The sequence below is a fragment of the Lissotriton helveticus genome, chromosome 2_2 (assembly GCF_964261635.1).
Source record: "Lissotriton helveticus chromosome 2_2, aLisHel1.1, whole genome shotgun sequence".
Lineage (NCBI taxonomy): Eukaryota > Metazoa > Chordata > Amphibia > Caudata > Salamandridae > Lissotriton > Lissotriton helveticus.
This window is the reverse complement of record NC_136060.1, coordinates 310,093,687-310,165,775: the sequence shown is the minus strand read 5'-3', so window position 1 is coordinate 310,165,775 and position 72,089 is coordinate 310,093,687.

The window sequence follows — 72,089 nt, the reverse complement described above, 5'->3', positions numbered from 1 at the left end:
AAGACTTCTGGAGAATCGAACACAGGAGTACACACACTAGGAACACACTAATGTGAAATAGAAGTACCATGGCGATGCCACAGAAGAAGAGTTGTGTTAAGATAGAGGCCTCTTTGGAAACACTGGACAGGAAAACAGGACCTGTAGGAGTTAACCAAACAGCAAAGCTTCCTACAGCAAAACATAAAAAAGGTACAAGGATGCAAATAGGTGCAACCTGGGCCTAGCAAGAGTAAACTACCAATTGCATTTTCTAGCCAACTATATTCTGAAAGCATAGTTTCGTATCTTGCCTTATTTCCTCCCACATCGGAAGCCTTCCTATGCATGAAATGTCTCACTAAGCTGACCCGAAAGTTCCTCAGTCTGTGTCCTTGCAGCCCTATGTAACATTGTTAAATGGTGTGCAAACCTCCATTCAGCCACAGCCTCCATTGCTCTCTTCTGATTGGCCCATCCTATTTGTATTCTGTATGGGTCATTGGCCTAGTTTTAATGATTACTTCTGATACATGCAGCACTGGATATTGTTATGAATCCTGACATTGTCAAGAAGCGATATCAATCAGTAATAAGCAGGGTTCGTGTCCAAGTTCTTGAAAATTGGATTAATGATAACACCTAGCTATGAATTAGGGATCACACCATTTATTACTATCAAGAAACAAAAACGGTATAATTGGGCAGCCCACATATCTAGATTGCATATGCATGTTGGAAGATTATCTGGGTGAGCAGCTCTTTTCAGATTCAAAGCCAAAATTATATTTTTGCTCTCCTGCAGGTGATAGAGTCTAGAATGTCCTCATCACACACGTTTTATACGTCCATCGTCACTTAAACATTTCTACAATTTTGGGATAAAACGACTCCAGTTAACATTAGGAATAATCCACCCAATTTTGCTGGACCCAGAACTGACTAATCTCCATAATATACGGGAGTCATGTGACCCTACATGCATCTCAGGGGAATTGATTAAAGAATATTAATATTTCTTTTCTGCCACCAACATTTTGTAAATGTTCTTCATCATCTCATGACCAGCTAGTGACAACCCGTCTTTATAAATCCTATTGTATAGTACTATGTCTGAGTGTCTTCATCGAACCAGTTCATTATGGGCCAGATGTATCAAGCCTTTTTCCTGTTCGCAAACGGGACGATTCTCAGAATCAGCCTGTTTGCGAACTGGAAAAAGTCTTTTGGGATGTATGATCCCAAAAGGCCCTCGTAAAAGAAGGAATGGTAAAATGTGCAGTTCCCTATTTTGCGGAGCATTTAAGGAATCGCAAATTGCGATTCCTTAAATGCAATTCTAGAAGCACCAGCAATTTGCGATTTGGCCTTAGGGAATCGCAAATTACCACCAACTTCAAGTTGGTGGTAATTTGTGAGTTCCTAGAAAAATGCACTATTTTGCATTTGTCAAAGTGCCATGTGGCACACATACATGCCCTTAGGGGCACACATGCATATTTCAGTGGTGCAACAGGGTGTCCTTTTAGCACCCTTGCACCCTTGTATTTACTTTCGCAATTTGCGTGTACCTATTGGGTATTCCTTAACCCCTTCCATGCTCATGACGAGCTCAGCTCGTCATGCAGTACACTGCTCCTGTGCTGATGACGAGCTGACCTTGAAAAGATTATGGCATATGCCGACGACACCCAACTTCTCTTCACCTGGAATAAGGAGAACATGTGTACTTCAGGTGTCCGCCAATGCCTATCCTCTGTATTTGCTTGGCTAGCTAGAGCATGCCTCAAATGCAACGAGGACAAATCAGAAATCCTGCTCTACGGCCAATTTCCCACTGACTTTAAGGAGTCTATTTGGCCCAGCGAATCAACATGCCCCACGGGAGAGAGTGGGATTGCCAAGAATCTGGGTATCTGGTTTGGAGCCGACTTGTGTTTTCGTGACCAGATCTCGAGACTGGCGGGGACTTGCTTTGGAACCCTGACCACTCTTCGCAGATTCTTTCCCCTTCTCCCCCAAACGGCCAAAGAAATGGTAGGCAGAGCACTGGTGCTCTCCCGTCTGGACTACTCGAACGCCCTTTACATCGGGGCACCTGACTTCCTGATTAGAAAACTACAGGTAGTCCAGAATGCAACGGTGAGACTCATCTATAACATCCCGAGGAGACTCAGCGTTCGCAAACAACTGAAGGAGCTTCACTGGTGTCCAGTGGCCCAAAGAGTGCGCTTTAAAACTCTGGTCCTCGTCTATAAAGCCCTGCATGGACCATGCCCTCCCTATCTTGCCAAAAGATTTACCTTCTACCTTCCGACCCGACAGCTGCGATCTACCTCTAGAAAGCAGGTGGTCGTCCCCAGATTCAAAAGAGTTCGCCTGGGGGGACAATCTCTGACGGTAAAGGGAGCTCAGATGTGGAACGCCCTGCCTGATGCTCTTAGACATGCTCCCAACCTGATCAATTTTAAAAAAACTGCTAAAAACTCACCTTTTTATAGATCATGAATAGCTGATTCCCTAATTATTCTGATTCAGTTTCATCCCCGCGCCAGGACAGTCTTGACTAACGGAGCGCGTTATAAATCTATATATAACATAACATAACCTTGTCATGAACAATGGGATCATGTAAATTTCAGCACAGGGGGGGAATTGCCTTAGCAGTGAAGGTGTTAACCCCTTGATGACGAGCTCAGCTCGTCATGAGCCACGGTGCTCGTATGCTCATGATGAGCTGAGCTCGTCATGACCGTTAGAACGCTCGCACGCTGGGGAAATTCCCCTGCTGTGCGAACGTTCTACACAAACGGGTGTAGTCATGACAAGCTCAGCTCGTCATGAGCACACAAGCACCAGGGCGCTGTGCACACCCCCTCCCCCCCAGCCAGCACAGTGGGGGAATCCGCCCCGCATACAAGGGGTTAATTACGAATCGCAACTTGGAATATGTAGGAATCGCAATTATTATTGCAAAACCTACATACATTGAATTTTGCAATTCTGTAATAGCGAATCAGTAAATTTCGCTATTATAGAATCGCAAAAGCAATTCTTGATACATCTAGCCCTTGGAGAACAGACCCTTGTTTGAACTGATACATGGCAAGACAACAGTCACTAGATCCTCCTTCATTACAAGAAAAAACTGTATATGTGGATATGTGTGGACTGTTGCTCATTCACAACTAAGAGTACCTCCAGTATGTATGTATGTATGTATATATGCATGTGCGAACATCTGTATATGGCATTTTTATAGGGGGAACCAATGCAAAATGCAGCAGATCACTGTACACATGGTCAAAGACAAGCATACAATCAACAAATTAGAGCAAAGGAAGCTTGGTTGTGGATGGTTAATGCATTGGTATGTAGTGTTCTTCAAAAAGGGGAGTCTTTGACTCTTTTCAGAATAGAAGCAGTGTTGGGGCAGTCCTGATGTGTACCGGGGTGTTGTTCCAGATCCTGGGTCCAAACATGGAAAAGGTCTTCCGTCTTGTTTTTTTATTATTTGCATTTCTTAGTCTGTTGTCTGATTGTGTCCTGGCTGCGGGAGTACTAAAGATGGTGAGTCAATGGAGTTCCATCAGGATGGGGGAGAATGATCATATTTCTTCAGGTCCTGGAAGACATATGCTGCAATACTTAGGATGCCCTTAAGGGGAACCAGTGTTGACTGACAGGCGGTCTTTATGGGTTTTTTTGGCACTGTGTTCCTTGAGGGTGAAATTGGTGTCCAGGGTGAATACAGGTGACTTAACATTTGGTGAAAGTTGGAGTTCGAGGCAGTCAAGGTTCATTTCATTGAGCCAGGTTTATACTGTATTTTTTATTGTTCTTATCAAATAACCAGAATCCTGTTTTGGATAAGGTTGAGCACCAGGTAGGCACTGGACATGTATGGATGATGTGCAAGCACTGTTTGAGGAACTGGATGATTGAAGTAGAAGAAACTTTCAAGTGGAGTTGTGTAACATCAGCATATTGGTGCATCTTGATGTTATTATCGAATAGTAAAGAGCCAAGTAGCTACATATATAGACTAAAGATGACATGAGACAGTGTGGAGCCCTCGAGCACTCCACAGCTGATAAAGGACATTGCCAGTGAATTCCATTTGAGACTGCAAGGTATGAGGGTAGATTGGTCAACTGTATCAGAGGCAGATGAGAGGTCCAGGTAAATCAGAAGGTACAGTTCAAGATTGTCTATGTTGTGTACGATAGAAGTTTTCTGTAGAGCAACTTGATCTGAAGTCAGACTGCTAGTCGTACACGAGATGGTTAACACTGATGCAGTCTTGGAGATGAACATAGACTGCTTTTTGTATGGTCTTGCCGATGAATGGAAGTTGGGTAGTGGGCCAGTAGGTGGCGAGGTTATATGGGGCTAGTGTAGGTTTCTTTAGGAGTGGGAGGATCTGGCATCTCTTGAGAGCTTCTGAGAAGATGCCTTAAGTGTGGGACACATTGATAATGGTAAGTAGGGCTTAGAGTGAATCTCCAGAGAGAGCATTAATGAAGGACGATAGTAAGATATCATCCAAGAAGTACTATGCCATCTTCAATGAATTTCAACTTCATCTAATTGAGTGCAGAACTCCCCTATATACTATCTGTGAGACCTGCTTAAAAGAAGTAACTAAAACACTACTAAATACCCAGTAGTTCCGAGAACTACAACCTCACTACAATTATAATTGTTTCAAGTATTTGTCATGACCTTTATGAATGCTAATGATTAATAAGTATGTCACACATGTCCTGCAGCTTTATTAAAAAAGCTAGTTTAAATTGTTAAATGTACTAATTCTTAACGTCTACCAACTGTTACTGATATATGTAAAATTATGCACTCTCCACAAAACCATTGGATATAATTTGATTTTCCTGCAATATTTTTGGAGAATCTCCGAAAATAGAATCCTCAGTTGGGTACATGCCCCTATGTATATTATTCCAGTTTAGATTAATGGCGAGGGTAGAAGAAAGAGTAGTAGCAAGCGGCAGTAAAGGCAGTAAGCTAAGAGGCGGCAGCCCAAGTGGGCCTTCTAGACTAGTAGCACGTTGGCTGCAACTGGGCAGACTTGATCATGCAATAACATGGCTTCAAAAGGAGAAACCAAACCATGGACACATTTAGGGAAATAGCACCTACAATGCATACTGTGAACTACCAGAAGGCATTAGTTGCATATGTACTTTGCACATGCATATCATTAGCCAATGGTTGACTCAGCTCTGTGCCATGGCATATTTGGGGCTCTAGTGCATGAATTAAGTAGCATTTACTCTACTATAAATACTATCAATGCCTTACCAAGTCTGCTCAAATGAGATAACCAAGCCCTACTCCACAAATACCTATTCTCAGCAGACGTATATCATATAGAGTCATGTTGTTATTGGGATTTTGGGCTGCATTCTGGCATATTTTGTATCTGTTGCACTTTGGATTTCTTCTATTTGTGTGGTATTTTTTTCAGACGTTTAGCATACATACATTTTACTTGGGATTCTAGACAGAGATCAGCAATTTAATTTGGTGATTTTCACTTAGTAGAAAAAAAAGATCCTATTTTTAGTCAGGTATGAACAGGCAAGCCAGTGCTAAAGCTGTTCCAGTGCTTGTTTGCATTTCAAACTTTGGGGCAGATCTACAAGGACTGCCGCATCTCTGAAAATCAGCAGGGATGCTCCAGTAAACTTGCAACATGTAAAACCACCCTTGCTCCACCAGGGATGCGCCGCATTGCCGTGGCGCAAGGATAGGCAGATGCGTGTCGTATCTGCTGGCATAAGGTAGGTGCAGTGCTGGAGTCGTGTCACGGACGCGACGCAACTCCAGCACTGTTTCAAACGGGCCTATCTTTAACATTGTGCGTCACGCCTTATGCCTGCTTAGAGCAGGCGCAAGGTTTTGATGCAGCGGCGTCAGAAAAGTGACTGAGTGAAATCTTGTAGATTTCACCCAGGCACTTTTCCAAGGCTTTCCTGTGACGTAACGCCCACACTGCGACGGTACGCCCAAATGATACCTGATGCAGGTATGATGTGGCGTAGGGTTTACGGCGTGACGCATTTCCCTAGATGCGTCGCGTAAATCCGTCGCAGCATGGCGCTTGCTTTACGTCACCGTTGTGTTACATAAGTGACTCAGCGGCGGCGCAAATGTGTTGCAGGGGGGCTCATAAATCTGCCCCCTAGTTTGCACATTTGTAGTCGTCATCTGCAAACTGGCAAACTCTTGGCACCTCTAGCCCTGCAGGAGCTTCAAGAAACCCGTTTGCTTCGTCAATTCGGCATTCTGTCACTAAAATAAAATATACTTTCAATAAATCTACTTATGTTCGAAACACTGTCCTGTACACTCCGTCCAAACAATACCCTGCTATCTTCAGTTAAATCCAAAAACATCGAATTGGCTTTAGTCTAAATTAACTCACGAGTATTTTATCAATTTCGAAACTACTTGCAAGAACTGAGACATGCATAAAAGAAATAACTAAAACACAAACCTTGCATAAAATGGCATTGTATACCAATACAAAATGTGCTATAAAACGCGACTCAATACCTAGTGGTTCTGTGAACCGCTACGTTAGATCAATTGTTAATATTTTAAAATATTTGTCATGGCCTTTATTCATCTTATCGTTAAATTAGAACATCGCACACACGTCTTGCAATTTTATTAAAAGAACAAGTTTGAATTGCTAATATTTATTAATTGTTAACTTCTACTAATTGTTAATGCAGTAAACCAGTACAGAGTCTAATTAAGAAATCTGTCAGATTCGTCGCGCGCTTCCGAACTCCCTCCTCTTCCAAGTAACAGCTCTGCACAATGCAGATGACAGGAATATGATGTCATTGGGGAAACATATGTTTATTTTTTAAGATTCAGCAGGGACCCGAGCATGTGTAGAACAGCTCTCTTGGAAACTCGTGTTTCGTTCATTTGACTTCTGCTGAACCGCAAAACAGGTTTCACTTGTCTCAAGTGTTATTTGTAGAAATATGTATCAGTGAGATCAGAAAACCATTATGCAGTCTCGCTTCAAACAGGCCCCAATAAGCAGTCTGTTATATTTCTGTTAGTACAGCGGATTGAATTACCTTTTAAGATCCAGGCGCTTGGGAGCGCCTCCCTCCGAGTGAAGCCGGGCTTTCACTCCAGGCTAACAGCGAGCAATGCTGCTGTTGTCTTAGGAATCTCATTTAGCCTTTCTGTAAATTAAAAGTGTTGAGTTGGTCACATTCTGTTTATTTGTGGAATATTTTCTGACACCTTGTTACACAATTAAACTATAACCTTAATTCTGACCTTAGTCTCACGGTTTGACATACATAGTCCATGCCACCTGCAGCATAATATGGACATTCTTTACGTTCACTTAGCATATTAGTTTGACAAGGGTTACAGTTATTGAAACAAAAATATTGTTCTTCGCTGTAGCCTGACCTACAGCTTTGGTGGGGGGCTCTGGTTGGGGAGGAGGGCTTTCTTGTACCCCTGTCACTCAGGTAGCTTAGAGTTAGAGGGACTGAGAAAGCAGAACTTCAAGCTCTAAAGAACAGGAGACCGTACATGTGTCATAAATGTGCTCTCGGTGGCAATGGATGCAAAACGTAATGCACCCCTTAATGTTCCAGCAAATTAATTTATAGGAGAATATAAATCACATGCTCCAGATATAGAAATATTTCACAGTCACAGGGTTGAAATATTTCAACCCTGTGACTGTTCTGCGTAGGAGCTTTATTTCAAAAGCCTTGGTTGTGGGTGTGAAACTGCATGATAAAAACATTTATGTGGACTGGTATTCAATATCTGGAGATAGAATGTCATAATATTTTGAATGCTGAAGCCAATGTCCAATGCATTGAGATTTTTATATATATTATCACTCTTAACTTTAAAGTTGCTAGATTTAAACACAGTTACATGCATGTTTATTTATTTATTTGAGTTTTATATAGCGCTGGCTAGACCCGGAGGTATCCGAGTGCTTTACATGAGGATCAGAGTTACAGGCAAACATGTTATGTTATGCTATAAACTGTTTTATAACGCGCTCAATTACTTGCGAGTATCCTGGCGCGGTAAAGGGAAGCAGATCACAACAGGAAACCAACTTATGCCATGAGATTGAACAGATGTGTCTTTAGACTCTTCTTAAACTGGCCAATGCACTGGGTTGCGCAGAGATGGAGGGGAAGAGTGTTCCAGGCTCTGGCCGCCACAACAGATATAGATAGGCCCCCTAATGTCGCCAGCCTGAACCGAGGAAGGGTCATCCTATACAGGGAAGTCGATCTGAGGCATCGGTTAGGTACATAAAAAGAGAACTGTTTTTTCAGATAAAGCGGCCCTTGCTCATGAATGGCTCTAAAAGAGAGCACCAGAGACTTGAATAAAATTCGCTGCGCCACAGGGAGCCAATGGAGGCTGCGCAAGTGGGAGCGGACACCAGACCGTCTAGGAATATTAAAAAGAAGGTGAACGGCCGCGTTCTGAACGACCTGAAGTCGTTTGACCAAGTATGCAGGGATACCGCTGAACAGGGCGTTAGCATAGTCCAGTCTGGATAAAATAAGGGCACGAGCTACTGACTCCTTGGCTTCCCTGGGGAGCAGTGGGAAAAATCTACGTAACGCTTTCAAAATGGCGAAGTAGGTGCCAGACAGTTTTTTGATGTGGTCTTCGAATTTCAAATTCTCCCCAAACCAAACACCCAGGTTTTTGGCAGGGCCACCCATCAGCTTAGGACTCGCAGTGTCTGTAGGCCATAACGTGTTCCTGAAGTTAATGGGGAACGTGCCATAGAAGAGGACTTCTGACTTATCCTCGTTACATTTTAGCTGGGCTAAGGCCAGCCAACGAAAAACCGAGGACAGACATAGCTGGACTGCCGCCGTATCTAAGTTATCGCCAGGCCAGGTAAACAAGAGCTGTGTATCATCGGCGTAGGCAATTATCTTAGCCCCCAAATGCTCAGCCAGATAAATCAGGGGGGTTATATACACATTGAACAATAAGGGACTAAGGGCCCGATGTAGGTCGCCAAATACCGGTCGGTACGTTACCGACCGGTATTTGGGATTGGACATGTAGGTGGCCTGAATTGTACCGATTCGGTAAATTTACCGATTCGGTAAAATACCGAATCGGTAAAGTTACTGAATCGGTAAATCAAGATGTAGGTGGCACTTTAAACAGTGCCACAGGCCATTACCGATTCATAATTTACCACCAAATAATATTTGGTGGTAAATCATGAATTTCTGTGTACATGCACATCTGTGCATGTACACCAGTGCCATGTGGCACACATACATGCCCTAAGGGCATGTATGTGTGTCACATTGCACACAAGCCAGGATCTGGGGTGCAACAGGGTGTCAAAGTGACACCCTGTTCCCCTTGTAAATTCGAAAATTTTACCGAATCGGTATACCGATTTTTACTGATTCGGTAATTGAATCGGTAAAAATACCTAAATCCCAATTGCCAGTTCTTAAATACCGAATCGGTATGATTCGGTATTTAAGAATCGGTAATCTGGGATTACCTACATCGGGCCCTAAGTGTAGATCCCTGAGGGACCCCTGTGGCGAGTGGCTTAGGCTCCGATGCATAGGGTGGCATCCACACCTGCTGTGTCCTGTTAAACAAAAACGACGCCAGCCAAGCCAGTGCCAGCCCCCCAATGCCTATAGCAGACAGCCTGGCGAGAAGGAGCTCATGGGGGACCGTGTTGGACGCGGCAGAGAGGTCCAACAAAATCAGGACCGCTCTGCCGCCTCCGTCCAAACACTCTCGAATCGCCTCCGTCATCTCGACCAAGGCTGTTTCAGTGCTGTACGCAACCCGAAACCCAGATTGGGCCGGGTGCAAGGCATTGGAGGACTCTACGAAGCTCTCTAACTGACGGAATGCCATTTTTTCACAGATTTTAGCCAATGCCGGCAGCAGGTATATAGGACGGTAGTTACCTGGTAAGTCAGCATCCAGACCCGTTTTTTTAAAAAGCGGCAATAACTTGCCTGCTTCCAACATGAAGGGACAATCGCTGAGGAAAGGGAGAGGTTAACAATCTGAGTGACCTCCCCACAAACTATCTCGGCCACTCCTCCCAATACTCGAGCCGGGCACGGGTCCGCGGGGGAACCTGATTTTAAGGTTCTCAGGACAGCCAGAATATCAGATTCAGTGGCCGCGACAAAACCCGCAAACTGCTGGACATCATGTTGGGGCACCAAAAGAAAAGGCCCCATAGGCGGGTTTAGATCGAGGGGAGTCGAGAGCAGGTCCTCCTGAATCTTCGCTATTTTGTCAATAAAAAAGGAGGACAGCTCCTCGCACCATTTAATAGAGGAAGGCAGCAGAGGCTGAGCTGCGCAGGGGGATACAAAACTCTTAACAATAGAGAAGATTTCTTTACTGTTATTATTGGCCCTGGCTATTCTGCCTGCATAAACATGTTACATTTCTTCAAGCGAAATCAAAACATAGGAGACAAGTAAAAAGCAGAGTTACAGAAATTCGATGAGGGAGGATGGGCGAGACAAGGAGACGGGGAGAAACTGTGCCCAAAGACCGGCTGTGTAGGTGACGGTCAAGGGGATGAACCAAAGCCGATCTCCTCAATAGCCGAACAGAGCAGCTCCACCGGGCGTCGGACATAATGCACTCACTCCTCTGTCAGGATAGTGATCAGGTGTACTCAGAGAGCCTCAGATTAGCGCGGGGGGGGGGTAAGAAGCCATGGTCCGAATGAAATCCAGACACCATCTTGAGGTCAGGCACAGTCCTGGTAGGGTTATGTAAGGAAACGTTCAGCTCAGGGAAAAAAGTCACCACTGGCGGCCATGTAAGGGTCAGGGACCCATCAGCCTCAGCTTCGAGTAAATAGTGGCCCCAGGGACCCCTCTCCACACCATACATTTGCCAGGTACTACAGTACTTTACATGGAAAGATGGGCCAGTCTCCCTTTGCTCTTAAAAGGTCTCAATATCTCCCAGGCATCCACAGGCGATCGGGAGAAGCGCAGGACCTATAAGCCAACTTGGACACATCTCCCCTCATGGCAGGCCAGCGCGGTAGGAGCCGCCATTTTGCCTCGCGCTGGGCGGGGGGTTTACTCACCTCTGCCTTCGGCAACAAGTGCCTCTGGGTTCCTGAAAAACTTGTCCGGCATGTCCGCTGCGGCCGCAGTTGCATTCCACATGCTGAGGTCAGGCCACACAAGCGGATGGAGACTCCCGTATGCCTGGATCTCACTCGGTGCAGATCTAATGTTCAGGGCTGTGCCTTCGGTATAACTGTTTGCTTCAGCTGCGGGCGGCCACCGGGAAAGGAGATGGGGAGCCCCCGAACTCGTCGCTAATCAGGTGTAGTTTCCCAGGGGTCTGCTCCCGATGTTGCGGCCCCCGCTCTGTTACGTCCAAACGTGTGTCCGCTCCACCCCAGGCGCCATCTTGAGGCGCGATCGCCTGGCAAGAATTTAGCCAATATCACAGCAATGCAGCAGCCAGGTGGAACGGCGGCCACAATAGAAGACGCTCCCAAACTTCCGATGTCGGAGTTGTCTCTTTCTGCTGGTTTTGTGGAGTTGAAGCGCCACGCTAGGTTGTTGAGCGCAGGGATTCTACGGAGCTTAAGCTCCGAGCAGCCATTATGGATCTCAGTTCATTCTTTCACTTTTTAAACTCTGAATTTAATTGTAACACACTAATCACATCCATTCTCTAAGCCTATTCAATACTTGATTCGAATAATTTTGCATGATAGAAAGTACATGTGAGAAAATCAAAGTCTGCATTATGATATTGAGAGCAAGGTTTGCCGAAACTGGGAATCCTCTGCTAAAAGGAGGGGTTTGTTGGGTTTACATTCATGTAATCCGCAATCCAGTAAAATCCCCTCCTCCTCCCTAGCTGGGTTCAATTACTCCTAAATTTAACAAATTCTGATTTGTCACCATTATTGCTAATTGCCATAATAACGCTGCTCGAACCAGTCCTCTTCTGTCCTGTCGTTAGTGATTCAATGGTGGAAATTAAATGGCTTAATATGCTCTATTCGTTGTAAGGGGGTGGAGCCTAATAGATTTCACTAGTTTCGTTTACCCACCCCATCCTCTGTTGCCTCTTCCTTATCATGAAGTTGGGTGTGTATCTTGTTTTAATGGCGGGAGATCATGGGTTCTAGGCTTTTGGACCCAGCGTCCAGACAGCCATCAGCATTTTCGCGCAATCCACATGGAACAGTGGTATGATATAGGAGGACTTCTAATCCATCATAAACCCACACCTATTTATCAATGTTACAACATTGACCAATATTACACTAACCAACATCAGTACCACTACACCAACTACAATTAAATCATAAAGGCAAGTTTGTCATGTGTTTTTCCCCTATTTTGCCCCCACTACATCAACACGATCTCTAAAATTCTATTTTTTTAATATATATATATAATCAATTCTATCTTTTTCTCAATTATAATTCTAAGCATTTTCTTTTTTTTACTATTAACTTATATGTGTTATCTATAACCCAGTCATTACCTTAAAATATTGCAATTATTTTTAATGTTATATTATTTATTGAATGTCCTTAACCTAACTCTAATCCCATTGCTAACCAGAATTCAAAATGCATTCTACTTATTTTTAAAGAAATATTGCATTCATTCCTATTCTAAAAGCCAGTAAGATGGCTGTAAAAGTTGATCTCTCACCAATGAATAATATGCTGATTGGCCAGTCATAGATTCAGATCCCTGCAAGACCATGTCAGCATTTCAAACATTTGAAGACCTGTACTTTGAGTACCATTTATTTGAATAATACTAACACCTGCTGTTTCCACAGCTTAAAGTCACAGATATGTGGGTTCAACTGCTACGTATAAAGTTATCATTACACTTAATACTAACCCTAAACCTTCCTTTCTTATTATGTGATTCCTTTGATTTTATTAAATGCCCTTTCCTCTCATACTAAGCTTTGTTTTAATTATTGTAATTTGTATTTAAAATAACATGTAATCTACATATAACAAACCACAAGGGAAATCTTTATGTAGTGTAGGTTTCTTTTGACTGACCTTTATCCATACTAGTCCTACTTCCTAATTATTTAAAATTATATTAATGTAAAAAAAAATCAGCAAGCAATATATCTCAGTGAGAAACACCCCCAACCGATGTATTCATACTTGTATTTTAATTTTATTAAACAATTTCCATAATTACATTTAGTTTAAGTTAATGTATTTGTAATAATACTTACCAACAATTTAATGATGTTACTTAACTTGTTATTGTAATGATCATTTATGTAGCAGCTACGTCAATGTAATGTAGCTCATGCAATTCCTGGTATATGCAGTGGATGTGATGTAGACCCCCATGTCCTTCCCCCTGAATAATTCCTGTAGGAAAATGCCCTTTTTTTGTATGGTCATCCCAATTATTTTGCTGTACTGATGCTACTGTTGACTCAACGTACTGGGGCATTCCTAACCAGGCCCCAGTGCATTTGTTCTGACCCCAAAAATGTTGAGATTGGCTACACCCCTGATTTGCATATTTAACTTGCCTAACAGTCCCTAGTATATGGCCCAAAAGTGTAGAAAGGGCTAGTAAGTTAAATGTCACAGGTGGATTACAGCACATGTAGTACCACTAAAATGACCATGCAAAGCATCTCTCAAGACTTGCCTTTGCAGACCGGAAGGCAGTTTGAAAACTGTCAATTCAACATGGAATGGAAAAATAAGGCTTTTGCCATGAATAAACCTTGCTTTTTAATACTGTTAGAAACCGGATCTCTAGTTGGTAGAGCTATGCACCCTGTCCAAGTAGGGACCACAATCCTAGTCAGGGTAGGTAACAATACAATCCTAAATTATCCTGTGTCACTTTTCAGTAACTTGACACAGAGCGGGCAGGCTTAGCTTAGAAGGCAACATGCAATGTATCTGTGCAATAACTCACACAATGAGACAGTAAATGCACCACAAAAAGACTCCACAACAGTTTACAATAGAGGATATTAATCGGAGTAAAACAAAACAAATCAAAATCCATCAAGTAGAAGTCAAGATATTGAAGGTTGCAAGAATAAATTCAGTAAAGCGCTTCGAAGTAGGTAGTGCTAACAAGGTTATTTCAGGATGCGGGGAGTGGTGCAAATCCAAAGTTCAGGCTGACCGCGATATGGCGCGTGCTGGCTATAGGGACCCATGTGGGCACGCTGAACACAGTACCTTGGATCCTGAGGCGCAGTCTGCCCAGTGAGGTTGAGCATTGTCCGGTGTTGGTTCCGAGAAGCTGTGCGGCGAGGCTTTATGGGGCATTGTGCTTCTTCATGTCGGACTTGGCAGAAACTCCGCTGCAGAACCCACTTATGAGGCCCAGAACTTGGGTGGGGGGCACCTCAGGCAAGGGTAGGACTCACAGAAGGCAGGGTCCAGCAGGAGTACTGCAGGAAGTCTTTTGTGTCCCTGAGACTTCAGAAACAGGAGGCAAGCTAACAAGCCCTTGGGTTCACTTTGGAGGTAAGGCAGAGTTCAGCTCTCCTTCAGCAGAGTCAGAGAGCCACAGGCAGCATGGCAATAAGCAGGCAGCATTCCTCCCAGGAAAGCAACCCAGTTGAGTCCTTTGAGAAGCACCACAGTTTGTCTGACAGAGATTCAGTGTGGGTCCATAAGTGTCTGATTTTGGAGGGTCAGATACCCAGTACTTATACCCAAATGTGCCTTTGATGTGGCATCAAAGAGTGATTTTTAAGTGCTCGGGTACCCCTTTCAAAACAGTCCTGTCTGCCAGGTTATCTACGGGGATCACCAGCCATTTGTGTGGGGTTAGGTCAGTTTTTTTTATGTCTCAGTGGTAGCTCCAGTATCTCCCATCTGCCTAGGCCAGCCATCAGAATGCAGATGGATGTGGATGGGTGCAGACACCCCTGACCTTCCTGTGTTTATGGCTGTCTGGAAGAAATGCGCGAATGGGAACTGATCCAGGTCCAGATGTGTACTGGAGATATGCTGAGGCACGGAGAGCAAAGTTCAGAACAGAAAAATGCCCACTCTAAAAGCGGAATTTCTGCTCTAGTAGTGTTAAATCCAACCTTACCAGCCAAGCACATTTATCACTACTATTCCACTCATAAAAAACATGATAAACCTACTCTCCTGGGATCAGGAATTATCACGTAGAAGCATGTAAGGGAATTCCCAATGCTTTATCCATGAGGGGAGTAGGCCTGACAGTAGTGAAAAACAAAATAGGCTGTTTTTCACTACCAGGACATGTAAACCATAAAAGAACAGGCCCAACATTTTACTTGCATAGCACCCTGCCCTTTAGGTTACAAGGGCATTCCTTACGGGTGATTTATTTGTAATAAAAGGGGAGTTTAAGGCTTGGCAAGTAGCTTTAAATGGCAAGTTGAAGTGGCAGTAGACTGCACACATAGGCATTGCAGCAGCAGGCCTGAGACATGGTTAGAGGGCTGCTTTTGTGGGTGGCACAAGCAGTGCTGCAGACCCACTAGTAGCATTTCATTTACAGGCATGGGGCACCCATAGTGCACTTTACTAGGGACGTATAAGTAGATTAAATATACCAATTGGGTATGAGTCATTGTTACTGTTGGAAATGGCCCTTTATCGGGTGCTTTCCTTCCACTTTTTGCTATTGTCTCGCCTGGTTTTCTGCTGATCTATGTGCTAGCCTTAGGACTTTGAGGGCTTTTAACACTGCCATTCAGTGCCAAAGCACTGTGCTTGTCATATGCATACTGGTGATTGGTGTATATATGATTGACTGATTTCAGGTAGCTGTAAGGCTCTTGTCTATGGATAAGGCATATACCTAGGGCATGTAACTTAAATGCTCTTCCGTTGGTCTGCAGCACTGGTTGTGCCACCCATGGAGAAGCACTTCAAATGTGCCACAGGTAGGCACTGGCAGGGCCTGTGTGTGCAAGTTACTGTTACTCACCTTGGCATTTAAAAAGCTACCTGCTAAGGTTCTGCATGTGTCTATCTACATCAGAGTACTCCCTGGGGGCCGGGTGCAGTGTTGGGAAGCGGCAGGGAATGGGTGCGGGTGCACTACATGCACTGGTAGTGAATGGCACTGGATGGTGTGTTTGGTACGGTGGTGCCTGCTTCTCTCATTGATTAACATTGGGGACCAGTGGAAAGGTTATTGAGCAGTATTTCATATGTGTAGAAGAGTAGCAGTATAGTGTTTGATATTGATGAGTTAGTAATGGCAAATCCTCTCCCGTTGTGTGAGTGGATTTGACATTACTAATGTGGAAAGGCCACTTTGGGAAAGTTGGCACTTCAGTCCTCATGTGTGCCTATTAGCTTGTCTCCAATCCATATCTGGGGGCGGCGGGGACAGCTATGCATTCCTGATCAAAGGCTATAAACTAGGGGCTCAAGGGAAACTGCACACCTCTGACTCTGTGGGGCCTTCCTGGGATGGATATGAGGGTGTGGAATTGGCACCTGTATTTCAAGGGGCAGGGTCTTGACCCCACCAAAGATATTGATCAAGCCTCGCAGGGTGGGATGGCAGACAGGACAACATTTAGAGAGAGTCTGTGCATTTCAAGGGTGGCCTTTTAAACTGATCTCATCTTTGAAGGCCATTTTGGGTGTAAGTACTGGGGCTCTGCCCTGAAGAGTTAGAGACATTTTTGGGATTGGAACTATATTATGCTGGTTCTACGCTGGAACGTTGACTGGGGAACCATTGGGGCTGGAGGGACTGCAACTGGATTATCAGTAGACTTGTGGTGACCTGGGGCTTGTCATCTTTCTCTCGCTTTTGATGTGGGAAGGATTGCTTGGATCATGTCCACCTCGGGGAAATACAACATCCGTTTATGTTGCTTATGAGGCTGAGGGGATAACGGGGCAAGTGAATACCTATGAGTAGTATACATATGTTCAAGCAGTTCTGCTGCTAATAGGAGACTTTGATCATTTCATATAACTGTGAAGCATGTATACTAAGCTACTGCATTAGTTAAATGACTATTCTTTCTGTACTATTAATGAGTGATACTATCTCATCTATAATCTAGTTTTTAAAGCAGGTGTATTATTTATCAGTGAACTAGCCTCTACACTGACACATGTCCCTATTGATGTATGCTTATGATAGTGCTTTAGGACAGTCTAAGCTGTTCATTGAGACTTCACTCCACAGTGTTGACTGAGTATTGTTCTATTTTATGACATACTGACCAGTTTCCTTAGACCTATGTCCTTTGGATGAATGACTGTAGTAATAGATTGCAATACATTTATATGTTCACTAAGACCTTTCTCTAGGGTGATGGGTCAGTGTAATGCACATTTACAACAGACTGACTTCTCTGCTCACACCTTTCTCCAGGATAAAAAAAACGTTTTTACTAGTGGTTTGTGACACAGTGGCCTTTCCACTAAGACCTCTTTGCTGGTTGTAGTGGTTGGTGTTAAAACCTCTTTCCAGGTTGACAAATGGTGGTATTGTGGTTTGCAATAGACTAGCCTACACAGTTAGACATTTTACTTTAGTGATTAGTGTCTAGAGTGGTGGTTCAGAAGAGACATGACTATCAACTGAGAACTGTCTCTTAGGTGATAAGTGAGTGTAGTACTTGATAAGGTTACAGTGAGCTCTGTGCTGTGCGCTTCTCACCTGTGTCTTCTTCTTACTTTTAAAGAACATATGAATGGTATTTTATGAAGTATATTGAAGTTTACTTTTCTGGATGATGTCATCAGTGATGTCATTTGCGATGTCATCAGTGATGTCACTGACCATGTCATGAGTGATGTAATATGTGAGGTAATAAGCAGTGCATTGGGTGGGCGTAAGTTATGTTTAGCTCCGATAACTATATTTGCTAGATTTCTATGGTTTGGTGTGTATAAAATTCGAGCCTAACTATAATGTCCCTGTACCCTTTGTTTTTGTTTAGTGAATTTTTAAGTTTTTTTTTAGTTCTATTCCCTAACTATAACATCCCTGTAACCTTTGTTCTGTTTAGTGAATGTACGTTTTTTTAATGCTATTTCCCAGCTATAAAGCCCCTGCAACCTTTGTTTTTTTAGGAAATTTGAATTTTATTTTAACATATATTGTTTTACAATTCGTCTATACATTTAATTTAGTAATAAACATTGTAACACATTTATAAATACATTATATTCACACATTTATTCTTATTATACATTTTAAAGGAACAATTAACAAATCAAGGTAAGGTAGCAATACACCAAGTATTTCTTTTTTTTTTATTCATTGTATAGATCATTTTATGGATCCACAAATCTGCAGTGAGGTGATTCCAGCTTAGAATGGAGAAATACAATCATTAAAAAAAGTTAAGAGAAACACTCACAGACATGTTGATATTTCTTTATTAAAACTTTATTAGACATTTTTATAATAATCACTATTATTAAACATTGCATTGTGTGAATTATTTAAATATAAATTTGATTAAAAATATTGGTATTTTTTTAGAGAAAGATGATACATCTGTTTTATACATATTAATATGCTAACCCCTTGATAAAGCTATTGGCCCACTTTTTATATTTTGGTGTTAAAGGCGGTGTGTGAAGGTAACTATAACACGTGGCCTCGATATGCAATGCTAATTACCCCACATATTACATCACTTACGACATGATATATGACAACATTGATAATATCACAGCAACATTTGAAATGACATTATTGATGACAAAACTGTGCTTGGCAGGGGTGAGAGTTATGGTTACCTTACAGCATGAGCTATAGTTGCTTGAGATAACTATAACTGGTGAATTTCAGTGGTTTTGTTCTTTTGAAACAATATGTTTTAACTGATATATTTACGTAACTTTAACCTCTGAGTTTTTCTGAGAGAAAAAAATAATATGTCTCAATGCTCATGCTAGGTCCCTGGAGGTACAGTGCGTCACAGAGGTATGAATAGTCCCACAATATGGGCAAACAAACAGACTGTAAATCCACAAAAAGGAGACATACGGAGGAGGATCTAATACACATTATTTAGTGATATGACAACAGAAAACACCCTACACATTTCAGCCTGATGGATGTGATCACAGGTAGTAGTAAAATGACAAGCTCACTCATTTAAAGACAGTTCTCAATAAACATAAAAGACAACAGGTGTGAAAGTAAGTGCATACAAATCAACATGGACCTCATACTGTAACATGTCACAGTGTACTTTGCAGATACATGAAACTGGCACTAGAATACAAAATTCTCATTTCATAGCAAATTTCAAATTAGCATATTTGTAAACATTGTAAAGGTAATCTGATAATAACTCAAGAATCTTCTCATTGCTGAAGCCCCTTCCTATGGATTATCCAAGGTGCCTATATGAAATTCACTATATAAATATATATATATAAGCCATAACTTCACCTTTGTGAAAGCTTCCTGGTACCTCATGGTGGTTTTGATGTCCTCCTCCCACGCCCCCATGAAGAGATTTGCTAGGCTCGGTGCAAAGCACGTACCCATCGAGGTACCGTGCTCTTGTTTGTAGATTGTATCGTCAAACATTTGCTGCACCTTTCCTGGTTGTCGTTGAATCAGTCTGACTCTGAGAGTGTGAGTGTAACTGCGGTCTTCTGGAATATTGATTACCGGCTCTCTCTGCCGGTCTCACGCCACCCCGAAGATTGGGAGCGGTCAATGGAGTAACTTGAATATATATATATATAAATATATCAGGTGAAAAAAACATAGGTTAAAGTAACGTTATAGTTAAGTGAATATGACAATGACAAAATTAATGTTTTGAACTCAAAAGCCCACAACAATTGGCCAGTTATATTTAGCAGAGCTAACTATAACTTAGGCCCTGCCACGCACAGCTTATGACCTCACATATTTCATCACTCATGGCATGTTTTCTACATACTTCATGGCATCACAGATATATATTTGTGTCTGTGTGTGTGTGTGTGTGTGTGTGTGTGTGTGTGTGTGTGTGTGTGTGTGTGTGTGTGTGTGTGTGTAGATATATATTTATATATTATTTAAATAAATAACAATTGTAATTGTATTGTAATTTCATTTATATATGTTATGTTATGTTATGTTATATGGGACTTTTATAGCGCAACGGCTACTCCAAAGGAGTGTCCCGGCGCTTTGTGCTCCAGACCTTGAAAGAGACTGGAAAACATAACAGTGAAACAGAAACCTAAGAGGGGAAAGCACACTAACCAGAGAACAGCCAAGTCTTTAGACCCTTCCTAAAGGCAAGTAAGTTAGTACTTCCTAACGCCAAAAATGTATTGCTGTACTGATGAGATCAGTTTCAACTGATGAGTTGAAACACTTTTACACCAGGCAGCACTAGAAACTGTTCCATGCATTTAATCCAGTTTCTTTCTCTAGTTCACAGTAGGTGAAAGTAGTTAGATTTAATGAAAAGTGAGAACATGTGATTTGATGCAGACAGCTGGTGCAATTAATAAATGAGCTGAAGGAGACCGAGTATTTTTATGTTGCAGGGGAAAGAATATCAAAGAAGTAGAGGTTGTGATCTTAATAGGACGTGTTTGTAATTTGCAGAAATACAATATATAAGGGATAAAGTATCCCCACTCTACATTATAAGGATATTGGAAGTTACAGAGGAGTTGCATAATCATATAGAGGCTCAATGCCAATGGCCGAGTTCCTTTGTAAGGTTAGGGAATTCCAAGGTGACTTGCAATATCCTTATGATCAGAGGGTATTTATCCCATATATTACATGGTCACACCATCACCATTCCCACAAACCACTTATAACCTTGGTGCATAACTCTTTCATATGAAAGAGCAAGCAAGTATGCAAACAGGAAGAATAAAAAGAAAAAATAATAAATAATATGTATGAAGTCATTGGGAGTCATGTTTCAGTTTTTCTTGTTTTTCCTTTTTGTGGACTCGATTTGATTACACAAACAGCCTTGAAAAAGCCCCAGGCATGCACACCGCATCGGGCGAAACAAGTGTTGGCTGGTTTTTTGTAATACCCTGCAAAAACATTTGAGACTACAAGATTAATAAAGTACTACAAAAAATGACAACTTATTGGTTTCAGTGCTCTTTCTAAATTTGAAAATAAAAAATACAAGGGAACAAACTATAGACCCATTATTAAAAATAAAACCTCTAGTGCAAACCTAAACACACCAAAAACCTTTTAGATATTTGTTGCAAAAAGATATTGGACACAGGAAATATGTTACCCAGCAATCCCCAAAAAGTTCACAAATCATAGGTTGAGTATTTATGTGGTATAAATCATGTGTCCATGTTTTGATAAGACAAAACAAAAGACTGCCCAGTTATAATTATCTTCTTTGTTGTTCATCTTCTTTTTAAAATTACTTGATTAATTGCAGCCATAGCCAATGCATTTAGTCCCCTCTTGGGACTTCATCAGGGCTATAAAAATATCTACAGATATGTTACAATATATTTCATAACTTGTTAAAATCCACTATATACAACCTATAAAATATACAATTTGCAAACAATACCTGAATGGATTCCATATATCGTTTTTCTTTGTAGGATTGCATATACTAATTATTTTAACAACTGGATGACAGAATAAGATAATCAATAAATTGAATTATTTCAGTTATTGTTTGGCACATAACTTTGAACAATATAGAGGCTGTTTGAGCACTTTGGAATTCCCAAGAGGGAACGAAATATGAAGTATATGGCTGCAATCAAAGAAGTCATTTTTAAAAGAAGACAAAAAATAAAGCAGTAAACGAAAATCATATCTGGGACTCGTGATTTGTTCCATCAAAATTAGTCAACTTATTTTTTGACACATGACTACACAAACTTATGATTTGTGAACTTTACTTTGGGAGTGCCGGGTAACGAATTTTCCATTTACGAAAGGGTCTTACCCAATAGGGTGGCTTATCACCTTTAACCATGCACCCATTTTTCTTATGTGTTTGGCGTATAACTAATTAACCAAGTCGCAATGATAATTGTGATTTCCTTTGCTCCAGCCGCTTATTCTAAAACATTTGAGGTGTTAGAAACAGTTAAATGTAAGCCATTGTTAATCAAAAAGAAAGCTACAATAGCTCGGAATGTGCGGAAACATGCACAAAGATTCTTGCTTTTCTCTATCTAAGGAGTGCAAAAAATAAACATACTGTCTCTGCTTGTCATTGTAAGCTATTAAAATACAGCAGAAGAAAAAAAAAACAATGTTATGTTTTTGTTGCTTTAAACAGCTACCTCAATTATGCTTAGTGACCTGACCTGCCTTTCACCTTGACTGCTGTCTCTGGCAACAGGCACTATGACTTCAGAACTCAACTGTCATAGCTTATAATAGTCGAGCTCTGACATCTTTTCTTTATAATTGTTGACTGTGTACGTCAAATAGCCAATTAAAAAGAGATTAGAGGCTGCCATTTATCCAGGTATTACAGAATCCCATTTTACTCTAAAGAGATAAAGGCAAACATGGCTGTAACTTATAATTGGCTGTTCTCAGAGAGATGAACAAAGATGGAACGAAAGGATGGGGTGATTAGAAGGAAAAAAATTGACAATCGTATGTTGATTTTCATGCAGGATTTCTAAAAATATTGGGGATGCTTTTGAGATAGCATGCAATCTGAAGATGCAAAACTAGAGAAAGAATCAACATTATTTGATTATTTGCATGTGAGATAGAGCTATATAGGATCCTTTTGATAGGCCCTAGAACCAGATGAACAGCCTGTCCACTGCTAGGCTACTGTTAGATCACCACTTCAAAAGGGACAGCTGATCTGCTCAGGAGTAGAACGCGCAAAGTAATGGCTAGTTGCACTTTTAAGGGGAATATCCAGAGCTTCAGTCTGTGCTCAATGGAAGCAGTAACCACATGATCAAACCAACAAGAGAATGTATACATGGCAACTTATACAACATCAAAAAAGGAGATTTTGCAAATGCTGAATTGATGTTTTAAGATATTCAACATTATAGTCATTGTATTCATTAGAAAAGAAATGGTGAACCATTATGGATGCCTTGGTTTAACATGGCACAGTAAGGGGTGTAGACAGCCCCCTCAAACAGTGGAAGTGTATTTGCCTGCATTCGTGTAACATGAGTGTAGAGACCCGACATTGAAGTAAGTGAGTATGGAGAGAGGGCACTCCTTTGAAATTCAAAGTGGTCCTTGTTAGAACATGGCTAATGATTAGTTGTTTTCCCAAGCACAGCAGGTCTGGTATATGGGAAGACCAAGGGGTGGGCCTGCAGTTTATAGTGTTCACTTTGAGGACGTTTCTAGGCACAGCCTATCCTTTTGTGTCTCTGATTGCTGGTACAGGAAGGCAAATGACAGCCAGGTGTAGGGATCTTTCACTTCATTGTGCATGTGTCGAGGGTACACCAGACTGGAGACAGTCCAATGCTTCCTACGGTGAGAAGCATTACTTTACGCATAGGCTGTATCACGACAGTGCAGTGTGAATAACTGGACGCTTGGAGGGAAGAAGATGCTATTTTGTACTAAGGAAACTATGAATTACACTGAAAAAAAGTTTAAATGCACTTCTGGTTACAAAACAAAACATAACAACCACTACAATTCACATGTTATGTCCCAGTAAGCTAATCATGGCTTGCACCCCCATCATTCATAATTAATAATGAGTATATTTCCATTTTACAAGGACGAAGGAGCATAAATACACTATTCAATTACATCATTACCGTATATAAATATATGAGAATTAATTGCTCTCTCTATATGTGCATTGCAGTCCACAGTCTCAAACAGTGCAAACAATATAGGAGTACAAGATCATTCTACATTGCAGAAAGGGATTTCGGCCCAAACATCCCAAACATGGGGCTGGAAAAGCTGGTGAAATCATTAGAGCATACACAAGGAGAGATACCCATTGCACAGTTTGAAAAAATAGGATTTTTTTCTGGGGAACTGCAGTCTTCGTTGGCTTGGTACACCATAGACGTACTTGAATATTTAATGAGTGCATTGTTGAGCCTTTAATCTTTTAGCAACTTTGCTGAAAATTGTGATTTAAAATAAAAAATTTGACCTAATTGTTTCCAAATTTTCTCATCGGGAGAACCCCCAAATCCTCCTAGAAGGAGACAGTCTCACTCGCTTCACTCGATCATTGGAATTTGATTTGGGACAGTAATCCACCCTATCCCTTTCAAAGATCACCAGATGCCACTGCTAGTTTCAGTAATCAAAATGATAAACCAGTAACAGAACGAGCTATAGTATGACAGACAATACCTCCAAACCTATACAAAAAAGAGACAATGTTGAAATCCTTGACCATGTCACAAGTGACAATAAAAGTGACATATAAGTCTAAATAGAAGATGGAAGAGATGTAGGTTTTCCAGTTACACGTTGGGAGATTACGATACACAGCAGAACGTAGATGGCTAGGTAAAGCAGACACTCACATGATAGAATACCTAGGTTCCACCTCATCATGCTATTTGCTTTAAATGTGACATTAACATCATGGGCTACTCAGCCATCCTTCTTAAACAGTGAAGAAATAAGTCCTACTTGATCGTCGAAGGTACAAAGCAACCTCTGAAACCTCATAAATTGCTCAAACCAATCTTCTTGAATAATTGAGTAGAAGTTCTCCTTTGAGCTACATTTCTACAGCTTCCAGCAGGTGACCCCTCTGCAATAGCAGCTGGACCAAATGCTATAACAGTCTGTAAGTCTGGATATCTGATCAATTCAGGCAAACCATACCTTGGTATCATAGTTGCATTCATTACGGAAGCCTGGACAGATCAAGCCTCGGGGCCTGACCTGGTGAAAGCCACGCCTCCAAGTTTTTCCTGCTACTCCTTAGATAGACCCTTGACGAAAGGGAGTGGGGGCGGGGGGGTGTTTAGCTGTCATTTATCTTAACACTTTGAATGCAGTTTTCCATCCTGCATCTAATACCTTCTGTGAAGCACTTTCTTTTAACATCAATGCTCAGGTTTTGGTATCTTTAAGGGGGTCTCCTTTATCATCTGTCTGGCCTTAGGCTGGAGTTTTTGGAATCGATTGTCACCCTGCTTGAAGATGGTATGAGCTTAAATTATTTCACGGTACTCTGTAACTTCAATTTCTATCTTGAGGATCCTAATGATTCAGACACCATCTGCCTGAATAGAGTAATGGAAACTGGGGAGCTCAAGCAGCTTGCTGTGGGTCCCTCACATCTTAAAGGACACACCTTAGATGGGATACTCTAACAACCCTCATATATCTTTTTCTGAGGTGTTCCCTCTGGCCTGGTCTGATCACAGTGCAATAATTTTTGAGTTGAGGGAGCCATTAGACCCAATTTCAAATAGGGCCCAGTTGAAGACGTTGGAAAAAAGGGCGTGGAAAAACTTAGAGGGTTCACAAATAGAGGAAGCATTGACGAGTACCTTACCTCTTCCCACTTCTGAGATTGATAAATGCGCTAAGGCCAATACTGATTGGATAGACTCAGCTTGTAAAAAGTTGGCTCCAATCAAAAAATGTACTCCTAAGCGAGCTCATCCTTCGGCTCCGTCGTACTCTGCTAAGCTCAAGCAGCAGAAGCTGGCCGGCCAAAAAACTAGAGCGAATCTGGAGAAGCGGTTACAACATCACTGACAAAATGAACTATAAGCATAGTCTTAAAGTCTACAAAGAGATGTTGTTAGATACAAAAAAGAGCTTCTTTTCTAGTAAAATCCTTCTTGCAAGTTTAAACCCTAAATAGCTTTTAAAACAGTACAAAATGCAACCTCGCCTAACGTCATTAAAAAGGATAGCAGTCCAGAATTGTGTGAAACTCTGGCCACCTTTTTTCTTCAAAAAGTTGAAGGTATTTTTTCTATATTTTCTCCAGAATCCTATGAAGTAGGTTTACTTCCAGGGAATTTTATCCAAGAAGAATTCGATTCCGGACTAGTTTTTGACCAGTTTTTACCTCATAGACTGGAAGAAGCTGTAAAACTCCTTAGCTCTGCTCATTCAGGCTCCCCCATTGACCCCTGCCCAGTTTCAATACTTAAATTGCTTCCGGAAATCATCTGTTCCGTTTTAAGCCCACTGAATAACAACATTTCCTCTACTGGGATTTTTCCGATAGATTGGAAAAAGGCATCTATTCTACCTCTTTTAAAAAAAAACACCTTAGACCCTCTTGATCCTGGCAGCTATCGGACGATTTCTCAGCTTCCGTTGCCTGCAAAAAGTATAGAGAAAGCCATGATCATTCAACTTAGCTCCTATTGTAATAACAATAATGTTTCTGACAAGACTCAATATGGCTTTAGAGCGAATCACAGTACGAAACTGGCTCTAATTAAATCATGTGAAGAGATAAGGGAGGTTCTTGACTGTGGTGGGAAGGCTGTTTTGATAATGTTGGATTTGTCAGGAGCATTCGACACGGTCCATCATAGGGTGTTGATGGATCGGCTGTCTGGGGTTAGGGTTTGTGTCGTTGCTTGGAAAGTCCTTCAATCCTTCCTATCCGATAGAACCCAAACTTTCGACCTGGATAACCATAAATCAAGGCCGTTTAGCCTCCCGTGTGGGGTCCCTCAGGGGTCCTGGCTGAGCCTCACCCTTTTTAATATTGATGTGATACCGTTAGCTGCACTGATTAGATCTTTTGGTTTCCAGTTAACCTCATATGCTGACGATACACAGATCGTTCTATCCATCAAAAACGGTCATGAAAAGGAGGCTGGAGCTCGCTTCCATGACTGTATGCAAGCCATAGTAGGTTGGATGGCTTTAAATTGTCTAAATCTGAATTCAAGCAAGACTGAGGTGATTGTATTCGGTAACAACTAACCCTAGGCGTAGTTCGCGAAGTAGCGCTACAAGTAGCTACGCGAAGTGCACTTCGTGAGCTACGCGTAGCACTACGTGAACTGCGTAGTGCGCTGTTCGCGATGATTGCACAGTGCTGGATGCTTGTCTGCACTGTGCAATCATTGAAAACGGCATCTTGCACAGTGCGAGCTGTCTTTTACTGCCGCTCGAGTCGATTTTTACTCGAGCGGCAGCTTTCTCAACGCGGACTGGTAGTTTCTCATCACGAGCGGTCCCGAGCACACGCGACCCCTCGCAATGAGAAACCTGACCTCCCCGCGTTGAGAAGATCACTGGGAGGTTTATTTTCCACGCTTGCGATCGGCAACTTGATGTTGCTGATCGCGAATGAAGAAAAAGTCTCGCAGGGATGTAATTTTGCTTGCTCGCGGTCACCAACTTGACGTTGAGCACCGCGAGCAAGCAAATAATGACCACTGCACTACGCTACGTGTGTTTGCACTGTGCTACGTGCAATTCGCATAGTGCGAAGTAGCGCAAACTTCGCAAACTACGTGAGCGCAGAGTAGTGCTTTGCCCAGGCTTTGTAACAACCCTCATATTTGGACCCCAGATTGGTGGCCCTCAGAGTTGGGAAATCAGCCTAGTTCAGCTCTGAAAGTAAAAAACCTAGGGGTCATTGTGGTGCTGACTGTACCAGGCTTCCTGCCCATCTACCATCTCAGGACCACACTTAGAAGTCGAGATGGGGCCATAGTCTTGGCCTACTTTACCTTGAGATGAAGCCCATATTGTATCTGTGGGACAGTCTATCGGGCACTGCCTAGCTTGGGCATGGTTCAAGATTCTCACATGTCTCTGCTTGGCTGGCAAGTGTGAACGGGCCTCCACCTGACTTTCATTAGTAGGATGTTGCACCAACAAATTAAGTAGGGGATAAAGAAACTTGATTTTATGGGAGTTCCTGTGGACATTTTATTTGCTACTGCCTGTTTTGGGCACGACTCCAGACTCTCACTTGTGGCCGTTGCCCTGCCTGGTGAAACCCACTTTCCAACAAACTTCCCACCAACAACATCTGGTGGCAGTACCTGTGGGACAGGACAGGGCTACAGTGTTCCCTACCCTATGTTGCCAAGTCACCCACTGTGCCGCAGCAGGTGGGGTCAGACAGCTAATACTGTGTTTTTCAAGACTACCCCTTGACTTTTCTGCTCTTGCATAGCTGATCACAAAAGGGAAAAAGGATTTGGGTGTCATATATAACATATAATAAACGAGTTGCTGTTACTAACAGAAGCTTTAAAATTCAGGGTGCCAAGTAATATCGTAGCTTTGGTCATGTGTGTGACTTCAAGCCGAACCCTTCAATGGAAAACAACCCCAATATGACATCAACTCATCTGCTATTACATATTTTGTGTAGGGCATCTATGGTAATCCACTATATTGTATATTTTATTTGAAACCCAGTTATTCCCTTTTGTTTCCAAATAGACAACTTGTCATCACATCAGAGATAATCATCTGAATAGAAGGCCTGATCGATAAGGAAATAATAGATATTTAAAATGTATTTATGCACCAAAATATTTTTATTTTAGAACATCGAAGATCTGAAGCCGTTAAACAGCTTATCTAGGAATTGTTATACCTGACCATAGACAAGAATATTATTATCATAAGTCCAGGCAAAACTTTTCTAGCTCTTCTCTTTTGCACTCCCATTCACCACATTATTGCTTCACAGCAAGAGCTAATCATGAGTATAACTCCCACCCCCAATGTTTATGGATGATTGTCAGATACAGGCATTGCAATATGTTAGTGTGTTATATTTTAGTGCGCTTTAAAAATTTCCTCTCCAATCCTGCCTTTTTTTTGTAAGAAAGACGGGTCAAAAGCACATACCCTCTAGCACAACACAGTTTATCAGCTGCCAAGCCCTCGTGAATCCGCCTTTTCATGTAGGAATAGTCAACATTGAAAGAGATGATACAGAAGCAAGAAATCACTCAAGACCACACCTGGGTAACATTCACATATTTTGTGCAGGCCAAATCACACACTTTGAAGGTGCATACATTAAGGCCTCTGAGCACAGCATCTCTCTTTCATGTGTGGCTCAATGCTCTAACCACTTGACCGAAAAGGCAACACCTACAAAGCACAGAAGCAGCCTTGGCTCCTGCAGAAGGGACACCCGAGCCAAGACTCTTAGATTGGGTAAGATAACCCAAATATGCTGCCCTGCTGTCTGCAATCGGACTCTGTTCCTTGGTCCAAGATGCCATTTATGGCTTCTGAGGTTGTTTACTTCTCAGGGGTTAGCAATTTACAGTGATGACATTAATATCAGTAAATAAATACTCGGCTGAGGGAAGGAAAACACTTTAAAAATGCTACATTCACCCTTACTGTAGGACACACAACCACAGGCGGTATAAAAAAAAAAGAAACCTCAGACTGCAGGGCAGTCTCTCGGTCAAGGTTAAATGAGGTCTGATTAAGTATACTACATTGTATCTTCATGATCCATAATCTTAATATGCTAAAGGCCGTGTGGTTACCAATCGCTGAAAAATTGACGTGGGGTAAATGACTTAACCGATGCTAGGAGGTCCTTTAGTGGTCCTTAGAGTTTAAACAGCAGTCTTAGCTTAGATACGTAGACTCGATAGGAGTAAATATCAGTAACAGAGATATTCTAGCCAATGAGAGTTGACCTTGACTTGTGTATGATGCCACTTGAAAGCCACAGGTTAAACACATGAACTTGCACAATACCATGTTGTGTCCCCTAGGTCTCAACCCTAGCCCCTTGAGCGGTAATCATAGGCAAGCAAAGGAATAGCGGAGAAGAGGTTTATGGTTTATGGTTTCCATCTATACCCGGACCCGCCATTATGTCTGACCTTTGTTCCATTCCTTCTTCCCTCAGGACTCCTCCTGATCGTTTTTCTCTTTTTGCTGGACGGCATTAAATATATATGTATATGTAAATATGTATTATATAATTGTCCAAGCCTAATTGCTGTTAAAATGTAATCCTGTGTGAATTTACTATTTGTATATTTAGAACTCTAACGACTAGTATATGTAGTAGACTTTTGCACTTACTACCATTCCTATGTGATTTTAGAGTTTATCTGTTTGTATCTCTTCCTTGAGTGACTTTCAACTTGTACATGTGCAATTGTTTCCTGTTTTATCTCTTCTTTGAGTGACTTTACACCTTGTACATTTGCAATTTTTTCTGTTTGTATCTCTTATGTACCTTATATAATCCAAAGTTGTAACGCAACTGGTTCTTTTGTAAAGCGCTCTGACACCTTCGGGTAATGTTTGTGCTATATAAAATCGTATTAAATGAAAAAAAGAAAAAAAAGGTGTCAAGGAGCAACCAAAAAGCACACAGGAATATCTGTATGGTGCATCTGTAGACACTTGATATCATGGACGTCATGCGCAATACATAGAATTAAAGATGAATAGCTATAAATATTGGTATTGTTTTTTATTTAGGGTTTGAAGTGGCAGTGGCAGTGATCCTACCACAAGTGCCCACTATAAACTGACTCCAGGTATCAGTAGTGGGAGTGATTTATTGGGGAGCTCTAGCAAGTGAGCCCCAATGAAAGAAATGTGCCTGTTGCGAAGGCGGAGTAAGTGCAGAAAGCTTTGGATTGGCTAGGGAACATGAGTTCCAACATATAGTTCTCTGTCCTCCATTGAATCATACATCCGTACAACCTGCTGCTGCTACACTGCATTATTAAATGAGGGGTCTCAGTGGCAGGTAGAGGTGGGTGAGCCACTGAAAGCTCTAGCCAGGCTCGAACCTGGAACCTAACTCTGGTCATGTTGGAACTTTGGATCACATAACGAGCCAAGATTTCAAGTGGCTTTTGCCTGCCATTGTTCCTTTACCCAGGATTTGACATTATGGCCAGAGATGCCGACATTGACCTTTGGAACCATGTTCAAGTCTCTGCGTCGGATCAGCATCCTGTGATTCTAGCAAATCACATAATCTCCCCGTGCCACTAAAAAGTAAACCTGCGATATTTTAACTTGTGTTCATGTAAAGTGCTCCAATACCGTCAGGTCGAATTTCCGGTATCTAAAAACTGCAGAAAATGCACAAAGAAGTCAAAACAAAGTGCTTACACAAACAAGGAAATACAACTAGATACCCATTTAGTGGCTGATTTGTGCAAAGTGAAACCCGAAAAACCTAAAAAAAATTGCGGCTTGCCCCTTAAATTGTGTGCTCTTAGGCAAATATTGTATTTCTTCAAAACTCCTTTTTCTTCATTATCGTTTAGTGAGGCTTTTTCAAATATGTGAGTGCAGAATAGCAGTTGTACAGTAGCGGCCCGTGGTGGGAGTGCTGCTGGGCACTGACGTGGGGCGGGGGAGGGATAGGGTGGGTGTAGTAAACTCCGAAATATGGCCGCACAGAGGTCAATTCACAAATAAATACATAAAACGAATTTCATTACGCGCTGCATCGCATTTGGCAGAACTCCCACCACAGGCCGCTACTGCAGTTGTACAAAACCTATTGTGTTTGATTTATTAGACTTTAATGTTTCTCTATAATAATCAAGCCATGCACAGGGTTTGCACAGGGCACAAGTCTTAAAAAAAGAAGTGGGGGAATGCTGACGTCACGACAGGAAGTGACGTCACGAAAGGTGGCTTGCACCATCAGCCTTATTGCCTCCCCTCGCTTACCCCTTAGATGCGCTACCTCCCAAGGGCTTCTTTGAGCTGCGTATCATCTTTTAGTCAAACTTTTGGTCACACAACACTAGAAAAAATAGGCTCCAGTTATCCAGCTCCCGGTAAAATAAGTGGGGGGACGCCGTCCACCCGCGTGGTACCCCGACTCGAGCCCTGGGTTTGCATGAGAATTGTCTTGCTTCTTAGTCAACTTATGGTTCATGTTTAAAAACTATCACTTCCAATATGTATTTCTCAGTGCAGTGCTATAATGTGACGTATTAATGTCAAAGCTTTCACATGTCAAAATACTTGTTTGAATTTTGAAAAGACGTTGTAGTACTTTTTGTGATGTTTATTATATGATTGACATAGCAAACATTGTGGGGGCTCGGCTCCTGAACGGGTGCTATATATTTGTAAACTTGCCCAACTCTAGTGGCAGGTGGGTGTTGCAGGTGCCAGGTGGTGTTATGTCCTAGAAATGAGCCGCCATCTAGGCTGACATTGTGCCCCTCAATAAATGTTCTAAGTGTGCCTATAAGTTGTAAAGAAATGTCATTGTTTACCCATCTTCACTTAACTAGTTAATATTGAGTCCTCCTACGTGTAAAAAAATGAGAACTGCACAAGGTGAAATGTGCGGCACATTCAGTGAACCCTGGCATTTTAACCAACAGCAGGTTGCATTCTGGGACCTGTAGTCCTGCTATTGACCGGCACTGGCTATCAGTGACATACATGACATGAGGCCTCTCAACAGCTGTGTTTTAACTATTATAAAGTTATGTAATCCATTCTGATAAACTGTGACTGCTTGTTTAATATACAAAAGCAAAATGTAAACCATGTTAACATATTTTGTTGGAGTTCACTCTGACTCACCTCAGCCAAAAAAGCAAGAACTGGCAATTCCCTTTGTCTTTGCATAGTGAAAAGCTGTTTACTACCATACATGAAATTTGAAGCACGGAAACAACAGTGCAAGCTTTGCTAACACAAAAAATGTTTATGACTATCCATGTAGTGATGGTTTATTTAAAATGTAGAATATTTGGAAAATGCAGTGTCATAAACCCTGCATGAACTACTCTGGCCACGTGACATTTTAATCGCGTGGCCGCCTAAACTGCTTCAAGAAAAAAACTGAATCGGCCACATGGTCGACACTGCTTTCCCTGGGACCCTGTGGGAGCATGCAGGAAAAATAAAAGTTAGTGGGGCCCTAGTTAGACAGTTGTCAAGGCCACGTGTGGGAATTGAGTTGTTTCTAAATTAGAGCAATTACCAGGTACGTTATTTAAAAGGCGTTTGCTGCTGCCAGCCTAGATTTCCCGTCGCAGTTGTCGTCTTGAGTTGCAGGGCTTTAAAAAATATAAAGTCGTGCATGCGGCGACCCGTCAGAAGCGGGCCTCCAGATGTGGCGAAACACACTGTGTTGCTGAGGCATAATTAAGTGCGGGCTACCACGCATCTGCCAGAGTGTGTTGACCTCTCCCGGTGGAGTGGAGAAAAAAACACAGATATTTACTGAACATTTAAGGATTTCTGAAGGCAGCGTGTCAAAGGTCTGGTGTTCTGGCAGGAAATTGACCCTTGTGTGTCTAATGACAAATGTTTCAGCTTAATCTATGAAAACAATTAAAGTGTGATACTGCAACTGGGATTTCTAATCCCGAATATCACTTTTCATTCGATCCCTGGGAGCAGAATGAAGGAACTGTAAAAAGGTCTTCAGTCACCAGGGTGGCATTCTCGTATAGCAAAGAAGGAAGAATTCTGGCACGAACTAGCAGCTGGTACTTTTACGGTACCCTGGAGCATGTGTACGTCGTATTCAACTATATTCAAAAAGCAGTGTTTACTATAGAACAAAGAAAAACAGTGCAACTGAAATGTGAGCTTGAGTAATATGTTTAAGGAATTGTCATTTCAATACTGACAGTGCTACTAACACTGTGTAAAATGTTACATTTTTGTAATATAGTATGAACACTTTTCCTGCGAAGTTTAAAACCAGAGAAAACTCCACAAGAATTTTAAAGATCTATGAGCAACAATAACAACAAAAACTATTAAGCAGAGATTTATTGAATAATCAATTTAGATAAAGGGGACGTTAAAATAAATGAGAAAAAGTTCAACATTTCTTTTAGTTTGCTCGTTTTTTATCTGCCAATTAACACTACCTTTGCATAGGTTTGCAAATAACTACTCGTTTGATGAGAAATTCCAACTCTTTGGGGGCTTCGTATTGCTAAATCAACATATATTATGCTGTAGCATGAGCTTTTATTTTGCTCAAAGATAGAGGAACCCTTTTATATGTTAACAGGATAATATATGGTTAAAAAAAGTAACCATAATCCCGAATTGTATTAAAACCTTCAAATCACTCCTTATTTCAAAGAGGATACTACCTACCAAGTCAAGAGAGAAGCATTTTAATGCATTTAGTGAAACCAGGGTATGGTAAACCTTCTTACAAAAGTTGGTACTCTTAGCCACACTATTGTTACTAACACACAGACGCAAACTTTCTAAACAAGTTGATAAACGTTTTTGCCAATCATACGTAGCTCTCCAATGCACATTTATCTAATGTACCAATGCAGTCGATGCAAAAACTGTGGTTTCTGAGATGGACCATGGTCTGAGAAAATGCCAAGATTCAGTGGTCCTGTGACAATTTTTTGAGTCGGGGTGCTGTCATCAGCTTTACTTAGGGATTGCGAAACTTCCAAGTGTCACACCAAGAACAACTGTAGCAAATGAGTAACGGTCATTGATCAGGAGAGTGCTAAGCGTGTGGAAATAAATAAATATGTACCGGTGGTACATTTAGAATACACTGTCACAAATATATTACTAAAGCACAGTGTGGTAGCGCACCTTCATTCACAGACAGCGCCATTTCCATCGAAATGGACAGTTTATTTGCACAGGCATGCAGTTTTACTGATCAAACTATATAGTGACAAACAATGTTTGAGGAAATCGGGTTTTAACAAACATTTATCATTTGCACATCACTAAATAAAGTATCTTGATTTGTTTTGATCCCATTAAAATCTTTGTTTCCATCATGCTATAGATTCACAAAAAGAATGTGCTTTGTTTGTGCTTTCCTAATTGCTGCTTTATTTTGAAATATATGTACAGTTCCTTTGCAGGTATTTATGGATTAAATCGATTGTTATCGATTTTTGCACAGAAAAAACAAAGAATGGAGGAGATGGGGAGGAGTCAAGGGATAAGATGGGTACGGGAAAGAACAAGAAGCAAAAAACAATAAGCTACAGATGTGCAGATAGTTGAACAGCCATATTTCAACATCCTTTCAGTGCAATGGCGGGGTTAAGGCGGTGCCGTGTTGTCTACAGTAAGTCGAAGTATTCACAAGTAGATTGGGCAAGAAAGCTCCCTGAAGGTGTGGAATAGAAATTTCAAGCATGTACCCCAAGTCTTTTCCAAGGTAGGGATTGTATGTTTTACGATAGAGGTCAGCTTTTCTCTACTGCGTAGGTCTCAAAGGTTGTGCAGCTAATCCATGTGGGTGGGAACCCTATCTGTGCCCCATTTCGATAACAGGACTTGTTTGGCGGCACAGAGCGCTAAGGTAATAGCCCTCCCCCTCCTCTACTTCTCTGGATATGTTAATGGGTTACATAAACCCACCAGACTGTAGCTTGGGAAACGGGGCAGGTCAGTGCCAAACATCTGACCGATCTCTGCGAGCACCTCCGCCCAACAGTGGTGTAATTTAGGACATTGCCATAGTAGATGCATAAGGGTTCCTGATGACCTGCAGTGGCGCCAACTGCAGGCATCGCATCCACTCTTCCACCAGGCCACCCGTTCATGTGTGAAGTACCGATAGTGTGAGAAGGGTTTCCCTACTGGGTGCACTGCAAGCGGACGTACATGTTTCCTGTATATTGTCCAGCCATTCTTTATCCGAAAATGTTTGTCCGCACTCCACCAATCAATCAATCAATCAAGCAATCAATCAATCAATCAATCAGGGGTTTGTATAGTGCGCTACTCCCCTGTGTGGGTCTCAAGGCGCTGGGAAGGAGCGGCTCTGGATAAGTCAAAGAGCCAGGTTTTGAGGTCCTTCATGAACATGTGCAGGGTCGGGTAGAGCGTATGATGTTCACAGGGCGCTTGTTCCAGGTCTTGGCCGCGATGTAGGAGAAGGCTCTTCTGTCAGTTCTATTTGTGCAGATGCGGGGTCCTCGGCCAGGGCGAGGTCTGCGGAGCAGAGGTTCCTCTTGGGTACGCGGAAGGACACTCTCGTTGAGGTATTTGGGTCTGATTTTGTTGAGGGATTTGTAGGCGTGGGTGAGGAGCTTGAAGGTGAGCCTCTCCTTGACGGGGAGCCAGTGGAGGCCTTGTAAGTGTTTGGTCATGTGCTCGTGATGCAGAGTCCCGAGGATGAGTCTAGCAGCGGCATTTTGGATGGTTTGGAGTTTGTGTAGGAGAGTCCTGTTGATTCCGGCGTAGAAGGTGTTGCCGTAGTCCAGTCTGCTGGTTATGAGTGCATGGGTGACAGTTCTTCTGCAGGTGGAGGGGATCCATTTGAACGTCTTACAGAGGATGCAAAGGCATTCGAAACTAGTAGAAGCAACAGCTTATTCTGGTGGTCTGTCAGGGTGGGAGGATTCCAAGGGCAGAGGGCCACCAGTTGTTGTCCCAGGCAGAGGTGCAGGGTCCGAGGATGAGGACCTCAGTCTTCTCTGAGTTGAAATTCAAGCAGCGTTGTTGGCATAGGATACATGCTGAGCCCATGTTGTCTGACGATGGCGGTGAGGGTGGCCATGTAGATGTTGAAGAGCGTGGGAATGAGAGAAGACCCCTTGGGCACTCCACAGTTGATTTCCGTGGGTTCGAAGAGGATGGGAGGGAATCGAATTCTCTGGGTTCTGCCGGATAGGATGGATTGGATCCAGTCAAGGGCGGCTCCCTGTATCCCTGCGTCGTGAAGTCTGGCTGCAAGCGTCCGATGTGAGATGGTGTTGAAGGCTGTGGAGAGGTCAAGAAGGATGAGAGCCATTGTATGTCCTTGGTCTAGAAGTATTCGGATGTCGTCAGTGGCGGCGAGGAGGGCAGACTCAGTGCTTTTGTTGCTGTGGTATCCGGACTGGGAAGAATCGAGGATGGAGTTTTCCTCGATTAAGGCGTTCAGCTGGGCATTCACAAGTCTCTCAGTGACTTTGGTCATGAAAAGGAGGAGAGAGATGGGCCGGTAGTTCTTTAGGTCTGCAGGGTCAGCTGTGGGTTTCTTGAGTAGGGCTTTCTCCTGTGCCTGTTTCCAGTCATCTGGGGAGATGCCGGATCTGAGGGAGGCATTGATCGTCCGACCTAGTTTGGGTGCGATGAGAGCGGCAGCCCTATGGAACATGTGAGGTGGACAGGGGTCCGTTGGGGCCCCTGAGTGAGTTTTCTTCATGGTTGCGGTGATGAGTTCTACAGTCGCGGGATTCCAGGACGTGATGGTTGGCTTGTCAGCGGTGGTGGTTATGGGGGTAGTGTCTGGTGCTGGTTCGCTTAAGTGGTCGTAGAGGGCCTTGATCTTCAAATGGAAGTAGGAGCTAAGCTTGTCGAAGAGTTCTGGGAGGGCGTGATGTCCAAGGCTTTGCAGGTGGGTTTTGTGAATTGCTGTATGACATTGAACAGCTCCTTGACGTTTTGTCTCTTATGAAGGTCCGTTTGGTGTCTCTTATGCGCTGGTGGTATTCCCTCAGGGCGCTCTTGTGGTTGTTACGGGCTTCTGTTGATTTCTGGTGTCGCCAGGCTTTTTCTAGCCGTCTGCAGGTGTGTCTGGCTACTTCAAGTTCCGCTGTGAACCAGGCTGCCTTCAGAGGGAGTTGTCTGGCGGAGTGGTGCCAACTTGTTGGCACAAAGCGATACAAAAGGGATGATGGACGGAGCGTTTGAACAAATCAAACACTCACCCCCAGTCAATTGATCTGGGTTTAATCCATCACCATTCTTTAGTTCACTCAGCCACCCCAGTTCAGACATGGCTATATGCAAATCAGTCTGACCCTGTGCCTTGTGGGAACAGTCCAGCCCGAACTGCCAAGCCATGTCTTCCCTGGACCGGAAACAAGCATCCTGGGACCGGTTTCGGATTCATAATCCTCATCAGCCAGGCTATCTTGAATCCAGTGGCCAAGTGAACAAAGGACTCACGTCTGAGCATACCCTGCCACACTTAGGGCGAACAAAGCGATACAAAAGGGATGTTGGCACAGCAGGAGACCCAGTAGTGAAATTCCCTCGCTGCGGAGTTGGTGTCGGTGATGTTGGCGGGGGGGTTTTGACGGAGGGTAGTAATGAGGTGCTTCTCCGTGATCTTGATCCAGTTCCATCATGGCAGGCGGGGGGTGGGCATGGCTGCGGTGGTGGTGTTGAAGGTGAAGTGGACACAGTGGTGGTCTGTCCAGATGGGCTGGGTGGTGTGGATGAACCGGATGTTCGTTCCTCCGGCGAAGATGGGGTCGAGGGTGTGACCCGCTCTGTGGGTGCGCGAGTTGTCGAGCTGCCTCAGTCCTAGGTTGGAGAGGTTATCGAGGAGAGTGGTGAGTCGGGGTCGTTGCTGATGTCGAGGTGGAAGTTCAGGTCCCCGAGTAGAATGTTGTCTGTGGAGGTGATAGCGTGGGGTGCGATGAGTTCGGCTATGGCAATTGCGGGGTAGGTGCGAGGTCCTGGCGGTCTGTAGATGAGGGTGCCACTTAGCATGGTCCTTGGGCTGGTATGGATCTGGAGGTGGAGGTGTTCTGTGTTGGAGTGGGGGTCACTAGTGCCGGAAGTGAAGAGACGGAGGGGGGTCTTTTGTGCGATGGCGAGTCCTCCTCCTGGGCAGTGCGGGCAGTCCTTTCTCTGGATTTTGTAGCCATCGGGGATGGCTGTGGCGATGTCAGGGCAGGAGGAGGCGTTGGTCCAGGTTTCTGTCAAGAAGGCAATGTCGGGCAAGAGGGTGTCGATCAGGTCCCAGATTTCTACGGGGTGTCAGTCCAGGGAGCGCACGTTGAGAAGGATACAAGTCAGGGTTCGGTGGAGCGTGCATCAGGCGGGTCTTCGGTGGTTGTGGGAGCCTTGTCGGTGGTGAAGGACCTGTGGCAGTCTCTGCAAGATAACTTCCCATGGGTGGTGAGTGGGCAGGGTCTTGCGCAGTCGGCGTGTCTTCTGGTATTGAGTGCGTGGAGGGTGGCCGAGTCATAGTGGTGAGGCCCCGGAGAATCAGGGTTCCTGGTGCGGGTCGCAGACGGGCGCAGACAGGCTTGCCTTGGTGCGCCAGCGGCCGACTGTGCAGTGGCCGGTATTAAGTAGGGGAGAGGGGTGGGACCAGAGGTTGGGTGGCGTGAGCGGGGCTGTGAAGATGACGGGGTGGCTGGGGCAGCAGCGGCAAGAGAACACGGTGAATATTACAGTACGCTGTGAATATTACAGTACAGCAGTAACGCAGTGAAAATACAGTACAATAGGAATGAACACCAGGCAAATTAAGGAGTCAAGAGTGAAGGGGGAAAAACACACAAAACAGAACAGCAGAACAAAAGCAGAAGCTAGAAGCACCTGAGGTGCCCTACCGGCGCAAACTCTGCAGATGAGGGCCTCTGAGCGGGGCGACGGTGAGCTGGAGCTGCTGGGGAGTGCAGGCCAGGACCAGAGGTCAAGGCTTTTACCTCCATCTCCCAATGCGTCCACATAGGGGGAGGACAAGGAGCCCGAGGTCCCAAGTAGGAAGGCCTAGATATCAGAGAGAAGACGCTTATCATCCTACTGGGAGAGGAGCCAGCACTCGAAGGCAGTAAGTGGCCTATTTGTATGGGGGTGCACCTGCAGGAGCGTCACCCAATACAAATTGCAACATAATGCCAGTACTCGGAGTCAGGCAACCCAAAATTGCTCCGCAGTTGTGGAAAATCCAGGATGCCGTAAATATCGAAAGGATCCCCAATCCTCTTACAATTGGCCTCCTGTCAACGGAGAAAGGATGAGCCATCTAATGTTGGAGGGAAGACCACGTTACCCATAATGGGAGTGAGGGGAGAAGGGTGAGTGGAAAGTTGGTATGAAATACATACTGTGTCCCATACACTAAGGTTCGCTTGGACCACAGGGGAGATATATACCCCTTGGAGTTCATGCTTTCGTGGGAGCCACAGAATTTTCCAAATGTGGACACGCCACAGCCTGATCCAGGAAGCACCAGTGCTTCTCTGTATGTGGATGCTGCCATTCCACCAGGGAGTGTAATTGCGCCACTTGGTAATATCTCTGCAAATGCGGCATACCCAGTCCCTCTTTCACCATTGGCAAATATGAACGATCCCTATTCATACGTGCGCTCTTGTCAAACAAAGGTCTCCAGGAGTCCCTGAAGCCTCTGCATACAATGTGGCTGGGGCGAGAGAGGCACCATCTGCATGATATACAAAATCTTAGGGAGCAGGGTCATCTTAACTGCTGCAATTCAGCCAACCCAGGAAATAGGTCACCCATGCCAGGAATGGACCATAGAGTGTGCCTCCGCAAGCAGAACTCTACAGTTGTGCATTGCTGTTTTGTCTAACATACAACATAGTGTAATCCCCAGGTATGGGATCCCCTGCCTTGCCCAGGTAAAAGGAAACAGCCCCACCAGCTGGGGTCACTCCCCTGGTGGAATATTCAAGGCAAGGGCAAGCAGTTTACTGGGATTCACCTTGAAACCCAAGTCCTTCCCAAACTGTTTGAGTTCTTCCAAGAGCCGGGGCAGTGATTGGTGAGGGCTAGTGACAGCCAAGAGCGCATCATTTCTGTATAGGGAACTTTGTGAAATTGACCTCCCATGTAAACTCCATGAATATCGGCATGTTTCCACCAGAGGCTGCATATAAGGATGTATGACGTTACAACGTATGCTTTTACCACGCATGCTGTTACATTGCAAGTGTTACAACGCAAAACTTTACAACGCATAGCGCTTTGGGGTGCTGGATAGTGAATAGTTTAATTTACTATTCCAACTCCAGTCCCCGTGGACACTAGGGAAGGTGTTGGATAGTAAATTAAATCTATTCCCTATCCTAGAGCGCCCCCCAGCGCAATGCATTGTAATGGTTTTCGTTGTAAAACCTGCGTTGTAAAAGCACTGCGTTGTAAAAGTTTCGTTGTAAAGGATGTTTCCCGCATATAAAGAACAAAGTGGAGCGGTGACAGGGGGCAACCATGTCGCTTTCCCCTAGAAATGGAGAAGGGGTGGTATAGTGCCCTATTAACTCTAACGGACGCCACAGACTCCACGTACCTAGACCAAATTCATATGTGGAATCGGGGTCCCAAACCCACCGCCATCAACACAGACTGCAGAAAGGGCAAATTAATCTGATTGAATGCCTTTCTAGCAGTAATGGAAATAAGTAGGGTAGGGGTCCCGAAACAGCTAATCTTATCAAAGAGGTTGAGTAAGTACATTTTGTAAGTAAAGACATTTATTATGCATGATTAATTAAAACCGTTGCATTCAGAACATTACAGGTTACATTTAAGAAATTTTGCTTAACACCTTCGCTGCTGGGCATATTCCCCCCCCTGTGCTGGGGGAGGGGGCGCACACAGCGCCCCCATGCTCATGACGAGCTCAGCTCGTCATTCAGCACAGTGCTCGTGTGCTCATGACGACTGAGCTCGTCAAAACCACACCCGTTTTCATAGAACGCTCGCACAGCAGGGGAATTAGCTCAGCATGCGAGCATTCTAACGGTGAGCACACGAGCACCGTGGCTCATGACAAGCTGAGCTCGTCATGAGCATCGAAGGTGTTAATAAAAGAAATGAAAATAAAGTACAAAGTTTAAAATGCTTTTGTTTTGTGATTAAAAGACATACAATTGATTTGAATGTGATAGCACCACTAGCACAGATTTACGAGACTGTTTAAAGTCAATTAGATACACTTTCTAGTTTTAAACCAGTTGAGTGGTCCAATACAGCATCTGCAACACTCTATAGTGGGTCTTGACTGTTAGCAGCAGGTTTTTTCAGTCTCAATGCTGTCAGATCGAAAAATGTTGTAAGGCAACAGTTTAGCTGTACTAAGGTTGGATTGAAGCACAGCATCACTGCCTGCCTACAGGACCTTGCTACATGCTGATTAAATAGTGGTTTTAACAGTATTTTCTGGATGTCCTCTAGCTTCTTGCATATGCATATGATATGGATCAAAGTCTCAGTGTCATTCGTACACAGACAGCAAAACTGATCGCCCCCTCTTCTTTCCCACAGTGTCAAAAACGGATTGATTGTGCCAACTCCCAACCGTAGCCTTAGGAATTTTTCTTTTGTCACAAGCTTAGATCCGGCCTTGAGATAGGGCTGAGGTTTAAGAACATCGTAATTGTTGAGCAGAACCCACCCATGAGCTCGCTTGAATATCGCTTTCTTGTCCTCTATGGCCGATACGAGTCTTGTCGATTTTGATACTAACTTTTTGAAAACCAAGTGGCCCTTTGGAGTGTTCCAGGCATCTGTCAGACCGAGAGCCTGCAAGGAGTTCTGAAGGTAGACGTTAGCTGGCAACTTTCCAGTGCGGGAGAGCCCAAGCCAGAGCTGTTTGTTCAAAGACCCTGTGCCAGCAGCTCTGATTTTGTGTCAGCTCTTTAAAAAGGCTCCTTGCCTTTCTATTTCCTTATTTTGGATACCAAATTCCATTCTTATTTGAGCAGGTGAAACATATTTGGAGAGCTGGAATATTGCACAATAGGAGGTTGCAATTATGCAGTCGAAGATAGCAGCCTCTCTTCCAGTCATAGATTTGCTCCCATTGGTGATTGTTGGCTGCTGTCTTGCTCGCAGAACCTTTAAAAAGGGATCAAGTGTTAAGTCCGAGTAGGTGGAGTAGGAGTAGCCTCTAAGTATTATTACCTCTGCACCCACGTCCTGGTACAAAACCGGACAGGTCAGGGTCTATTAACCCAGGCATGTACTGCCCCAAGTGAGCTGCCAAGACACCCGTGAAAATGTTTGCATCAACATTCAGTAAAGAAATAGGCCTGTATGAGGCACAGAGGGTTGGGTCTTCCACCTGCTTAGGTAGGACTGTGTTGACAGCCTCTTCTTTCATTGTGTCAGTGATGGATCCCTGGGACACAAAGGAGTTGTGCAGCCTTGTCAACATGGGGGCCAGCTGCGAGGCAAATTGCTAATAAAAGGCAGAAGTTAACCCATCTTGACCGGTGCTCTATTCGGCTTGAGTTTCTCGATGGCTCCCAGAACTTCCTAGGTGGTAATGTCTCCATTGAGCAGAGATGCATCCTGCTCTGGAAGCCTAGTCAAGGGAGCCTGCATTAGGTAAGAGCCACTATCGTGGGAATGGAAAGTTTCAGAAAGTACAGCCCAGCATAAAAACATTCCCCCGCAATGTCTTCGTCTCCCCTTGCTGCCTGACCGGAGGTGGTAGAGATTAATGGAATCCACCAGTAATAAACCGGCGCACGCAAATGGTGAGCAAAAAGACAGCCCACCTGATTTCCCACTGCATAGTACTTATGTCTAGAGTAGAGCATTGCGTGTTCTTCTGTGTCAACGTCTAACACCCAGAGCTGCGTCCTGTTCATCGGGAGTTGCCTGCCCGTTCTATGTGAACCTGTCTCCCTATGGGCCCTCTCAAGTGTCATTACCTCAGATTAAAATGCAAAACGTTTAAGTTTACGCTCATTGTTGAGTTGTACCGCTATTGCTATGTATGAGCCCCTGACCACTGTCTTCAGTGCATCCTAAAATAGGGTTACTGATGTCCGTTAATATCGAGATAGTTCTGAATCACCTCTCTAATTCCTTTGACTGTGGCGGTTATACGTTAACAGTTTAGGATTAAGATGCCAGGTTTGCGAATGCATGCTGCGAGTGGGCAAGGGTAGAGTGATTGTGATTGGGGCATGGTTCGAAAGAGCCACTACCCCGATATCAGTGTGGAACACAGTGGACATTAGGGAACACCGTGGTGAGGAAGTAATCTACCGCCAGGAGTGTCAAAGACAATTGGACAACACCAACTCCTACCAACGTCTAGCTAGTGACCCCACTCCCCGTCTCCTCACAGAGATTAAGACCCTAGTGGATGAAGGGAGTTTGGAAGGGTGGATTACACCTCAAGAAGCCAAGTTTTTGGTAACAAATAATCCGGTCATCCCTGGTTTTTACTGTTTGCCGAAAATTCAAACACCCGCCAGGCCCCCCCCCCCCCCCCCAGGACGTCCGATCATCTCAGGGATCGGCTCCTTATTAGAACCCCTGTCCACTTTTTTGGATTTTTTTCTGAGGCCTCTCGTCAAAGAGATACCCACGTATCTGCAAGATACGGCTGATGTCCTCAGACTGTTACCGGAGGTAGAATTCGACGCCGCGGCTGACCTGCTGGTCAGTTTTGACGTCGAGTCCCTGTACACCTGCATACCGCAGGAAGAGACTCTGGAGGCCATTAGATCCCTTCTAGCCACACGTGATTTAAAGAGTATCACTCCAGTGAATTTCATCATGGAGTGTGCCAGATTGGCAATGATGGAGAATTATTTCAAATTTGAAGATCAGATTTATCTCCAAACCTCAGGAACATCTATGGGGGGTATTTTTGCCCCCAGCCTCGCCAACCTTTATGTTCACTTGTTTGAACAGAATCATGTTCTCAACCATGGCAGCCCCTACTTCCATCAGGTGGTGCTATGGAAGAGATACATAGATGACATTCTCTTGGTTTGGCGAGGTACACCATCAGAGGTGAAATCATTTCATGATTGGCTTAAAAATCAAAATCAGTACCTCAAATTCACTGTTGAGTTCAGCCGGGATGAATTGCCATTTTTGGACATTCTCATCTTCCCTAAAGATGGCAAGCTTGAATGCGAACTTTATAAAAAACCAATGTCCAGGAATTCTTTGTTGGTTTTTAATAGTCATCACCCCCGAGCTTTACGGGAGAATCTCCTAGTAGGACAGTTTTTGCGAATTCGCAGAAACTGTTTGTCCAAACCCCTTTTTGAGAAACATGCCAGAATCCTCTCTAAACAACTAGAGGAACGGCTGTATCCCCGTCATCTGGTGAGAAAAGCTTGGAAACGGGCCTCTAATAATAACCTTGAGTCACTATTGGACAAAAGAACTGAAAAGGCGCCCCTGGAGAGGCTTACTTTTGTCAGCACATTCAGTGTCCTTTCCAACAGGATTCAAAAGACAGTGCGAAAACATTGGAACATTTTGAACATAGCCCAAACTAACATTCCGTCACCCTTGTTTTCTTTCAAGAGAGCCCGCAGCCTACGGGATAGTTTTGTCCACACTAGACCTAGATTAAAAGTGACAGGAATATCCAACACACTGTGGAATCTTCTAACTGTACGTGGTCACTTCCCATGTGGCTCCTGCAGTGCATGCCCTCAGACGTACAAAGCGGACCAAGTGGACATAGGTACAGGAAATCCATGGCTACTCAGGAAACATACTAATTGTAACACCGAGGGCGTCATATACATGATTACCTGCCCTTGTTCACTAAGGTACATTGGCCACACTACACGTAAGAGGAAGGTTCGAATCAACGAACACAAAAGCACCATCCGGTGTCACAAACAGTCTACCTGTCTGACAAATCATTTTTTGTCAATGAAACATAAGGCAGAAGATTTGAAGTGGGTGATCCTTGAACACCCCTATATCCCACCACACATCAGTGACAACTCCAAGTTTTTATTCATTAAGGAGCAAAAATGGATTTTTAAGCTCCGCAGTGACAGCAGAGGATTGAACGATTCCATTCCGTGGATGTCTCTTTAGCATTCTGTAACACATCCATATCTCCTGCTTGAGTATAGCAGACTCTATCTCTAGTTAGGAAGAGATAGGAATTGATACAGTAAACTCCCTGGCTTTTGTCTCAGCTACATTATTTTCAATAGCTAATTGGTTGAAAATATATGTCTGTAAATTACATTATCACCTTTGGTGACTTTGAGGGGTGGTCAGTGTATCCTCTTGTGTGACATTCGCGCTGTACATTTAATCACTGAGACCTTCATCTCCATATTAATATAAAACGCAAATTGCAACATAAATACACTCATCTGTATGGAAGCACTAGTCAATTTCAGAAACATACACACAACTCTTCTTCCATATACCGCATGGACTTTATAGTGCAAGCTCTGGGAAAGCGTCTTTGGTCATTTGAGCAAGCATAGTGTGTTAGTGTCTCACTGAATCTTTGACGCGAGGCGGCTACTGCACAGGCGCGTAGGCACGCATCTTTAGTGCTTCCATCTAGTGTTATTTCTGTACATAATAGAACAGTTGCCGGTTGTTAATGTAAATCCAGCTTACCTGGCTAGTGCGGCTGCGCGGAGTATGAGCGTCTCGCCATTTCTATGACGCGAGGCGCCCTACCCCCTGCGCGCATGCACCAAAGGACAGCGGCTGTATTTTGTGGATATCTCGTGTTCACTGTATCGTTAACGCCAGGCGGCTACTGGACTAGCGCTAAAGCACGCATCTTCATTGATTTCCTTTAGTGTCATGATTATTCTTTGAACATAATAGAGCATTTGACGGTTGTTCAGTGTTATGCCAGTTCGTCCGGTTGACGCGGCGGCGCGGTGGATGAGCGTCTCGCCGTTTCCTTGACGCGAGACTCTCTATCCCCAACGCGCATGTGCCAAATGTCAACGGCTCGGATTTACCGAGATCACTCTCATGCGCAGGCCTGAAGCAGAAGCCACCAATCCAATTGGCTCCACACATGCGCTATGAGACAAGCTCCTCGTAATCACCAATTAGTTTCTAGTTTGGCGGGTTAAACTGAGCCAAACGAGGCAATCATAGTCCAGTCGGTACCTCCACTTCCTCTCGGACGACAGAGAGAGGTACCGACGGACAGGTAAGGTCCTTCCCTTCTTTCTCTTTGGGGTTATCGATATCTCTTTAAATAAATAAAACACAGCATGCAAGGTCTAGTTTTTTACCTTGTTTTAATAAATCAAACCCATCATGGGTATGGGAGTATAGTGAATAATTCTCTAATTTTCTACTTTTTTATCATTTAATTTTTGTAGCTGCTTGGAGCATGTGCTCCTTCTTTCTCTTTTGCCAATACCTGTGTTATCAGCACCATGGGTCATAATGATAGTGTCCACACCCAGATTGTTAGAGTTTAGATGTAACAGCTATTAGCTAGGGCATATACAACTTTGGAGTTTATGCCTCATTTTCCTTCTTACACATTAGAGCGGGGCCTCATATTCCCGAGCGGTTGCCGGGCGAGGTGAGGTCGTCTCCCACGCAAAGCAGGGTGAGTATTACAGAGAGGTCATTATCCCTGTGATAGAGTTAGTATGCTCATAAATAAGCTGAGTATAATATACTTATACTAGTGTGTTGTCTGTACAGTTTCTTTGTAAATATGTGGATATACAATTATACATGTAAATATGTGTCTGTTTTTGTATGTTTTCTTTAACAGGATTAAGACAAAATTTACTTCTTCCAGTGCACATTGGGGCTCCAAGTTCCTGGTAGATATAAGTATTTCATATATAGTAAAAACACTATTTTGGTTATAATTTTGCACATTTCATGTTTTCATGTTGCAGTAGCTTATTATCATCTAGGTCCTGACGAAAGCCGGATAGATTTCCAATTTGGCTGAAACATGTTGACCGTCCTGCACAGCGCCATAGTGTAGTTATATAATTAGGCTACCCGGCGTGGTTTTAACTTTGACACTTAGACAATCTTCATTAAACATATTTTTTGTCTAAGTCGTTAATTTTAATTTTCACCTCACTACAGCACTGCACTACACACCTTTAGCACTACCCTCTGAGTAACACTCTGGCTAGAGTTTCTATTTCACATCCATATCCGCACCATCATTTGATGGTTTGGGCGGCTTGTTGGATGGATTAACAAATCCCACATGATGAGATTCCGCCAGAAGGGTGGGCTGATGGGAATATTTAGCCAGTTGTAACTCATTCACTTTTTGCATGAGTCCTGTTGTTTTCTCAGTTACCAGTACAGCAACACACAGAGGACCGGTCATTTCTGTTTAGTATGATGAGATTATGATGTAGGGAAGTGAGATGACAGTTCGTTAAATATATTCCCTTTGACCCTCTTAAAAATTCTATTTTTTGGAGGAAGTAATCTATTCTGGCTAAAGATTGGCATGCCGCTGAAACAACGAAGTAAGACCTAGTGATAGGGTTCATATGTCTTCACGTATCCACCAAGCCTGCTTGCCGTTGGCTAACTCCTCCATTGCTCTTCTTTCTTGGCTCTGAATAGGTTGGCTGTTCCGATACATCACTTCCGTTGTATCGGAAGCAGCACCGACCAACTACGGTTTTGTTACGCAGTACAGTGTCTAGGTCTTTCGTTTGGGACTATTTATTCTGTTTTGTTCTTGCGGTATTTGATCACAACAGCGCCAAGGCGCTGCACCTGGATTCATGTTATTTTCTTTTTTTTTATCTATCAACATGGCGCCATGCACATATCTAAAAAATGCACGGGCACTGCACTTTATAGCTTAGGGCTAGTGCTGCGCCCGCTTTCATAATTTTTATCGTCTGCTTCTCGTTTTTTCATTTCACAGGTTTACTCTGGTTTTCCTCGTGCGAATAATAAATGCGTATTAGCCGAATATTTTTTTTGCCTGTATGTGTGTACCTTGAGCGTTTTCGCCGAATGCAAATCGACATTATACCCACATTTAGTATTTTATTGCCATGGTCATGATGTGAGGGCATGAGTATGCACCTAGTGTAAAAGGAAAAGCATATTACTGCAAAGAGGCATCATTATGCTGGGAATGTATAAACAACTGAGAGTAAAGGAGCGATATGCTCATATGAAAACAGAAACCTCTTCATTTTGTCCCAATTGTCTGTCCTTCCTTCCCAAACAACGTGCCTTTTTCTCTCCATCAATACACTGTTATTTTTGGGAAAATGAAGTTCATTCTTGCTGCGTGAAAGGGGCATTTAAGGTTGCGCCCTGCCCACACAAAAGGGAAGGCAGCAGCGGAGCCCTGGGAGCAGAAGGAGCAAAAGTTGTTCGATGTTCATTACTCATAGCTCGATGCTGTTGCAGAGGAAGGTGGGGGCAGAAGGATCCCCACATCATTTTGTACCGCTGGATAATCTGCTACGCACACACACAAACGCACACAATCAACACACACACAAAGCACAACATAAAAAAGCAAATACACCCACAAAAAAACAAGAATGTGCATACATATAAACACAACACAAGCAATCACGTTACACATAATAAAAACACAAACACATACAAAGGCACGCAGCACAAACACACAGACACACCAAACACACACAGCAGCAGCACACACACCTACAAGTGAAAGAAGATCAAACATGAAGAGAAAATGGAGGCAACCCAATAAACCACACTTCTTTTCAAAAGCAGTAGGTTTTATCTTGCCCAACGTCTGCTCCAAAACCCAGGCATTACATATCTTCCACTGTCCTATCGCTCTCTTCTCTAAACCTGCTTGTTTTTAATGTATTCAAAAGGATTTGCATTTGTGACTTGGCAACATAATACCATAACATATGTGAATGCAATGAATGGCCGCAATATAACAAGAATTTCCAAAATACTGCCTTACCTGCCATTATGTCACTGTGATACGGATGTGCACAATACGTTATAAATGAACACCAATCTGTCAGGATGAACATTACATCAGAAATAGCCACTGTAATACTACGGATGCTCACAATACACCAGGAATTGCCACCATCATGCCAGGGTTGTATCCACAAGTTGCCAAAAATATTACTCTTACATAAAGCCCAGCATTTTACTGTATTGTGGATGCCCACAAGTTGCTAATAATTACCACAGGAATGCCAGAGCAAGCATTTTACCTTAGTTGATCATTATTTTGTTATAGCTCATGTTCAATAAATATTACCGTTATGCAAGGGCAAAGATTTTGCCTGGGGTGGAGGGCAATTAACATCATGCCATAATTGCACAGAGGTTGCCAAAGAACATTCCTATTATTTGATGGCCAGAAGAATGGATGTTTCGCCATCCTTACATTACAATGAAAGGCAAAGTTGACCTATGCAGAATTATCTTGTGGTGACATCATAACCTGATCTGACCTGGCTGTATGTTCCCCATTCTCATCACTATTTTCCAATTAGGCAGGAGACATGTACTCTGCTATGCACTTTATTTCACATGCTCTACTGAGTGTTTAATTTATAAGGCATGCTATATGCTTTAGTTTGTGCGCACTGTAAATACGTCTGCTTGTTGAACCACAAGCACCTGGTATTTTGTTAAAACAACATGCACTGCTGAGCAATCAATTGAAGGCCTCCATTACCTTCTGTCCTCCTTTCCTGCCAGAAAGTCTAGTATTATGTGTGTGTACAATGGCTGCTGACTATTATACACTGCTGAGCAATTCAAGACCTCTGTTTCTGGAACATGGCGGCGGGTTAGTCTTCGCCGCGTGCTCCTCTCCACCTATCGGCAGCGATTGAAAGATTCCTGGGCTCATCTAAATATCTGGCATGCCATTTTAATTACGGAAGGTGGCGGTTCGATAAAGACTGCCTCTTTTTACCTCTTGGTTCCCCTTTTTGGTGACTTCTCTCCCCGCTTCCTTTTGGCGGCTCGTTCTTGGACGCATTTCTGACTGCCTCAGGCGTTCTTCGGCTGAGGTCTGCTGACGGGGGTGGCGTTTGTCCGGCTCTGAGTTGCTGGGCTGGTCGGCTTGTGGGCTGGCCCTGAACGAAGGACTGGATCTGGCTCGGCTGAGCGGGAGCTCCGGGAATTACTACGGCGGAGGGCGGCTGTTTCAGGATCTGCATCGACAGGCGCGCTGCTGCCAGGATCTCGCTGCAAGGGACTCTAGGAAGGACCAGTGCATACAAAAAGACAACCACTAGTTTCCATACTAATAAGAGTAAGGCAGAGATTCGACTTAATAAAACTAGTAAGAGTTTCTCACTGGAAAAATCCCCGGTTGTTTCACAAGTTTCACAAGTTTCACAAGTTTCACAAGTGCCTAGAATAGCTTACCAACCGTTCTACCAGTTACTTCCATTTCTCATAGGTTATAATTAGCGGGTTTCCTAGTTTGGTTCAGCCTATGATCCCCAGACGAGCTAAAAATGTAAATAAAGGGGATTGTAATGCGATCTCCCCCTCAAACCAGCCCCCCGAAGAGAAAAAAGAAAGTAAAACCAAAGACACCAGCCCTGGAACCTACACAATCAGATAAAAGGGGTTCCTCTGACTACTCAACTTCGCTTGAGTCCTCTGAGCCATTGGAGAGCCTGCATTCACAAGCGGTAGCAGAAGAGAAAGCCATAACCTCAGAACATCCTATTAGATATACATTGCGTTATAAAATATTCAACCCGTTGGGGTATTTGGAAGCTTCTTCTACTATCACTTCCTTTTTCCCTACCTCAGGGACCTCCCATTAGGAAACAAAGCAAGAAGTCAAAGGGGAACAGCAAGTAATCTTGTCTACGCAACAATTGAAAGAAACTCCAATACTCACGATTACACATCCTTAAGATCCTGTTTTAAAGTACATGAAAAAACACAACAAATCGCGGCCTTATCATTTGACGAGCCACAGTTATCTCTAGGTAAGGGCAAGGGAAAAGGTAAGACATCACCAACTAAGATATTAAAGTTAATAGAGGCGGAAATAATAATAATAATAATAATCCACATTTGTAAAGCGCACAATCACCCGTTAGGGTCTCTAGGCGCTGGGGGCCGTCGGGAAGATTAAGCAAGCTATTGCCCAGAGGACACAATGAAACCTATTCCTGTTCCCGGAGAGGTGGGATTCGCTAACATTACAACTGCTAATAGGTTTGAGGTATTAGGCAAAAATGGCTTGGAATCTGTGTCTGGCTCTGACACGTCTAAGTCCACGTCAATCTCATTAGTAATACTATCAGTCTCAATTACTCCTGACCATCTAAACCTGGCACACATGTTACATGCCTTATCTTCGGAAATACGGAGTAAGTTCGCTATCTCAGAGATGAGTCAGGCCAAAATACAAGAGTCATGTGAATCTTTAGAAGCCAAAATGTCAGCAATTACCGAATGAATATGCGTAATGGAAGCATCAATAGAAGCCTTGAATAAACAAGTTGAGCTCAATCATACAGAGATTCAGGCATTAAAAAATGGAGAAAAGGACATTTTAGATAAACTTGAGACCTTAGAAAATAATGCCAAACAAAACATCATTAAAATTAATGTCCCAGAGGGTTCAGAGGGGGAGGATATCAAAACCTATATTATAAATTTGTTAAAAGAGTTTATCCCAACCGTGGATGCTAAGGAGCTGGAGTCTGCTATCCAGAGAATTTACAAAGACCCTTTCTCCAAAAATCCAAATAAAAGAAAGCATCCCCGGCGAATTTTTGTTAACTTTAAAACGTATGCTCTAAAGGAGCGTGTATTATCGGAAGCCTTAAAAGCTGGCAGTTTTACGAAAGGGGAATGGGCATATCGGATAAGGTCAGATCTTTCAAGAATTACGCAGGACAGACAGTGGGAACTGGGGAAATTCCTTGCCAATGTTAAGATCAATGTACAGTTGAGGGTTTCCAGCCCTACTTAGGGTGATGTGGAAAAACAAAATGTCTAATTTTAGAGACCCTAAGGAGCCAGGGACCTTCATTGATCAAATTAAAGCTCAGGGATAACCTTGATGGAAAGTTTGTTATAAGCATCGGTTTGCCGGGTGAGTGGTTAGTGAGCTCACAGGGGTTAATTTACATCATACCCAATGTGGTTAAGGAGGGTTCCCTGGGGAGGGGGGACACACGAGAAAAAAGTCATGTTGGTTTTTCACTGGGTGGGGAGCAAAATTGGGGGGGGGGGAGAAAAAGTCCTCTTATATACATTGGGGCATATTTACAATAACTGGCGCATCCCTGCAAATCAGCAGGGATGCGCCAGTTATTGTGCGCCACAGCTCCGCCATCATGGATGCGCCACATTTACAAGGCTTGATTGGTTCAGATGCTCCGTCCATCACCACCACCCCTTTTGTACCTCATTTACAATGCGGCACACCATGGTGCAAAAACGGCACAGATGCGTGACGCATCTCTGCCGTAAAAGTGATGCATTGCTGGAGTTGCATCGCAGGCGCGACACAGCTCCAGCAATGCTCTGGGGGCCCTATCTAGTTAATGCTGTGTCAATCCTTACGCCTGCTTCAGGCAGGCGCAGGGTTTTGACGCAGCATGAGCCTAAAAGTGACTGAGTGAAATCTTGTAGATTTCACTCAGCCACTTTTAGGAGGCGTTCCTGCGCCGGAACGCTCCCCCCTGCACAGGAACGCCTACATGTGGCGCAGGGCATTACAACGTGACGCAGCTCCCAGATGCGTCACGTTGTAAGTACCCCTGCACCATGAAGAAGGATTTGTGCCGCCGCTGCGTCACAAAAGTGACGCAACGGTAGCGTAATGAGGCGCAGGGGGCTTGTAAATCTGCCCCCTAATTGTTAAGGAAGTTGTTAACAAGAAAGGAGTAGCCTGTAATCAGGGTGCCCTCTCCTGGACAAGAGATAAGGTGCTTTGGACTGCCTTAAATGCCTGAAGTCACTCCAACCAGAACTTGTACATGGAATATTAATGGCTTCGGGGTAGTGAGTAGACAAAAGAAGATTTTTCAATACCTAAGTCAAGTTGATTTTGATATTATTATCCCACAAGAAACTCACCTCACAATCGATGAATGGGAGGTGGATGTAGCTAAGCAAAGATGCATTGACTGTTCGCAACATACCACGCACCCCTACTGTACTAAAGGTGTGACGATTATTGTTAAAAAAAACTGCCAAAGCTATCCTAGGTTCCTCCAGGATAGATAATAAGGGGCGATGGATTATGACAGACATTAAAATACAAAATGAGTGGGTGGTTCTGGTGGGATACTACGACCCAAACATAGACGATGAGTCAACTCTCAGAACTATAGACAATAATTTACTGGAAACTCATTTTCCGATCATCATGGGTGGTGATTTAAACATTTTACTGAACCCCTCTCTTGACAGGTCCAAGGTGGGGAAAATAGTACCTACGAAAATGGGCTCCGTGATTAAAGTCCTTACGGATAATCTAAATCTCATAGATATTTGGAGAGTAAAAAATAGGACTGTAACTGGCCCTCAGAATTTTACCTTTCATAACAAAAAACATAGTCATCGCTCTAGAATCGATTACTTGTTGATAGATTCTAGACTGATAAATAATGTTAGTGCAGTATCTCACATCCCACAACACTTATCAGATCACTCAGCGGTCCAGACAGACTTAAAATGTTCTAGTCAACCGGAAACAGAAAGATGGACGTTCGATAAAGCCCTTCTAAAAGATGTTTCAGTAGTTGAACAGCTAAAGATTGACACCTTGTTCTTTTTTTAAGTGATTGATCTTTCAGCTCCAATGGAGGTAATATGGGATACCTATAAGGCATTTATCAGAGGTAGAATCATTAGCATCTCAGCTAAAATCAACAAGGAATTTAAAGAAAGATATAAGTCATTGGAAGCTGAAAACCTTAGAGCCTCTCTTAATCAAGTAGCCAATCAAAATAATGCAGAACTGAGGAAGGAAAGCCCCGAGGTACTAGCTAAGTGGCAAGATATGATAGCCTACCTTGACAGTAGCACTAGAAGAGGATGGGAAGTTAGTAAACTTGCTAATTATAAATATGGAGTAGGGTGTGGGAAACTCCTGGCCTGGAAATCTTGTGTCAATCAAACCAGAAATTTAATCAAGGATATCTTTAATACAGAAACAGCGGAGATAATGTCAGATAGGTCCAATATGGAAATTGAATTATTCTTTCAAGAACTGTATACTGAAGACCTAGTGGTCCCAGACTCCCAAGTAAAACATTATTTGGCTAAACCTTCTTTACAACCTCTATCTGGAGACCAGACCCAACAGTTCACTAGGAAGTTTACACTTCTAGAAATAAAAACCACAATAAAAAATCTAAAAAGAGGTGATGCCACAGGTTTAGATGCAATCTCCCACAAGTTGTACAGTGCTCTTAATGAGACACATGCCCCTGTTATGGAGAAATTTTCTCTAACATCTCTCCAATCCCCAGCTCTTGGAATGAGGCAGCGGTCACTTTGATTTTGAAGCACAATAAAGATTTAAAGAAATGTGAGTCCTATAGACCTATCTCCCTGCTGAATTGTGATTACAAAATCTTTGCACAAATATTAGCCAGGAGACTGAATAACATGATGGGGTACTTACTTCATCCTGATCAACAGGGGTTCATCAGAGGATGTCAACTTAATGATTTAACTCATGAGCCGATAGGAGCAATCGATATCGACTCAGCTAACAATCTGCTGCTCACTATTTTTGCATTTGACGTGGCCAAAGCATTCGACCGGGTGAGCTGATCTTGCTTACATCACATAGTCCAAGCCTTTGGTTTAGGTGAAATTTTCTCGAAGATTATTAGGAATATCTATAAAACTCCTACAGCAAGGATAATAGTCAATGGAAAAGTAACCAACTTAGTTAGTTTAGAGCAAGGTACTAGGCAGGGTTGCCCCCTTTCCCTTCTCCTGCTTGATCTCTACATAGAACCATTGGCACATAACATCAGGGCCAGTGAGCTCTTTGCTCCATTTGAATTTAGGGGATGGGTAAAAAAGCTTGCCTTGAATGCCGATGACTTGATGATTTTTACGAAAGAATCATCAGCAATTTTGCCAAAGTTGGAACAACTTCTGATAGATTTTGGGTAGATATCTGGGTATTTAATTAACACAAAAAAACCTGAAATCATGTCATGGAATTTGCAATCCAGCTCGCCTTTAGTTCAGCACCAAATAAGATACTTAGGCATTCAAATTACTCAGGACATTGATAAATTGGCCCGGTTAATTTGGAGGTTAAAAGGAAAGAGATCAGATCTTTACTGAGATCCTGGAGTAACCTTCCATTGTCAATTCTTGGCCGATCCAATCTTGTTAAAATATCTGTTCTGCCCAAAATTGCATTTATCTTTAACACAATCCATTCATTATTTATCACAGTCTCGTTAAAAAATTTACAGTCGGACATAAATAGTTTTCTTTGGGCTGACAAAGGGGTCAGGATTGCATGGATGAAATTAAGATGTGAGAAATTAGCCAGGGGCGTAGTCAGCTCTGACCTTTGATTTTATAGATGGTCTTTCCATTTCAAGAATATGAGATCTCTACTACTTGACTCTTCCTGCTACCCGCCTTTCTCTTAGCCATGTCAAACAGTGTCCCTCTGTGGGGAGATGGGGTTCTCTTTAAATTTGGACATCTTAAGTACTTTAAAAAAGTCAAACTGAAGGTGTTTACGAACTGCCTGTGAACTATGGTTCCAGACGAGAAAGCTTTTTAGAATTCCATATTATTGCTCAAGCCCTCCTATATGGAACTCTCCAGGTTCTTTCTTGAATGAGGACAAAAAACAAAAACAAAAAAAGACCTCTGTTTCTTGCTACCCTTGGTTCCTGCTAGAGTGTCTGGTATTTTTTGTTTGTTTGTACAACATATACAGACAAATTGAGGGTCCCTGTTTCCTGACAAAATCTGTATTCTAATTTGCAGGTAGCAGTCTGTGATCTAGTCTCAAGCCTTCATTACGTTTTAAGAAGAACATGTGCATAACGTCTATAACAACCACGTTCAAAGTGTGGTCAACCACTTGGCTTTGTCGATCTGTCTGAAGAGAGAACTGTGCCTCCTGACGCCCTTGTGTTCCAAGCCCCACCACCTACAAAAACCCAGAAACTTATGCCCAGAAGCTGACAACTTGCAACCTCTTTTGGAATCCCTTCCCTTCAAGACAACTGTTGGACCTGGCCCTTTTTACGGGGTAGCCCCAGATTTTTGCCTTCTGTTGCTGAGCTAATTTTTGTTGGAGTTAGGACTGTACATTTTTTGTGCCTGCTAACTAGTGCTTGTTCTCGCACTTTAAAAAATGAAACAATTGGCATATCCACCATTGATACATTTAATTTACTTATAGGTCCGTAGGACATGGTACTGCATGTACCCTACGATTGCAAAATAAATGCTATTCATAGTGCCACCTAATAAAGTAGCACTGTAAAACATGCCTACAGGCCTGTCATTTCAGACTGTGTGTGAAGTTCTAAACTGCCAGTTTGATCTGGCAAAATAAACATTTTGTCAGGTGTAAAGTTTCCCTTTAATACTTATAAGTCACCCCTAAGGTAGGCTATCCAAGCTCATAGGGCAGGGCGCCTGGTAATTAAAAAAAGTAGGACATGTGGGTTTATGTTTTATACAATCTAGCAGTGAAAAACTCCTAAAGTTGGCATAGACCAACTCCATCTTATGTAGGCCCTGACTACATCCTGACTAACAGGAGGTCACCATCTTCCCTCTCTCACACAATGGGAATTGCTAATAAGTTTTAATATATAAGGACAACCACTTGATCACTTCTCAGGAGCGATCCTTTACCCAGATCATCACATGCGATTCTGCCAGAGATGGTCTCACCTACTGCCGGCAGACTTCGCACTTCGCAGATGTTACATCTTGTGTGAAGTTGATAACACATAGTCCCAGAGGAAGACCAACTGACTGCTACCTCAGTGTGTCTTTGCCCTTCATGGGGAACACTATCTTTGCACCTCCGTTGGTAAAGACAGCCTCTGCTGTCACCGTAGAATGCATCTCTTTTCCCTAAGAAAACTCTCGACTGCAAGTTACTCTGCTTTCCATGCTCTTTTAGTACAGCACATAGAAGTAGACCTTAGGATTTTAGGTTCTATATCTCATTATTTATAATATGCTTTCTTGTTATTTTCAAATGTACTGAGAAACAGATTGTTCCTCTGGTAATAAATACTTTTACTTTAACTTTTAATACTTTTAACTTGAAAGTGTTCATTCTTCTTAGCACAGTATGTGTGATACTGTGAAAAATGAAAAAAAAGCTTTGTTGCTGTTTCCACAGTACCACTGATCACTTTATGGGACTGTTAGTAACCCAAAAGCAATACTTCTATGTCAATTACACATACATTGAATAGTGTCTTGCAGAGCTACAATAACTTGGCTTTCACATTCATTGCTGGTGCATTGAACCAAGTTCACCTGTGTATTCCAAGGGTGGGAAAGCACACCTTGTAGAGTTATGCCAGTCGTAACTTATGCAACACTCTCTGAACCTGTCTGAGCCCTGCTGTTGGCCTCTGCTGGAGTAAGTCCTGATACGCAAGAGGTACTCCCCCAGGTTCTAGACCCTTGATTAGAGTCAGGATGAACCCCTCCCTAAGCAATTAAAAGTTTAATCAGAAGTGACACAGCACAATGCAACCTAATGCAGATTTGTGCATCACAGTACACCACAGATGATGATCTGCAGCTTCATCGGAACTGGTACAGCACAACACAACTCAATGCAGGACCTTGCACAGCAGCATCTTGCAGCCTCTGATCATTGGCTCCATTGGAAGCGATGCAACAAACTCAATAAAGAACCTCCATTCACAGCATCTCGCAAATCCTGACCGGTGGCTTGGTAGTTCGGACTGGACTGTTCCCATGAGGCACAGGGTCAGAGCTGATTTGCATACAGCCAGTGTCTAACCCAGGGTGGTGTGGAGTGCAAACAAAACCAATAGATTTAGCCCCAGATCCTTGTACTGGGGTGAATGTATGACATTGTTCTACATTCTGTCCATCAACTGTGTTTTTTGCAATTTTCACCCCGAGTGGGCTGGGTATGCTCAGACGTGAGTCCCAGGCTCTCCACACCACTGGAGTCAAGCTATCCAGGCTGATGAAGGCTGATAGCCAGAAACCGGTCCTTGGATGCTTGATTCCAGTCTGGGAAAGACATGGCTTCGTAGTTCGGACTGGACTGTTCCATGAGGCACAGGGTCAGAGCTGATTTGCATACAGCCAGTGTCTAACCCAGGGTGGTGTGGAGTGCAAAAAAACGATGGATTTAGGCCCAGATCCTTGTACTGGGGTGAATGCATGACATTGTTCTACATTCTGTCCATCAACTGTGTTTTTTGCAATTTTCACCCCGAGTGGGCTGGGTATGCTCAGACGTGAGTCCCAGGCTCTCCACACCACTGGAGTCAAGCTATCCAGGCTGATGAAGGCTGATACCCAGAAACCGGTCCTTGGATGCTTGATTCCGGTCTGGGAAAAACATGGCTTGGTAGTTCGGACTGGACTGTTCCCATGAGGCACAGGGTCAGAGCTGATTTGAATTCAGCCAGTGTCTAACCCAGGGTGGTGTGGAGTGCAAAAGAACGATGGATTTAGGCCCAGATCCTTGTACTGGGGTGAATGTATGACATTGTTCTACATTCTGTCCATCAACTGTGTTTTTTGCAATTTTCACCCCGAGTGGGCTGGGTATGCTCAGACGTGAGTCCCAGGCTCTCCACACCACTGGAGTCAAGCTATCCAGGCTGATGAAGGCTGACAGCCAGAAACCGGTCCTTGGATGCTTGATTCCGGTCTGAGAAAGACATGGCTTGGTCGTTCGGACTGGACTGTTCCCATGAGGCAAAGGGTCAGAGCTGATTTGCATTCAGCCAGTGTCTAACCCAGGGTGGTGTGGAGTCCAAAAAAAACAATGGATTTAGGCCCAGATCCTTGTACTGGGGTGAATGTATGACATTGTTCTACATTCTGTCCATCAACTGTGTTTTTTGCAATTTTCACCCCGAGTGGGCTGGGTATGCTCAGACGTGAGTCCCAGGCTCTCCACAACACTGGAGTCAAGCTATCCAGGCTGATAGCCAGAAACCGGTCCTTGGATGCTTGATTCCAGTCTGGGAAAGACATGGCTTGGTAGTTCGGACTGGACTGTTCCCATGAGGCACAGGGTCACAGCTGATTTGCATACAGCCAGTGTCTAACCCAGGGTGGTGTGGAGTGCAAAAAAACGATGGATTTAGGCCCAGATCCTTGTACTGGGGTGAATGTATGACATTGATCTACATTCTGTCCATCAACTGTGTTTTTTGCAAATTTCACCCCGAGTGGGCTGGGTATGCTCAGACGTGAGTCCCAGGCTCTCCACACCACTGGAGTCAAGCTATCCAGGCTGATGAAGGCTGATAGCCAGAAACCGGAACTTGGATGCTTGATTCCGGTCTGGGAAAAACATGGCTTGGTAGTTCGGACTGGACTGTTCCCATGAGGCACAGGGTCAGAGCTGATTTGCATACAGCCAGTGTCTAACCCAGGGTGGTGTGGAGTGCAAAAAAACGATGGATTTAGGCCCAGATCCTTGTACTGGGGTGAATGTATGACAATGTTCTACATTCTGTCCATCAACTGTGTTTTTTGCAATTTTCACCCCGAGTGGGCTGGGTATGCTCAGACGTGAGTCACAGGCTCTCCACAGCACTGGAGTCAAGCTATCCAGGCTGATGAAGGCTGACAGCCATAAACCGGTCCTTGGATGCTTGATTCCGGTCTGAGAAAGACATGGCTTGGTAGTTCGGACTGGACTGTTCCCATGAGGCACAGGGTCAGAGCTGATTTGCATTCAGCCAGTGTCTAACCCAGGTTGGTGTGGAGTGCAAAAAAACAATGGATTTAGGCCCAGATCCTTGTACTGGGGTGAATGTATGACATTGTTCTACATTCTGTCCATCAACTGTGTTTTTTGTAATTTTCACCCCGAGTGGGCTGGGTATGCTCAGACGTGAGTCCCAGGCTCCCACAACACTGGAGTCAAGCTATCCAGGCTGATAGCCAGAAACCGGTCCTTGGATGCTTGATTCCAGTCTGGGAAAGACATGACTTGGTAGTTCGGACTGGACTGTTCCCATGAGGCACAGGGTCAGAGCTGATTTGCATACAGCCAGTGTCTAACCCAGGGTGTGTGGAGTGCAAAAAAACGATGGATTGAGGCCCAGATCCTTGTACTGGGGTGAATGTATGACATTGTTCTACATTCTGTCCATCAACTGTGTTTTTTGCAATTTTCACCCCGAGTGGGCTGGGTATGCTCAGACGTGAGTCCCAGGCTCTCCACACCACTGGAGTCAAGATATCCAGGCTGATGAAGGCTGATAGCCAGAAACCGGTCCTTGGATTCTTGATTCCGGTCAGGGAAAATCATGGCTTGGTAGTTCGGACTGGACTGTTCCCATGAGGCACAGGGTCAGAGCTGATTTGCATACAGCCAGTGTCTAACCCAGGGAGGTGTGGAGTGCAAAAAAAGATGGATTTAGGCCCAGATCCTTGTACTGGGGTGAATGTATGAAATTGTTCTACATTCTGTCCATCTACTGTGTTTTTTGCAATTTTCACCCCGAGTGGGCTGGGTATGCTCAGACGTGAGTCTCAGGCTCTCCACACCACTGGAGTCAAGCTATCCAGGCTGATGAAGGCTGACAGACAGAAACTGGTCCTTGGATGCTTGATTCCGGTCTGGGAAAGACATGGCTTGGTAGTTCGGACTGGACTGTTCCCATGAGGCACAGGGTCAGAGCTGGTTTGCATACAGCCAGTGTCTAACCCAGGGTGGTGTGGAGTGCAAAAAACCGATGGATTTAGGCCCAGATCCTTGTACTGGGGTGAATGTATGACATTGTTCTACATTCTGTCCATCAACTGTGTTTTTTGCAATTTTCACCCCGAGTGGGCTGGGTATGCTCAGACGTGAGTCCCAGGCTCTCCACACCACTGGAGTCAAGCTATCCAGGCTGATGAAGGCTGATAGCCAGAAACCGGTCCTTGGATGCTTGATTCCGGTCTGGGAAAGACATGGCTTGGTAGTTCGGACAGGACTGTTCCCATGAGGCACAGGGTCAGAGCTGATTTGCATACAGCCAGTGTCTAACCCAGGGTGGTGTGGAGTGCAAAAAAAACAATGGATTTAGGCCCAGATCCTTGTACTGGGGTGAATGTATGACATTGTTCTACATTCTGTCCATCAACTGTGTTTTTTGCAATTTTCACCCTGAATGGGCTGGGTATGCTCAGACGTGAGTTCCAGGCTCTCCACACCACTGGAGTCAAGCTATCCAGGCTGATGAAGGCTGATAGCCAGAAACCGGTCCTTGGATGCTTGATTGCGGTCAGGGAAAATCATGGCTTGGTAGTTCGGACTGGACTGTTCCCATGAGGCACAGGGTCAGAGCTGATTTGCATACAGCCGGTGTCTAACCCAGGGTGGTGTGGAGTGCAAAAATACGATGGATTTAGGCCCAGATCCTTGTACTGGGGTGAATGTATGACATTGTTTTACATTCTGTCCATCAACTGTGTTTTTTGCAATTTTCACCCCGAGTGGGCTGGGTATGCTAAGACGTGAGTCCCAGGCTCTCCACACCACTGGAGTCAAGCTATCCAGGCTGATGAAGGCTGATAGCCAGAAACCGGTCCTTGGATGCTTGATTCCGGTCTGGAAAAGACATGGCTTGGTAGTTCGGACTGGACTGTTCCCATGAGGCACAGGGTCAGAGCTGATTTGCATACAGCCAGTGTCTAACCCAGGGTGGTGTGGAGTGCAAAAAATCGATGGATTTAGGCCCAGATCCTTGTACTGGGGTGAATGTATGACATTGTTCTACATTCTGTCCATCAACTGTGTTTTTTGCAATTTTCACCCCGAGTGGGCTGGGTATGCTCAGACGTGAGTCCCAGGCTCTCCACACCACTGGAGTCAAGCTATCCAGGCTGATGAAGGCTGATAGCCAGAAACCAGTCCTTGGATGCTTGATTCCGGTCAGGGAAAATCATGGCTTGGTAGTTCGGACTGGACTGTTCCCATGAGGCACAGGGTCAGAGCTGATTTGCATACAGCCAGTGTCTAACCCAGGGAGGTGTGGAGTGCAAAAAAAGATGGATTTAGGCCCAGATCCTTGTACTGGGGTGAATGTATGAAATTGTTCTACATTCTGTCCATCTACTGTGTTTTTTGCAATTTTCACCCCGAGTGGGCTGGGTATGCTCAGATGTGAGTCTCAGGCTCTCCACACCACTGGAGTCAAGCTATCCAGGCTGATGAAGGCTGACAGACAGAAACCGGTCCTTGGATGCTTGATTCCGGTCTGGGAAAGACATGGCTTGGTAGTTCGGACTGGACTGTTCCCATGAGGCACAGGGTCAGAGCTGGTTTGCATACAGCCAGTGTCTAACCCAGGGTGGTGTGGAGTGCAAAAAAACTATGGATTTAGGCCCAGATCCTTGTACTGGGGTGAATGTATGACATTGTTCTACATTCTGTCCATCAACTGTGTTTTTTGCAATTTTCACCCCGAGTGGGCTGGGTATGCTCAGACGTGAGTCCCAGGCTCTCCACACCACTGGAGTCAAGCTATCCAGGCTGATGAAGGCTGATAGCCAGAAACCGGTCATTGGATGCTTGATTCCGGTCTGGGAAAGACATGGCTTGGTAGTTCGGACTGGACTGTTCCCATGAGGCACAGGGTCAGAGCTGATTTGCATACAGCCAGTGTCTAACCCAGGGTGGTGTGGAGTGCAAAAAAACGATGGATTTAGGCCCAGATCCTTGTACTGGGGTGAATGTATGACATTGTTCTTCATTCTGTCCATCAACTGTGTTTTTTGCAATTTTCACCCTGAGTGGGCTGGGTATGCTCAGACGTGAGTTCCAGGATCTCCACACCACTGGAGTCAAGCTATCCAGGCTGATGAAGGCTGATAGCCAGAAACCGGTCCTTGGATGCTTGATTCCGGTCAGGGAAAATCATGGCTTGGTAGTTCGGACTGGACTGTTCCCATGAGGCACAGGGTCAGAGCTGATTTGCATACAGCCGGTGTCTAACCCAGGGTGGTGTGGAGTGCAAAAATACGATGGATTTAGGCCCAGATCCTTGTACTGGGGTGAATGTATGACATTGTTTTACATTCTGTCCATCAACTGTGTTTTTTGCAATTTTCACCCCGAGTGGGCTGGGTATGCTAAGACGTGAGTCCCAGGCTCTCCACACCACTGGAGTCAAGCTATCCAGGCTGATGAAGGCTGATAGCCAGAAACCGGTCCTTGGATGCTTGATTCCGGTCTGGAAAAGACATGGCTTGGTAGTTCGGACTGGACTGTTCCCATGAGGCACAGGGTCAGAGCTGATTTGCATACAGCCAGTGTCTAACCCAGGGTGGTGTGGAGTGCAAAAAATCGATGGATTTAGGCCCAGATCCTTGTACTGGGGTGAATGTATGACATTGCTCTACATTCTGTCCATCAACTGCGTTTTTTGCAATTTTCACCCCGAGTGGGCTGGGTATGCTCAGACGTGAGTCCCAGGCTCTCCACACCACTGGAGTCAAGCTATCCAGGCTGATGAAGGCTGACAGCCAGAAACCAGTCCTTGGATGCTTGATTCCGGTCTGAGAAAGACATGGTTTGGTAGTTCGGACTGGACTGTTCCCATGAGGCACAGGGTCAGAGCTGATTTGCATACAGCCAGTGTCTAACCCAGGGTGGTGTGGAGTGCAAAAAATCGATGGATTTAGGCCCAGATCCTTGTACTGGGGTGAATGTATGACATTGCTCTACATTCTGTCCATCAACTGTGTTTTTTGTAATTTTCACCCCGAGTGGGCTGGGTATGCTCAGACGTGAGTCCCAGGCTCTCCACAACACTGGAGTCAAGCTATCCAGGCTGATAGCCAGAAACCGGTCCTTGGATGCTTGATTCCAGTCTGGGAAAGACATGGCTTGGTAGTTCGGACTGGACTGTTCCCATGAGGCACAGGGTCAGAGCTGATTTGCATACAGCCAGTGTCTAACCCAGGGTGGTGTGGAGTGCAAAAAAACGATGGATTTAGGCCCAGATCCTTGTACTGGGGTGAATGTATGACATTGTTCTACATTCTGTCCATCAACTGTGTTTTTTGCAATTTTCACCCCGAGTGGGCTGGGTATGCTCAGACGTGAGTCCCAGGCTCTCCACACCACTGGAGTCAAGCTATCCAGGCTGATGAAGGCTGATAGCCAGAAACCGGTCCTTGGATTCTTGATTCCGGTCAGGGAAAATCATGGCTTGGTAGTTCGGACTGGACTGTTCCCATGAGGCACAGGGTCAGAGCTGATTTGCATACAGCCAGTGTCTAACCCAGGGAGGTGTGGAGTGCAAAAAAAGATGGATTTAGGCCCAGATCCTTGTACTGGGGTGAATGTATGAAATTGTTCTACATTCTGTCCATCTACTGTGTTTTTTGCAATTTTCACCCCGAGTGGGCTGGGTATGCTCAGACGTGAGTCTCAGGCTCTCCACACCACTGGAGTCAAGCTATCCAGGCTGATGAAGGCTGACAGACAGAAACTGGTCCTTGGATGCTTGATTCCGGTCTGGGAAAGACATGGCTTGGTAGTTCGGACTGGACTGTTCCCATGAGGCACAGGGTCAGAGCTGGTTTGCATACAGCCAGTGTCTAACCCAGGGTGGTGTGGAGTGCAAAAAAACGATGGATTTACGCCCAGATCCTTGTACTGGGGTGAATGTATGACATTGTTCTACATTCTGTCCATCAACTGTGTTTTTTGCAATTTTCACCCCGAGTGGGCTGGGTATGCTCAGACGTGAGTCCCAGGCTCTCCACACCACTGGAGTCAAGCTATCCAGGCTGATGAAGGCTGATAGCCAGAAACCGGTCCTTGGATGCTTGATTCCGGTCTGGGAAAGACATGGTTTGGTAGTTCGGACTGGACTGTTCCCATGAGGCACAGGGTCAGAGCTGATTTGCATACAGCCAGTGTCTAACCCAGGGTGGTGTGGAGTGCAAAAAAACAATGGATTTAGGCCCAGATCCTTGTACTGGGGTGAATGTATGACATTGTTCTACATTCTGTCCATCAACTGTGTTTTTTGCAATTTTCACCCTGAGTGGGCTGGGTATGCTCAGACGTGAGTTCCAGGCTCTCCACACCACTGGAGTCAAGCTATCCAGGCTGATGAAGGCTGATAGCCAGAAACCAGTCCTTGGATGCTTGATTCCGGTCAGGGAAAATCATGGCTTGGTAGTTCGGACTGGACTGTTCCCATGAGGCACAGGGTCAGAGCTGATTTGCATACAGCCAGTGTCTAACCCAGGGAGGTGTGGAGTGCAAAAAAAGATGGATTTAGGCCCAGATCCTTGTACTGGGGTGAATGTATGAAATTGTTCTACATTCTGTCCATCTACTGTGTTTTTTGCAATTTTCACCCCGAGTGGGCTGGGTATGCTCAGACGTGAGTCTCAGGCTCTCCACACCACTGGAGTCAAGCTATCCAGGCTGATGAAGGCTGACAGACAGAAACCGGTCCTTGGATGCTTGATTCCGGTCTGGGAAAGACATGGCTTGGTAGTTCGGACTGGACTGTTCCCATGAGGCACAGGGTCAGAGCTGGTTTGCATACAGCCAGTGTCTAACCCAGGGTGGTGTGGAGTGCAAAAAAACGATGGATTTAGGCCCAGATCCTTGTACTGGGGTGAATGTATGACATTGTTCTACATTCTATCCATCAACTGTGTTTTTTGCAATTTTCACCCCGAGTGGGCTGGGTATGCTCAGACGTGAGTCCCAGGCTCTCCACACCACTGGAGTCAAGCTATCCAGGCTGATGAAGGCTGATAGCCAGAAACCGGTCCTTGGATGCTTGATTCCGGTCTGGGAAAGACATGGCTTGGTAGTTCGGACTGGACTGTTCCCATGAGGCACAGGGTCAGAGCTGATTTGCATACAGCCAGTGTCTAACCCAGGGTGGTGTGGAGTGCAAAAAAACGATGGATTTAGGCCCAGATCCTTGTACTGGGGTGAATGTATGACATTGTTCTTCATTCTGTCCATCAACTGTGTTTTTTGCAATTTTCACCCTGAGTGGGCTGGGTATGCTCAGACGTGAGTTCCAGGATCTCCACACCACTGGAGTCAAGCTATCCAGGCTGATGAAGGCTGATAGCCAGAAACCGGTCCTTGGATGCTTGATTCCGGTCAGGGAAAATCATGGCTTGGTAGTTCGGACTGGACTGTTCCCATGAGGCACAGGGTCAGAGCTGATTTGCATACAGCCGGTGTCTAACCCAGGGTGGTGTGGAGTGCAAAAATACGATGGATTTAGGCCCAGATCCTTGTACTGGGGTGAATGTATGACATTGTTTTACATTCTGTCCATCAACTGTGTTTTTTGCAATTTTCACCCCGAGTGGGCTGGATATGCTAAGACGTGAGTCCCAGGCTCTCCACACCACTGGAGTCAAGCTATCCAGGCTGATGAAGGCTGATAGCCAGAAACCGGTCCTTGGATGCTTGATTCCGGTCTGGAAAAGACATGGCTTGGTAGTTCGGACTGGACTGTTCCCATGAGGCACAGGGTCAGAGCTGATTTGCATACAGCCAGTGTCTAACCCAGGGTGGTGTGGAGTGCAAAAAATCGATGGATTTAGGCCCAGATCCTTGTACTGGGGTGAATGTATGACATTGCTCTACATTCTGTCCATCAACTGCGTTTTTTGCAATTTTCACCCCGAGTGGGCTGGGTATGCTCAGACGTGAGTCCCAGGCTCTCCACACCACTGGAGTCAAGCTATCCAGGCTGATGAAGGCTGACAGCCAGAAACCAGTCCTTGGATGCTTGATTCCGGTCTGAGAAAGACATGGCTTGGTAGTTCGGACTGGACTGTTCCCATGAGGCACAGGGTCAGAGCTGATTTGCATACAGCCAGTGTCTAACCCAGGGTGGTGTGGAGTGCAAAAAATCGATGGATTTAGGCCCAGATCCTTGTACTGGGGTGAATGTATGACATTGCTCTACATTCTGTCCATCAACTGTGTTTTTTGTAATTTTCACCCCGAGTGGGCTGGGTATGCTCAGACGTGAGTCCCAGGCTCTCCACAACACTGGAGTCAAGCTATCCATGCTGATAGCCAGAAACCGGTCCTTGGATGCTTGATTCCAGTCTGGGAAAGACATGGCTTGGTAGTTCGGACTGGACTGTTCCCATGAGGCACAGGGTCAGAGCTGATTTGCATACAGCCAGTGTCTAACCCAGGGTGGTGTGGAGTGCAAAAAAACGATGGATTTAGGCCCAGATCCTTGTACTGGGGTGAATGTATGACATTGTTCTACATTCTGTCCATCAACTGTGTTTTTTGCAATTTTCACCCCGAGTGGGCTGGGTATGCTCAGACGTGAGTCCCAGGCTCTCCACACCACTGGAGTCAAGCTATCCAGGCTGATGAAGGCTGATAGCCAGAAACCGGTCCTTGGATTCTTGATTCCGGTCAGGGAAAATCATGGCTTGGTAGTTCGGACTGGACTGTTCCCATGAGGCACAGGGTCAGAGCTGATTTGCATACAGCCAGTGTCTAACCCAGGGAGGTGTGGAGTGCAAAAAAAGATGGATTTAGGCCCAGATCCTTGTACTGGGGTGAATGTATGAAATTGTTCTACATTCTGTCCATCTACTGTGTTTTTTGCAATTTTCACCCCGAGTGGGCTGGGTATGCTCAGACGTGAGTCTCAGGCTCTCCACACCACTGGAGTCAAGCTATCCAGGCTGATGAAGGCTGACAGACAGAAACTGGTCCTTGGATGCTTGATTCCGGTCTGGGAAAGACATGGCTTGGTAGTTCGGACTGGACTGTTCCCATGAGGCACAGGGTCAGAGCTGGTTTGCATACAGCCAGTGTCTAACCCAGGGTGGTGTGGAGTGCAAAAAAACGATGGATTTAGGCCCAGATCCTTGTACTGGGGTGAATGTATGACATTGTTCTACATTCTGTCCATCAACTGTGTTTTTTGCAATTTTCACCCCGAGTGGGCTGGGTATGCTCAGACGTGAGTCCCAGGCTCTCCACACCACTGGAGTCAAGCTATCCAGGCTGATGAAGGCTGACAGACAGAAACTGGTCCTTGGATGCTTGATTCCGGTCTGGGAAAGACATGGCTTGGTAGTTCGGACTGGACTGTTCCCATGAGGCACAGGGTCAGAGCTGGTTTGCATACAGCCAGTGTCTAACCCAGGGTGGTGTGGAGTGCAAAAAAACGATGGATTTAGGCCCAGATCCTTGTACTGGGGTGAATGTATGACATTGTTCTACATTCTGTCCATCAACTGTGTTTTTTGCAATTTTCACCCCGAGTGGGCTGGGTATGCTCAGACGTGAGTCCCAGGCTCTCCACACCACTGGAGTCAAGCTATCCAGGCTGATGAAGGCTGATAGCCAGAAACCGGTCCTTGGATGCTTGATTCCGGTCTGGGAAAGACATGGCTTGGTAGTTCGGACTGGACTGTTCCCATGAGGCACAGGGTCAGAGCTGATTTGCATACAGCCAGTGTCTAACCCAGGGTGGTGTGGAGTGCAAAAAAACAATGGATTTAGGCCCAGATCCTTGTACTGGGGTGAATGTATGACATTGTTCTACATTCTGTCCATCAACTGTGTTTTTTGCAATTTTCACCCTGAGTGGGCTGGGTATGCTCAGACGTGAGTTCCAGGCTCTCCACACCACTGGAGTCAAGCTATCCAGGCTGATGAAGGCTGATAGCCAGAAACCAGTCCTTGGATGCTTGATTCCGGTCAGGGAAAATCATGGCTTGGTAGTTCGGACTGGACTGTTCCCATGAGGCACAGTGTCAGAGCTGATTTGCATACAGCCAGTGTCTAACCCAGGGAGGTGTGGAGTGCAAAAAAAGATGGATTTAGGCCCAGATCCTTGTACTGGGGTGAATGTATGAAATTGTTCTACATTCTGTCCATCTACTGTGTTTTTTGCAATTTTCACCCCGAGTGGGCTGGGTATGCTCAGACGTGAGTCTCAGGCTCTCCACACCACTGGAGTCAAGCTATCCAGGCTGATGAAGGCTGACAGACAGAAACCGGTCCTTGGATGCTTGATTCCGGTCTGGGAAAGACATGGCTTGGTAGTTCGGACTGGACTGTTCCCATGAGGCACAGGGTCAGAGCTGGTTTGCATACAGCCAGTGTCTAACCCAGGGTGGTGTGGAGTGCAAAAAAACGATGGATTTAGGCCCAGATCCTTGTACTGGGGTGAATGTATGACATTGTTCTACATTCTGTCCATCAACTGTGTTTTTTGCAATTTTCACCCCGAGTGGGCTGGGTATGCTCAGACGTGAGTCCCAGGCTCTCCACACCACTGGAGTCAAGCTATCCAGGCTGATGAAGGCTGATAGCCAGAAACCGGTCCTTGGATGCTTGATTCCGGTCTGGGAAAGACATGGCTTGGTAGTTCGGACTGGACTGTTCCCATGAGGCACAGGGTCAGAGCTGATTTGCATACAGCCAGTGTCTAACCCAGGGTGGTGTGGAGTGCAAAAAAACGATGGATTTAGGCCCAGATCCTTGTACTGGGGTGAATGTATGACATTGTTCTACATTCTGTCCATCAACTGTGTTTTTTGCAATTTTCACCCTGAGTGGGCTGGGTATGCTCAGACGTGAGTTCCAGGATCTCCACACCACTGGAGTCAAGCTATCCAGGCTGATGAAGGCTGATAGCCAGAAACCGGTCCTTGGATGCTTGATTCCGGTCAGGGAAAATCATGGCTTGGTAGTTCGGACTGGACTGTTCCCATGAGGCACAGGGTCAGAGCTGATTTGCATACAGCCGGTGTCTAACCCAGGGTGGTGTGGAGTGCAAAAATACGATGGATTTAGGCCCAGATCCTTGTACTGGGGTGAATGTATGACATTGTTTTACATTCTGTCCATCAACTGTGTTTTTTGCAATTTTCACCCCGAGTGGGCTGGGTATGCTAAGACGTGAGTCCCAGGCTCTCCACACCACTGGAGTCAAGCTATCCAGGCTGATGAAGGCTGATAGCCAGAAACCGGTCCTTGGATGCTTGATTCCGGTCTGGAAAAGACATGGCTTGGTAGTTCGGACTGGACTGTTCCCATGAGGCACAGGGTCAGAGCTGATTTGCATACAGCCAGTGTCTAACCCAGGGTGGTGTGGAGTGCAAAAAATCGATGGATTTAGGCCCAGATCCTTGTACTGGGGTGAATGTATGACATTGCTCTACATTCTGTCCATCAACTGCGTTTTTTGCAATTTTCACCCCGAGTGGGCTGGGTATGCTCAGACGTGAGTCCCAGGCTCTCCACACCACTGGAGTCAAGCTATCCAGGCTGATGAAGGCTGACAGCCAGAAACCAGTCCTTGGATGCTTGATTCCGGTCTGAGAAAGACATGGCTTGGTAGTTCGGACTGGACTGTTCCCATGAGGCACAGGGTCAGAGCTGATTTGCATACAGCCAGTGTCTAAACCAGGGTGGTGTGGAGTGCAAAAAAACGATGGATTTAGGCCCAGATCCTTGTACTGGGGTGAATGTATGACATTGTTCTACATTCTGTCAATCAACTGTGTTTTTTGCAATTTTTACCCCGAGTGGGCTGGGTATGCTCAGACGTGAGTCCCAGGCTCTCCACACCACTGGAGTCAAGCTATCCAAGCTGATGAAGGCTGACAGCCAGAAACCGGTCCTTGGATGCTTGATTCCGGTCAGGGAAAATCATGGCTTGGTAGTTCGGACTGGACTGTTCCCATGAGGCACAGGGTCAGAGCTGATTTGCATACAGCCAGTGTCTAACCCAGACTGGTGTGGAGTGCAAAAAAACGATGGATTTAGGCCCAGATCCTTCTACTGGGGTGAATGTATGACATTGTTCTACATTCTGTCCATCAACTGTGTTTTTTGCAATTTTCACCCCGAGTGGGCTGGGTATGCTCAGACGTGAGTCCCAGGCTCTCCACACCACTGGAGTCAAGCTATCCAGGATGATGAAGGCTGATAGACAGAAACCGGTCCTTGGAAAGCCCCATGGTTCACCGACGAACTCAAGAACTCCAACAAGAACTGCAGAGCCCTCGAGAGAACCTGGCGCAGAGACCCAACTCCGGACAACATGGCGGCCCTCAAGCTCGCCACCCGAAAGCACCACCAACTCATCCGCGCCACCAAGAAAACCGCATTCAAGGAACGACTGGACAACAACGCACACAACAGCAAGGAACTCTTCAACATCGTCAAAGAGCTCTCCAACCCCAACGCCGGAAACAACGACATCACCCCTTCGCAAGACCTCTGCAACTCCCTCGCCTCCTACTTCCACAACAAGATCGCGGACATACACAACAGCTTCAGCACTCAACCGACGCACGCCACGACCGAACCCCCGCCCCCCACCACCACCCTCCGCGCCTGGACTCCGATCAACACCGAAGACACCATCCGCACGATGAACTCCATCCACTCCGGATCTCCGACCGACCCCTGCCCTCACCACGTCTTCAACAAGGCCGACGCTGTCATCGCACCCCACCTGCGGGACATCATCAACACCTCCTTCAACACCGCTACCTTCCCGGAGAGCTGGAAGCACGCCGAACTCAGCGCCCTACTCAAGAAGC